The sequence below is a fragment of the Carcharhinus amblyrhynchos genome, unplaced genomic scaffold, assembly GCF_965287045.1.
Source record: "Carcharhinus amblyrhynchos unplaced genomic scaffold, sCarAmb.v2.hapA scaffold_92, whole genome shotgun sequence".
Classification (NCBI taxonomy): domain Eukaryota; kingdom Metazoa; phylum Chordata; class Chondrichthyes; order Carcharhiniformes; family Carcharhinidae; genus Carcharhinus; species Carcharhinus amblyrhynchos.
Window position 1 is genome coordinate 230,309 of NW_027649832.1, and position 72,089 is coordinate 302,397.

The window sequence follows — 72,089 nt, forward strand, 5'->3', positions numbered from 1 at the left end:
ATATTAGTGTGTGATAGAATGCCATTAAATTTATTAGGAAGAGATGCAATCTTAGGTTTAGGACTAAAATTAGAATGTACAGAACAAGGAATTGATTTGATGGGAGTGTATTTACTTGGAGTACCAGGAAAGGAAGGGGTTAATGTGTACTGGTTGGGAGACATAGAGGAGCAAGTTAAAAAACAGGTATGGGAAGTTTGGGGGGAGCTGATAGATACTTGGGTTCCACAGGCCGAATGGCCAAGGACAGAGCTACACAGCACAATGATATTTGATGAAGAACAGAAACCCGAGATACAGGAGAAATGGGAAAAGGAGGCAGGACGAGAACAAGAGATAAGGTCAGAAAGTATTTTAATTGGACCGGAGGGAGCAGCCCTCACGGTTGTGAGGGATGAATGGGTTAATAAATGGTTCTCTGTACCTGGAGCAGAACCACATGTTACACTGAAAGTGAATCCGGGACACAGATCAAAAGACCTAGGACCAATGGTGCTGAGAGCACAAGAATTAGAATTTGTTCAGACAGAAAACGTAGATATTTGGACGTCCAGTAATGGACAAATGTTGAAGATAATCTTGGATGTTAAAATGATCGGGAAGCCAAAACAGGTAAAAATAGGGGCAGAGATTGAGAAGCAGGAGCAGGAGTGGAGAAAGAGCTTAGAAAAGGATTTGAATTCCATCCCACAGGAGCTATGGTCCAGACAGGACACGGATGTGGGAAGGGTTAAAAACGCTAATCCAGTGGAGGTTAGACTAAAGACCGGACGACAAGGACCTTACAGACCACAGTATCCGATTAAGGCAGAAGCAATTGAGGGAATTAGAGGAACAATTAGGGGACTGATAGAAGCAGGGGTATTAAAGGAAACTCGGAGCAAGTGTAACACACCACTGCTACCGGTAAAAAAGGCTGATGGGGAAAAATGGAGATTGGTGCATGACTTGAGGGCAGTAAATGAGGTAGTGGAGGACATGCCAGTAGAGGTTCCCAACCCCTACACCCTGTTGACTAATATACCGCCTGAAAGCAGATGGTTCACTGTAGTAGACCTATGCTCAGCATTTTTTTAGCGTGCCGCTAGCCCAAGAAAGCCAGTATCTCTTTGCATTTACGTTTGAAGGGAAACAATACACGTATAACAGGATGCCCCAAGGATTCAAGCATTCCCCACATGCATTCAACCAGGTGTTGAGGGCAGATTTAGAGGGGATACAGTTGGAGGGAACATTGATACAGTATGTGGATGATTTATTATTATGCGCAGAGACAAGAGAGCAATGCAGGAAGGACAGTTTAAAACTATTGGAAAGGTTAGCAGAAGGGGGTCACAAAGTATCCAGGAAAAAGCTGCAGTTGTGCCAGGAAAAAGTAGAATATTTGGGGAGAGAGATATCAGCAGGGCAAAAGGGGATAGCTTCACAGCAAATAGAAGCAGTACTAAAAGTTCCGAAACCACAGACGGTGGGGCAAATGATGACATTTTTGGGAATGACGGGATTCAGTTCAGAATGGGTTGAAAGTTATGCAGAAAAAACACAGGCACTACGGAAAATAATGAAAGAGGCGGGATGTGAAGAGTTAAAAGCCAAACTAAAATGGGACAAAGATGCTTCAGAAGCATTTGAGAATATAAAGAAAGAAATGGCACAGGCACCAGCATTGGCTTTACCAACCTATGACAAACCTTTTGACTTATTTGTGAGTAACAGAGAAGCAGGGTTTGCTACAGCAGTGTTAATGCAGGAGAATTGCAAGGGCAGACGAAGGCAGGCTGTAGCATATTACAGCACCAAGCTAGACGACGTAGCAATGGGGTATCCTCCTTGCTATCAAGGTCTGGCAGCAGCTTGGTGGGCATACGAAAAGGCAGCCACAGTCACAATGGGGTATGGAATTGGCTGGACAATATGTTAGGGAGATGGGGGGCCTGGTTTGCTAAAGCTGGAGTTGTGACAGCCATGACAATAACCGTCCTGGGATTAATATTTTGCTGTTTTTTACCTGTCTTGAGATCTCTCCTTGCCAGATTGGCAGTGCGACAAATGGTGACACAAGTGACAAGCAACCCACGTTTGGGAGGGACAACTAAGGAATGGGGAAACATTGAACTGCCCCCGCTGGATGAATTCACAATGACCCTGGTCGAAATTGAAACCTGTCAGTTTGCGAAATAGCTGCACTAGTGGAGGATTGTTCTACAACCTCACCGATGCCTACGGAGACCAAGAGACTTAGTCTGTACACAGGAATCAGTCTTTTTCCCTTCCCTAGACAAGGATGGGAAGGTTTTTGGCTGATGACTGTTAGGGGCAGGCAATCTGGGGGAGCAACCTAAAAATCAGGACTTTTGCTAGACAAGCCATGATAAGACTAGAATGGGGACATTGATCCCTGGCCAAAGTACTTGGCTCCCCCACGTTGCCTACAAGTGTGATTAAATATGTGCATGTGAACAGGGTCAAACAAGGGGGACTATCTGAGCTGGCCTTGGTAATTGGGATGAGACTAGGGGATAGTCTCAAAGGGGGGATATGTAAGGAAATTTGTACTCAGTATGTAAGCATGTTTGTACTCAGAGAATTTGTACTGAATAATTGTACCTAAACTGGGTATGAAATATGGAATCACGGATAGTATTAGAGTGTCTTCCTGAAATAGATTTAGGATGGGTGATAGGATGGGACTAGTAGGTTACTTCACATAATCAAGTATAGCTGATGAAATCAGTGCATGCGACCCAATGAAAGTAAACAGCAGTCACTTGGGGAGACAATGGGTACTATACAGCTGTCCAGCTTAATATATGATCGTAACAAGCAGGAAAGAATAAAGTGAGCATGTTTTTCTTCACATTCGGCCTAAGTCAGCTAAACCACTATTGTTGTACAAGCAGAGTCGTAAAGATAAGGGCAAAGGATGTAACTACCATGGTTTCGAGAGGAAAAGAGACATAACAATGGGTGACCAATCTCAAGCAAGGTAAATAAGGGGTCAGTACAGAAACAATGGTGGCTAAACGAGGTCGCATTGTAAAAGCGAGATAAGAATCTTGAGATATGGAGCTGAAATGTGCATAAAAAGACTGTAAGCCGAGGGCTCTGTGGTGTGTTCCGGACCTCCCGGCTTTATTTCTCTTGTACTGGAAATAAAGTCTATTGCTTGGAAGATTACAACTCAGACTCTCTGTTTCAATCGGGTTAAATAAGTTGTCGTCTTGGGGAACCACGACATTTGTAAATAGAACTCCCAATCGCCTGATGAAGGGGCAGCGCTCTGAAAGCTGGTGCTGCCAAATAAACTTGTTGGACTTTAAGCTGGGGTGTTGTGAGACTCCTTACTGTGCTTCTCAGTATACCAACCCAGCAGGTTGGGGGGATCAGTAACCAGACATTGACCCCGCCCTCCCTGCCGCGAGCCCCGCCCCTCATTGACGCAAGCCCCTCCCCTCCATGTCGCAAGCCTCGTCCCCTGTAGACACGCCCCGCCCCTTTTTGGCGCAAGCCCCACCCCTTGATTCAAACCCTGCCCATTCATGACTCATGTCCCGCCGCTCCCTGCCTGCAAGCCCCGCCCCTCTTTGCCACAAGCCTGCGCCGCAGCCTGCTGTGCCCCGCCCCCTTGCCGCAAGCCCCGCTCCTCTCTGTGACGTTCCCGCCCCCATCAATCGCATGTCTCGCCCCTCCCAGCCGCTTGTCGCCACAATCCCGCCCCTCCCTGAACGAGCCCCGCCCCTCCCTGCGCAAGCCCCACCCTCCCTGGCGCAAGCCCCCGCCCCTCCCGGCGCAAGCCCCGCCCCGCGTATGCGTGCGCACAGCGCGAAGCTTCGGTTGAAGTTGGGGCCTTGCTCAGGCTTTGTGTTTGCGCCAAGCGGAGGCCGCAGCAGAGAGTTAAATAAAACCAACCGCATCCATGTCTCAGCACCGAGAGGCTGGAGAATGAGAGTCAGTAGCTATATCTGTAAAGAAATGAGGGGATATATCAGTGTGTGAGTGTCAGTAATTATGTTTGCATTGTGTCTATAAAGATATGAGGGGATAAATCAGTGTGTGTGACTGTCAGCAACTATATCTGTTTATATTTTATTTATTAATATATGAAGAGATAAATCAGTGCGAGAGTCAGTGACTGTTTATATTGTGTCTATAAAGATATGAGGGGATACATCGGTGAGAGAGACTGATTTATTATTGTCACATGTATTAACACAGTGAAAAATATTGTTTCTTGCCTGCCATACAGACAAAGCATACCGTTCATAGAGAAGGAAAGAAGAGAGTGCAGAATGTAGTGTTACAGTCATAGCTAGGGTGTAGAGAAAAATCAACTTAATGCCAGGTAGGTCCATTCAAAAGTCTGACGGCAGCAGGGAAGAAGCTGTTCTTGAGTCGGTTGGTACGTGACCACAAATTTTTGTATCTTTTTCCCAAAGGAAGAAGGTGGAAGAGAGAATGTCCGGGGTGCGTGGGGTCCTTAATTATGCTGGCTGCTTTGCCGAGGCAGCAGGAAGCGTAGACAGGGTCAATGGGTGGGAGGCTGGTTTGCGTGATGGATTGGGCTACATGCATGAAAGTTTGTAATTTCTTGTGGCCTCGGGCAGAGCAGGAGCCATACCAAGCTGTGGTACAACCAGAAAGAATGCTTTCTATGGCGCATCTGTAAAAGTTGGTGAGAGTCATAGCTGACATGCCAAATTTCCTTCGCCTTCTGAGTTACAATCTATCTGCTTATATTGTGTTTCTAGAGATAATGAGGGATATATCACTAGCTATATGAGACCCGAAGATATAGGAGCAGAATTAGGCCATCTGACTGTAAAAGTTTCAATGGATATGTAAAAGAGAAAAAGATTGACAAAAATAAGAGAATTCACAATAAAGAAGTGGCTGGGGAATTAAATTCATGCTTTATTCATGTTTTCCTTTTATAAAGATGAAGCAATGTACCAAAAGTGCTGGGAGAAGTAAGTTTTAGTGAGGAGCTGAAGGAAATCAGCAACAGTAGAGAAATGGTTTTGCGGAAATTGATAGGATTGAAGATGGATAAATCTCCAGGCCCTGATAATTTTTATCCCAGAGTACTTATGGAAGTAGCCCTATAAATAGTAGATCCATTACTGGTTATTTTCCAAAATCTTTTGGATTCTGGACTGGTTCCTACAGATTGGAGGGTAGTTAATGTAGGCCTGCTATTCAAAAAGGAAGATAGAGAGGAAACGGGAAACTATTGACCCGTGAGCCTAATGTCGGTACTGGAGAAGTTGCTGGTGTCTAATGTTAAGGATTTCATAACTCGGCATTTGGAAGGCAGTGATCAGACAAAGTCAGCACAGATTTACAAAAGGTAAATTAAGTTTGACGAATCTATCCTTTGAGGATTCTCAAACTAGTAGAGTTGACTGAGGAGAACCAGTGGATGTATTTTATTTTGACTTCCATATGCTTTCGACAAGGTCTCACTTAACATACTTCTTGGTAAAGTTAAAGCACGTGGGATTGCAGGTAATGTCTTAAGATGGATAGAAAGCTGGTTAGCAGATAAGAAGCAAAGAGTTGGCATAATGGGTCTTTTTCTGATTGGCAGCCAGTGACTAGTCGGGTTCTGCAGGGATCCCAACTAGGATGCCAACTGTTCACATTATATGTTAATGATTTGGAAGAGTCAACTGAATGTATTATCTCCAAATTTGCAGATGATACAAAGTTGGGTGGGAGGGTAAGCTGTGAGAAGGCTGCAGGATCTTCAGTGTGATTTGGACAGGCTGTGTGTGTGGGTCTGTGTATGGCAGATGCAGTATAATATTGATAAATGTAAGATTATCCAATTTGGTAGCAATAATAGGAAGGCAGCTTAATACTTGAATGGGTGTAAATCTCAACGAGACCTTGTAGTCTTTGTCGTTGCTGAAAGTGAATGCGCAGGTGTAGCAGGCAGTAAAGAAGGCACTATGGCATGTTTGCCTTCATAGCAAGAGGACTTGAGTATAGGGATAAGGGGATGTTTTGCTTCAACGGGTGTTGGTGAGGCGACACGTAACATTGTGTGCAGTTTTGGTGTCCTTATGTGAGGAAGGATGTCCTTGTTATAGAGGCAGTGCAGAGAAGGTTTACTAGGCTGATTCCTGGGATGGCAGGTCTGTCGTATGAGGAGAGACTAAATTGGTTAGGATTTTATTCACTGGAGGTTAGAAGAGTGAGAGAGGCTCTCGTAGAAACTTATAAAATTCTAACAGGATTAGACAGGGTAGATTTAGAAAGGATGTTTCTGATGGTGGGGGAGTCCACCATCAGGGGTCATAGATTGAGGATAAGGGATAAACCTTTTAGAACTGAGGTGAAGAGCAAGTTCTTCACCCAGAGAGTGGTGAATGTGCGGAATTCACTACCGCAGAATGTAGTTGAGGTCAAAACATTGTCTGATTTCAAGAAAAAAATTAAATGTGGTTCTAGGTACTAAAGGGATCAAGGGCTATGGCGGGGAGGGGAGGAATCAGGATATTGAATTCGATGATCAGCCTTGACCAAATGAATGGCAGAGCAGGTTCGAAGGGTTGAATGGCCTGTTCCTGCTTCAAGTTTCTATGTTTCTGTTTGCTCATCAAGTCTACTCCACCATTCAATCATGACCAATAGGTTTCAGAACCCTGTTCTCCCGCCGCTTCCCTGTAACCTTTGATCCCCTTACCAATCAAGAACCTAGCTATCTACAAGTGTATATTGTGTTTATAAAGATATGAGGTTATATGTGTGTGAATTAGTAACTATCTGTTTATATTGTGTACGAAAAGAGATGAGGGGATTTATCAGTGTGTGAGGCAGTTGGCAACTCTATTGTATTGTGTTTAAACGGAGATGTGGTTGGGGAGAGATAGAAAGAGGGAGAGGGGTGTTTTGGGGGAGAGAGAGAGAGAAAGATGGGATGTGAAACGGATGGCAAGGGTGACGAGATGGCGGAGGGAGAGAGCAAGACGGTGAGAAGAGGGACAGAGAGGAGGAGATGGGCATTGGGAAAGGAGGGGGGAGGAGACAGGTGGGTGGGGGAGCAAGGGGGTTGGTAAGGAAAAGTCAGTGAGGAATTGAGAGGAGGAGATAAGGGTGGTGGAGAGAGGGACAGAAGGAGGGGGTATTGAGGGAGGGACAGGAGGAGGAGAGGTTGAGGGAGGGAGACACAGGAGGAGGAGGGATGAGGATTGGAGAGAGAAAGAAGAGGAAGGGAAGGAGAATGGGGAGAGGGGGGAGAGATGAGAAGGGGTGAGGTGGTTGGGGGAGAAGATATGGGGTGATTGAGGAGGGAAAGAGAGGGACGGCTTCGATAAGAGGGGGAGAGAGAGTTGGAGGGAGTGACGAGAGAGAGGTGGTGTAGGGAGCAGAGAGATGGGGGAACTGAACAGGAGAGACAAAGCAGGGGGTGAGAGACAGGTGTTGGGGAGGTGATGAGAGAGACTTGGGTTGGTGGAGGGGGTGGTAAGAGAGACATGAATTGGTGGGGGGGGGGGGCAGTGAGAGAGACACGGGTTGTTTGGGGGGTTGACAAGAGAGACAGGTTAGGTCGGGGTGGCGAGAGAGACGGGTTGGGTGGGAGGGATGGTGAGACAGGTGTTGTTGAGGGGGGAAGGGCAATGAGAGAAGGAAAAAGTGAAGTAGATGAAGAGGTTGGCATTTGGTGATGAGGAAGGGTGTTGGAGGGTGGAGGGAGAGATTCGTGTGTGGTACCTGTCACACAGATGAATTATGAGCTATACTAAATCACAGCATGAGTTGCATCTGACTTAACTTTGGGACTGACAACTCATAGAATCCTTATAATGCAGAAGGAGGCCATTCAGCCCATCGAGTCTGCACTGACCACAATCCCACCCAGGCCCAATCCCCATAACCCCAGATACTTACCCTGCTAATCCCCCTAACACTAAGTGGCAATTTAGCTTGACCAATGTTCCTAACCCGCACATCTTTTCACTGTGGGAGGAAACCGGAGCATCTGGAAGAAACCCACGCAGACATGGGTAGAATGTGCAAACTCCACACAGACATTGACCCCCAAGCTGGAATTGAATCCGGGTTCCTAGAGCTATGAGGCAGCAGTGCTTGCCGCTGTGCTGTCCTGAAGAGATCCTGAAGATGAAGAATCATCCAGACTTAACGTTAACTGTGTCCTCTCTGCACCAACCCTGTCAGAACTGCTGAGATTTTCCAGCATTTTCTGTTTTTGTTTCACTTCGGGACTGGCTTGTTTGAAGCTGAGCTATTTGTTCTGCTTTGTGTGTTGTTCAGGTCTGGGAATCCCAACGCTTTGCGACATGATGGAACTAGTAAGGGAAACTCAAGTGTTGATGAGTGAGGAGCCGGGTCCCTCAGAAACCACCAGGGTTGAGCAGCAGGCGAGGAATGTGCAACAAGAGGACTGCTTTCAGTGCTTTGTTTGTGGAAAGGGCTTTCGCTGGGCCTGTCTTTTAAAACGGCACCTACGGGTTCACACTGGGGAGAAGCCCTTTGAGTGTACTGTGTGCAAGAAATGTTTCAGTAAGTCCAGTAACTTGACCAGACACCGGCGATTCCACACTGGAGAGAAACCTTTTGAGTGTGTTGTATGCCAGAAACGGTTCTCCACCTGCAATGACCTCCGCGTTCACCAGCGAATCCACACGGGAGAGAAACCCTTTGAGTGCGTTGTGTGTAAGAAAAGGTTCTACACATCTGGTCATTTAATACGACACCAGCGAACTCACAGTGGCTAGAAACCATTTGAATGATTGTGTGCCAACTCCCACCTTTTGGACAGCCGGTGCAGTATTCCCACCGCAACAGAGCTGCTCAAATGAAAAGACTGGGCCAGAGATTTGTTGCTAAAATAACAGTGAGGCTCAGCTGTGTCAGTGCTACAGCCATTTCAGATCAGGGCAAATGGGCAGTGAGGAGCACAGAAATCAAGGACTTGTTTATGACCGGCACTACAGTGTTAGCTTTATGAAAACAGCATCTCACTAACCTGCTCTTCCTCAGCAAAATGTGTTGGAATGGTGCACTCCTTTTGCTGTATATGTATTGAGCGAATGAGCGAAACTCATCACAAAGTTAAATGTTATCCATTGGAGACTTGTACTGAAGAACAACGTGATTATTTTCTGCCAGTCAGCCTCTGGCACTGCAAATGAGTTATTGCAAACATGAAATCTCATTCAGTCAGCTTTTAATTGTTGTTGGAGATTTTAAAATCACACCTAATTTAAAGTTGCACCATTTTTTCACGTTTTTGTTGTGAACCCATTTGTATCTTTCTCTCGGATTTCGGTTGCCGTGGCAGTCGTATCAGGAATGGGAATGCTGTGAAAATAAAGTTTCTGGATGGTGTGTCAGGCTCCTGAAACCTCCAGGAATTTTCAAAGTGAGAGCGAGTGGAAAGGAGTCAAGTACTTGTGTCAAGTTAAGCCCCCTGAAGAAATTGTTAATAAGCTGGGGAAGGCCAGAAGGCTATTTTCAAATTGTAAATGCCTTCTTTCAATGTCTGGTGCTTATTCATGCAGACCTGGGGGGGTTCAATGTGGGCAGGAATTAATTTTGTTATATGAAAAATAATGAAACTTGATCTTGTGCTAACCTTAGTTAGGCCTCATTTAGAATATTGTGTACAATTCTGGTTGCCACACTATCAGAAGGACGTGGATGCTTTGGAGAGGGTACAGAAGAGGGTGTTGCCTGATCTGGAGGGTATTAGCTATAAGGAGAGGTTGGATAAATTTGGTTCGTTCTCACCGGAATGACATCGGTTGAGGGGTAACCTGATTAAGATTTGTAAGATTATGAATGGCATGGAAAGGGTGGTTAGTCAGCCCTATCCTAGGGCAGAAAAGTCAAGTACTAGGGGACATGGGTTTAAGGTGCGTGGGGAAAAGTATAGAGGAGATGTGCGAGACAAGTTTTTTACACAGAGGATAGTGAATGTCTGGAATGCATTGCCTGAGGAGCTGGTGGGAGCAGATATGATGGTGGCATTTAAGGGGCAACTAAACGAATACATGAATAGGATGGGAATGGAAGGATACGGACCCTGTAAGTGCATACGGTTTTAGTTTAGGCAGGCATCATAATCGGTGCAGGCTTGGAGGGCCCTGTTCCTGTGCTATACTTTTCTTCATTCTTTAATCATGTGCATTACCTCTCAGATAACTCTGTCTGTCTGCTGGCCCTCAGTGCTGCTGCCTTTGCCACTTGACGGTCCACATGCAGCTCCCATCTTCTGGTAATGCCTGGCACTGATTGGGTGTTGAGCTTACTGCTGACCCATTTAGGGTACTTGCGTTTAAAGGTCACATGATATGTGCACCAGTGCTGCAAGGTCAGAACCTGGAAATGATCTTGGGGCTGGCATCTGACCTCAATTTGACAATTAAGCCCTTTATTCTGAACATGGATTATGGTAGAATTTACATTTGAATTTACACTTCCAAGTTGGTTCCTGCACTGTTAATTTCTCCATCCTTCAATCTAGCTAGGGTGAGATTCCGTTGCTTACCCTGTTCACTCTTCCTCTCAAGTTACTGATATCCACTCACACGTCAGCAACTAGCCAATTAAGCAAATCCGAAAAACTAAGCTTACGATGATCAGACTAACTAGTGTAACAGGATTAACTCCAATGGCAAATTGGGGCCAGTTGTCTCCTTATCCTGCAATGTTTTGGCATATGAAGTTCAAAGTTTATTTATTAGTGTCACAAGTAGGCTTACATTAACATGGCAGTGAAGTTACTATGAAAATCCAAAGAGAAGTTACTTGGCTGTTGAGATTAATTGTATCACATATTGCTGAACATCAATGCTTCACCAACCATTGTAATGAAACCTGTATGCACTGACCACCCATGAGTTGAAGTTCACAGAAGTCTTGGCAGCATTGATCACAGGACAGTCCGGGCAGGCATGGATTACTGGATAGTCTGAAAGACGTGCTGGTTAAGTGCATTGGCCATGTTAAATTTTCCCTCAGTGTTGCCAACAGGCACCGGAGTGTGACAGTGAAGGGATTTTCAGAGTAACTTCATTGCAGTGTTAATGTAAGCTTACTTGTGACACTAAAACTTATAATCCAGGCAGGCATTGATCACCAGATAGTCCAGGCATTGATCACAAGATGGTCTGGGGGGTGGTTGATCACCGGATGCTTTGGGCAGGGCCGATCACCGGATGGTCCCTCTTCCCCTGTGTCGCTGCCGGCTCTGCCTCTCTTCCCATTAACGTGACACTCGTTTGAAAACTCCGACTCTCTTTTTCATTGCAGTCAATGACATGTATCACCACTGATGGCCTCAGTCAGTAACCAGAAACATCTGCAAAATATTGGTAATAGTCACTGAACCTCCCAGGAAGGTGTTTCGGTTTGGGTTCGACTGTCCTACTGCACGGGGTCATAAAACCAGGATGGGTCAATATCACCCATTGAAAAGCAATGGACAAAATGAATAAGGTGAGAAGGGAAATCCCAAGACTAGTAATGTCCTCGCTACTTTTTCTTACTGTTATTTGCTGTGAATTCTAAGGGTCACCCAGTTACTGGTATTTACATAACTTTCCATATTCCAGTGAATACAAGTCTTGTTAAGGATGTTTTGATTGAAGTATTTTTGGAAGGAATTGGTAATGGTAGAAAAGTTTTCTGCTGGTGGGTGGGTTTTCTGCTGGTGGGTGGGTAGGGTCATTCAGGAACGTTTCTTTGTTCAGAGGTTGGTCAGAGTTTAGAATCTTTAAATCTGAGATTGTGTTTTTTCCTGCTGGTCAAGTATATAATGAGTATGGAGTCACAGCAGGGAATGAATTCAGATACGAATCAGCCACAATCTTGTCCAAATGCAAAATGGGCTCAAGAGTTGAATGGCCTCCTCCTGTCCCAATGCCACAAGGCGGCGATTTTTGTTTTAAATTCCTTGTTTTCACCCTATTTCAGATTCAAATCTTTGTAGGCAAGATTATCTTTCTTTTGGAGGGTTTTCACGTTCTCTGCTGTGAAGAATTCTCAGAAACCCAGCATAGTGAGGCAGAAGATATTTCAGTTCTCACCTGCTGGTTCCATGGGACCCTTGTATTTGAAAGTTGCAGAGTGACACTCCACGAGACCTTGGCGGACCAGTAAGTCAATCAAACAATAAAGAAACAATACCAATCACTGGCCGCCCTTAGCTATTCATAAAATCAATGGTGTGTAGTTCTGCAAAGGATTAGCCAGATTGGAATTCAGTGGAACTGAAATGTTTTGAAATATTGAAAGCTGTCAGTTGGGTACGTAAATGAATAAATTGCCTGCATATTTGAATTGAGTGGATCGGCTTCTTCCTATATTCCAGCACTGCTCCAGCCCTTAGTTAAAAAAGGGGAAAGACTTCTATTTCTGTATAAGATCATGATGTGGAGATGTCGGTGTTGGACTGAGGTGGGTACAGTAGGAAGTCTCACAACACTAGGTTAAAGTCCCAATAGGTTTATTTGATCTGAGGTTTTGGAGCGTTGTTCCTTCATTGAACAGTGCTCTGAAAGCTTGAAATAAACCTGTTGCGACTTTAGCCTGGTGTTGAGACTTCTTACTGTGTATAAGATCAGGGCGAGCAATGTTGCTGGAGGAGACTGAACAAGAGAGTAAGTAGGCAGCGAGTACAAGCTGGATGGAATTAGCTATCAGTAGATGCAAGATATGGTAGAAGTTGCACACAGACCATCTGACAGTGATATAGTATCAGGAGGTGCAAAATGGAGAAGCTTCTAGCAAAAGCAATCTTGTTGATCGTCATTGGGAGATTTTAATCTTTTCTTTGACCGGGGGTTCAAAGCAGCTCAAATTCTAAATGCAGCAGATGGCTGATGTATATTTTTAGTAGCTTTCTGGAACAATTTGTTCTTGGACCAATGAGGAGACAGGTTATCTCAGTGTCAAGGGATTCAGATCTCGCAGTCTTGCACTATATTTTTTTATTGAATACGTATACATACCCCAGTGGCTAATTTTTAAAAAGCTGGACAATAGCCATTTTAAAAATTGTTGAAGATCTGTCTATGTGTGACCCCCCAAGCTAATGTGATAGTACTGTAAAACTCTCATCTCATTCTATCTGAAGAAACACTAATGAACCTTTGGGCTGCAGAAACTAAATTCAAAGGGAATTGTACAAAGACTATCTGCATTTCATAAGCCCACTCAAGCCTATCCATCTGCTAGGAAAAAGGACCCTGTAACCTTCTTTTCAAGTCGTAATGGGTGGAACATTTAACCATCTTGGAACCCAGATGGAGATTGCACAGACTTTGTTGAAGACACTGAAGCAATGGGAGTCATGTGTCATGGAATTCTGTAGCTTGTATAACCAGTGATGTTGCTCTGCTACACTGAAACAACTTGGTCTGATATCACCCAGTAGCAGAAGAGAAAAGTGGCTCTGTTAGGGCTGAATGTCTGTTTCTACTGGAACTTCTCAATAATTTATTACAAGACGGGTATATCCCTATGTGTCTATCTCATTGTGGAAAGCAACTCGGTTGGAAAAGTAAATTGTCCAGCATCAGTTTTCAACCTGCCAGCCTCTGTGAAGGAATATGCCATTGGACTTTGATTCTGGACTCTGAATGCATGTTAAACAGTAATTATTTTCTCTAGGATCCTTGCCCTGTAAGTCTTTTTCTGCTCTTTTACTGTATGTGGTAACCCCCACTCCTCCCCCACACATTTTGAAATTTTGCTCAATAAATTAACCCTCCAAATTCATCTTATGTTGAGTTTGCTGTGGGGCTATTAATAGAAAATTGGATCATGCCAAAACTGGGACCCATACTGTCCCTTTTTGTGATGGGTGATGAGACGAACAATCGGAGCTCTTTGGATTAATCCCCCACCCCTTTCTGATGTTGGTAACAGATTTAGTAATGGAAACAATGAACATAATTTGTTTTGATAAGTTTACAACCCTGCTCTCCTTCCAAACTTAAGGAAGGCGGATTTTGACGGTGTGTGATACAAGCTGTCCATAATACGCTGCCCCAGTTAAACCAATGAAATAGTGTGCAGTGTTCAACAAAAAGTTGGAGCAACACAGAGCCGTCACACCAACCTTGAGCCGTGGGCTGCCGACAAGGTAAAAAGCAGTACCAAGCTTAAATAAAGTCTCTCTTTGAAATGTAGAAATGCTGAAAATCTAATAGCATTAGACTTATAAAGAACAATGAAGGGATTATTAAGGAATATGAAAAAACCTGAAGATAGCAGCAGAAGTAGTGGCTAAATCTGAGTGGGGCAGTGTGACTGATAGAGCGGGAGAGAGGCAATAGTTGATAATCAGAGCAAGGAGAAAATCACAGACCTTCCACTATGTTTTTCCGAAAAGCAGGGAATGATGGCAGGAGACAGCAAGTAATGTCAACCAATGTTTCCAATAAGCCCTGATAAGTTTGCCTTGATGCGGTTCATACTGTACCCTACACGGTCTGTATTCCATTCTACGAGTTCCTCTGTCTCCTTCACATTTATTCTGATGATGGAATCATCCGGCCACAGCCTTTCAGACTTGATGTCTTCTCAGCCATGGATTATTTCCCCCCATGATGGTTGACGTGGCCCTTGACCGTACGTGCAGCATATCCCACTCTAAAGCTCTCACTCTTTCCTCCGTTCCTAGAATCACAATGTAGTGTTTCCCCCTGTCCCGTTTCCTCCTCTTGTCAGAGATCCTTGGATACCAGCAACCTTAGGCACACTTAGCTGACACTTGAGACAGACTGCGCTGGTTGCCATGCATCCAATGCAAGATTTAATTACTTGTGCACCAGGAGAATTCCACCCTCCACTAAAATGGCTGGAGTGGTTCCGAAATTACAGAAATGCAACTTGACAGTTATAGTCAACTACAGCAAATGGGGACAAGAAATTTTTCACACCTTTCGTTGACATACATATTTGCCAATTAAATCCTGGCTTTTCGCTCTTTCTCATTCGATGAAAAGTTAACTTCTGCTAATTCTTCATTTGCACAGCATATCCCCATATTTCACCTTTGGTATTTGTTATGGAAAAATGCGGTTTTGCTCATCCTCTGGTGAAGGTCAAAAAGCAGAATGTTATGAGCCCTATGTAAAAGCAGGTTATCCTGAAAGCAGAGAGACTGCCTTGAAGGTTTGCAATTGATAACATTCTCACAAGCTGTTACAGAGAAGGCATAATTTTTTTTAATTTGAGTATTTTAACTTCCACACTTACTCTCATCTTCCAATCCACCAGCCTCAATTTAACCAATCATTCAACACCTGCTTCTACCAAGCGGTGCTGATTGCCACCAAACTGGTATTCTCTTGGCCTCACCTTTCAGCATTTCAATGGGTTGGTCCCCTCTGGTGTCCTTTCTAGTTGCCCCTTTCATAGAACCTTCCCATGCAGACACAGATATAACTCTTGCCCTGCCACCACCTCCCTCCTCACCATCTTCAATCTCGAACACTTTTTTCCAGCCGAGTCCGCTGTTTTCACAGTGCAGTGTGGTTCCCTCTATGCTGAGACCATTCAGTCTACATGTTTTTCAAACCACTCCCTCTAAAATATACACCTTGCTACAGACAGCTGAGAGACGAAGATGAGGAAGTGGATCCCATGACCAGCGTTCCCTGTTCATAAGCTGGCAGCTGTGATATGTTGCTTGCAATTCTTGCAACATGTAGAAAGATCAGGGCACATCTGCATCTTTTTTGAGGGGGTGGGGGAGGGTGGTGGTGGTGTGCACATGTACAGGGAGATACCTCCGGTTGTTTGAAATCAGCCTTAAGGATAACAATCTCCAGGTTAGGCCTAGTGCCAAGTGAGTGCAGGTCAAAACATTGGGAAAATCATCAATGCATGGCTGGATATAATACAAGAAGGAGGGCCTCAGACTGTTGGGACAATGGGACTATTCTGGGACACAGCCATCTATTCAAAAGGGACATATTGCACCTCAACAGGACCAGGGTAATGTCCTTGTGCAGGGATTAACTTGCATGGTTGGGAGGATCTAAGTTAAATTGGGAAGTGAATGGGCACTAGCAGCTAGAAATAAAAAAAGGAACGAGGTACATAAAGTGACAGTGCTGAAGAAGGAAATAGTACCATGTTGGATAGGACTTTGTATGAGGAGTACAATGGCAGGATACAAAGCATAGATTGAACTACTAACAATTTTTTTTTAGTTTATTAGTGTCAGAAGTAGGATTACATTAACTGCAATGAAGTTACTGTGAAAATTCCCTAGTTGTCTCTCTGCAGCATCTGTTTGGTTATACTGAGGGAGAATTTAGCATGGTCAATGCATCTAACCAGCAAGTCTTTGGACTGTGGGAGGAAACCAGAGCATCCCATGCAGACATGGGGAGAATGCCTGTGTGGAGTCTGCACAATGACTCCAGCCGGGAATCGAACCTGGGTCCTTGACGCTGTGAGGCAGCATTTCTAATCACTGTGCCGCTCCCTGTGTGGGACTCTGAAGTATAGTGATAATGGCAATGTGCCTTTTAAAATGGTGAGGACTGGAATTTAATTTTCAAAGTTATAATGTGTGCAGAAAAGAGAGGGGAAGGAAAACTAGTATGATGGGGGTGGGAACCAGAGCAGTCGGTCGGCAGGAGAAAAAAACTGAGGGAGATCTCCAGACTAAGCCCAGTAAGATTAAGAAGAGGAGCAGACAGGGAGTAGTTGTTGAACAAAGCGGGACTGGTGACCTGAAGTGCATTTGTTTCAATGTGACAAGTATAACAGGTAAGACAGATGAACTTAGAGCTTGGAATAATACCTGGAAATATGACGTTGCTATTACAGAGACTAGTTGAAAGAGGCTTGTCTGAAACGCTCCCAGTTTCATGTCCACCCAACACTTAGAATCAAAATGGTAAAATAGGGCCCAATATTGTAATATCCTAGCTATATTAGGAGTTACTGCTTTTACACAAAGAAAAGCTGTGGTCTGTACGCACAGATTCAAACAGCAACATAACTGGCTTTATTGAGGAGCTGCTCTCTCTGCATTGCAGAGTACAAAACTGAAAGTAAAAGAGCGGCTGGAACGCACACCGAAAAGACGACACCATCAAATCATGTCATCAGCTCTCAAAGCAACTTGCACTCCTTTATACTATATGTTTGGTTTGTTTTGTTGGAAATACTTTATTTAATGTCTCTGCTGGTTATAAATCTAATTCATGCATCCTCCATTCATTCTTTCTGCTGAAAATCTCTTCATTTCAAAAAATATTTTGTCCCTTTATTTCTCTACTAATTTTTGACTACATCTAAAAACATTTCCACGTAAGACACACAGAATGAAATGAACGGTGACATATTTATTTATAACCAGCAGACTGACACACCCAGAAAACATTTATCAATATCACAATATGGAAACATAGAAACTAGAAGCAGGAGTAGGCCATTTGGCCCGTCGAGCCTGCTCCACTGCCATTCATTATGATCATGGCTGATCATCAGACTCAATACCCTGATCTCCCTTTCTCCTCCCATATCCCTTGATCATTTTAGCCCTGAGAGCTATATCAAATTTCTTCTTGAAATCACAATTTTTTGACCTCAACTACTTTCTGTGGTAGTGAATTCCATACATTCACCACTCTTCGGGTGAAGAAATTTCACTTCAGTTCTAAAAGGTTTATCCCTTATTATCCCCTAGTTCTGGACTCCCCCACCATCAAGAACACTCTTTCTGAATCTATCCTGTCTAACTCTTAGAATTTTTAAAGTTTACATGAGATTCTCCTCTCACTCTTCAAAACTCCAGTGAATATAATCTTAATCGACTTATTCTTATCTCATAAGACATACCTGCCATCCCAGGAATCAGTCTGGTAAACCTTCACTCTACTCCCTCTATAGCAAAGATATCCTTCCTCAGATAAAGACACCAAACTGCACACAATACTCCAGGTGTGGCCTCACCAACACCCTGTACAATTGCAGTAAAACATCCCTATCCCTATATTCAAATCCTCTCGCTATGAAAGCCTACATGCCATTTGTCTTTACTGCTTGCCGTACTTGCATACTTACTTTCAGTGACTGAAGCACAAGGACACCAAAATCTCGCTGGATATCCACCTCTCTCTATTAACCTGCATTCAAGTAATAATCTGCCTTCCTGTTATTCCTACCAAAGTGGATAACCTCAAATTTATCCATATTATACTGCATCTGTCATGCAGATGCCTGTTCACTCAGCCTGTCAAAATCGCACTGAAGCATTTTTGCATCCTCCTCACAGCTCACCCTCCCACTCAACTTTGTATCATGTGCAGATTTGGAGATAATACATTTAAGTTCCCTCTTCTGAATCAATATATAATGTGAACAGTTGGGGTCCTAGCACAAATTCCTGCTGTACCCCACTAGTCACTGCCTGCTAATCAGAAAAGGATCCATTTATGCCAACAATTTGCTTCCTATCTGCTAACCTCCTTTCTATCCATCTCAAGACCTAACCTGCAATCCCATGTGCTTTAATTTTACATAGTGGTCTGTTATGTGAGACCTTCTAGAAAGCCTTCTGGAAGTTTAACTAAACTACATCTACTGATTCTCCTTGGTCAACTTTACTAGTTACATCCTCAAAGAATTAAATAGATTAGCCAAGCATGATTATCAATTATCAACATTAATCATAAATTTTGTGTTTCATAAAAATAATGTACACCTATAAAAATAACGTACATCGAACACACAAAGGCCTGATATCAAAAGCAATATTTTTCCAGCAAAAATAGGAAGTGGTGGTCCAATGGCATTTTCACTCAACTATAATCCAGAGAGACAAGTTAATGCTTATGGAGGTCTGGGTTCAAATCCTCCCATGGCAGATGGTACAATTTGAATTTAATAAAAATCTGGATTTAAAGTTGAATGATGACCGTGGAACCTAATGTTAAAAGGGGCGCAGGAGCAATGGTACCTGGATATATATTTGCAGAGATCATTGCAGATGTCAGGACAGGTGAATAGAGCTGTTTTAAAAAAAAGTGTTATCCTTGAAAACTGGTCATCTGATGCCATGAGCAAAAGCACTCCAAACTCTCAAATTATTGTGCAAGAAGTCCTTCGTTGCACTGTACCAAATTATACGAGGCTTCAACTTTCATTATACGCAGAGTATCTAACCTTGACTTACTTAATTACACATTAAGTAACTAACCTTGACTTACTCCCTTATGCTCACAAGTATTCAAAAGGTATCAAAACTTCACAAAATATCCAGACCCTTGACTTAGACTTAGAGATATTACTCATGATGAGGTGAACTGATCAGATTGCCTGCTGATGGGTTTTGTTCTGATGTCTCTGTGTCCCAGATTTGGGGTCTTGCTGCTCCTTCTACAGTGATTAATTCCAGATTACTTCTGCTGATTTATCCAGGTGTCCTCCTCTTATGTAGATCTTGCTAGCTCTGATCATGCTTCCAGTCACATGCTCAAAGGACAGGCACTAAATAATCAGTGTCGTTCTGGTCACAGATATTGAAGAGTCATGCCCCTGTCAGGAGGTTGTAATTCTCTCAGGAGCATGACACACAAGGTTCTATGTTCAATCACTGTCCATTCAAGGCATAGCAAAGGCCACTGTCTAATCAATTCCTGTGTGTGTTCCATGGCTGTGTATCCTGTTCTTTTCCGCTATCACAGTCCTTAGCTTGACATAGAGTTAGCCCTTTTAACCATCAGACTTTCTGGTGTCTTCACTTTGTTGATGCCTTTGTAAATACCCATCAGGCCACAAAAGCATATATTATTCTGAGCTTTATGAAGGGGACCATAGAGCAGAAGAGCAAGAGGGTTATGTTGAACTTATACAAACACTAATTAGACTTTAGCTGGAATATTATGTGCAGTCTAGGCACCACACTATAGAAAGGATGTGAACGTGCTGAAGAGAGCACAGAAGAAATTTATAGTAATGGTCATAAGGATGAGAAACTTCAGTTATGAGAATAGATTGGAGAGGTTGGGACTGCTCTCCTTGGAGAAAAGATGGCTAAGGGCAGATTTGATGGAAATATTCAAAATCATGAGGGGGCTGGACAGAGTAAACCGGGAGAAACTGTTCCTGCTTATAAATGGATCAAGAGTTAGAGAGCACAGATTTAAAGTGATTTGCAAAAGAAGCAAATGTGATATAAGAAGAAAACATTTTTATTCAGCAAGCGGCAAGGTCCTGGAATGCTCTCTGGATGTGTAGTGGAGGCCGGCTGCATCAAGGCTTTCATCAGGGCATTAGATAAGCACTGTGCTTCACAGCAGCCCTGGCGGAGACCATCCCAGCGCGCTGTACGGCCCTGGCGGAGACCATCCCAGTATGTCTGAGGATGTGGCAAATAAAAACCTTGATGGGACTAACATATGAATTAGCAGGAGGAGTGGACCCCCCAGATTCTTGAGCTTGCTCCAACATTCAATAAATTCATGTCTGACCTGTTTCTGGCTTCAGGTCCATTTTCTGCCTCGGCTGATGGTTGTTGTCACCGTTGTTAGCCAAAAATCTGTCTCCCTGTGTCTTGGCAATAATTAATGATGTGTCCTCTGCCACTCTGGGGAATAGACTTCCAAAGATTCGCAACCCTCCTCTCCGTCTGAAATGGGAGATCCCTAATTTTTAAATGGTATGTTCCCCTCATTCTCATCCTTGGCACCCAGGGATGCATCCTCTCAGCATCCACTGGGTTTGAAAATACACCCTCAATACTGGGGAAATATGGATCTTAATTTACATGAGCTCACTGTAGTGATTACACCAGTCCAATCTTTGGGGAGTTCCAATTCAGTATGGAAACTAAATAATACACAGGGATTTAAATCAGTCTGTTATTTATATTAAAAAAGCATGTTGAAAGATGTTATAACCTCAATCTCCCCACAGGAGTTCACACTGTGAATTTGATAAAGCTTCTGGAGATGGTGCTGATCCAGATCCTGCAACATCAAGAAACATAGCACTTCCAAAGTGAAAGGGATGGAAACATTTTATCTTGTCAGAAAAATTTACTATACCATACTTGTCTTTGTTGGTGTTCATGGTAAGTGAGAATCGATGAAATTGTTGTAGCTGTCTGTGTGAGTTGTTTTCTGTTTTGCTCTGTAATTGATGGAGTCATATGTTGCTTTAGTTGCCACCATTATATAGACAGTTGATCGATGATACTTCATTCAATTCTAATGTTTTTCTATGAGCCTCTGTTTGTAGCTCACTGCAGTGTCATGTTATTTCTGTTAGTGGTGTATTGCATACTGTTGAAATGGACCTCAACGCCGGCAAAGATCTGATAGAAGGTATTAGTGGTGTGATCAGTTCGTGTCAAATCATACTGATTTGTCACTGTAATAACTTTGAAGGTTACTCATTGTGGATTTAAGTTACAAACTGATTATTGTCAACATTTATGTACGTACAAACAGAACTGCAGTACGTGTCTTTTGCTCCCTGACCCCGGATGGATGTCCTTGCACCTGATTAGCTTGACTTCCCACACTGTCTGTCCATAGGGTCTGGCCCGATCATGTTTCATAATTTTCTATGGTTCTATAAGTGCAGGTCAGTGGGACTAGGCAAAAGAACAGTACGGCACAGACAAGAAGGGCCAAAAAGCCTGTTTCTGAGCTGTAATTTTTGATGGTTCTATGGTTCTACGTGGCCAATTAGAGATTGCCCAATGAAAGGGGCCATGCTACTACAGTCACCAAACAGATCAGAGCACAGTTGTCCTATATTACTGTTGATTGTTCTGAACGCGGGTTCACTAACTTGGGGATGGGATATCTGATCCCAGTGGTCACGAATGTTTTTTGTTCATTGTTGGGTGATTGCCTTCAGCAACATGTGCCTCTGTGAGGAGAAACAAACATGATGGAGAACGGTCCGAGGGCAGTAACTAATAACATCAGCAAATTAATAAAATAAGTGCTGGACTGCTTCAGAAAAAAAAACTCTCCTTTTCCTGTGATATTAGGATAGAACAGGTGACCATTAATACTCAGGTTAGAGACATTTGCATAGAAGATGCAGCCCAGTAGCTGCACACTCGACCAAATCATTTTGCTCACTTTATGCCTCCCATGGGCATTCCTTATTCCTACCCACAATGGTACAGTGGTTAACACTGCTGCCTCACAGCACCAGGGACCCGAGTGGCACACTGCAATCGGGGGAGGGAGTATGAGGGGCACACTTCAATCAGGGGGAGGGGGGTGAGAGGGACACTCTGCAATCGGGGGGGAGGGGGTAAGACAGACAGTCTGCAATCAGAGGGAGGGGTGAGAGGGATATTCTGCAATCGAGGGAGAGGGGCTGTGTGTCTATGGAGAGGATCATATGCAATATCCCTGGAGGGGAAGGGGAGCCTGTATCTGTGGTGGAGTGGAGAGAGGTGGGGGCAGGAGAGCTGGCGTTTTGATACTTTCTGAGCACTCCAAGTCCAGCTGCTGGCTTTCAGGCAACTTGGGACCCCACCCCTCCCTTTACTGGTGAGAAACGGATCGAGGGATTTTTTACTGCACACAATGCATAAGATTTGACTGGTGGCCTCGCCAAAAAAGAGATCCGAAAGTCCCCCATTTTCACGCCCATTCTTGTGGAAGGGAATTTTAAATCAGCGATTTGGATTCACAGACAGATGTACTCTTTACAATATAATAGCTAGGGGAGGTTAGATGGTTCTATCTAACGAGTTAATGTTAACAGTTTGCTCATATGTGAATGTAATAATAGTATTAAAATGAAGGGATTTTAATTTTAAAATACATATTGAAGAATTAAATAAATTTTAATCTGTAAAATGTATTGTTCGTCTCAGTAAAAAGTACAGATGCAGCAGAAAGTAATGATAAGGTCAGAAGTTCAGAGCTGGGAATCCATTAGTCAGCAGAGATAAGCATTAAATGTTTCAAGTCTCAGGACATACATTGTGGCATAATTGTCCAGACATGAGAAAATGTCTTTCTAGGGCCCAGGAAGAGACATATCTCTCTGTCTTGGCGATGTTCCTGTGGGAAAGGTTCAGCTATGGAAGCATCCTTAACAATATAGCAACCACAAAGCGGTTTCAACCAAAGTGGGAAGAAGTCCAGAATTAAAGGGACAAATGGAATATCATTATATTGAGTGGCATGTGTAATTAACTGAGATTTACTGGCAATCCGCCCCGATTCCAGGCACTGGCAAGGCTCAGAGAACGGCATTCTCTGTTGGCCTCGGGTGGGATCATACAAATCTTGGGTGGACGTGCTGATAAAATTCCATGTCAAAAACTGGACAGACATGTGAACACTAAATGAAACTGAATCTAAGCTAGTGAGGAGGTACATTTTAGATAACAAAAGGTGTAATTGTTCTGTATTTTGGCTGAGTGTCTCAGATCTTTGGAGTAGTTTGACAGCACTGAACCTGAGCTGTTTGACCCTCTGAAGGCCTCCAACAGCCGTATGTTAATGTCTTGTCTGTCTTGTATGATTTTTGTGTTTTAAAATATATATTGGCTGCACCTTTTGAACAAAGACTTTGTCTTTTGCGGAGCTTTTCAAATAGAATAAGTTTTTTGAGAAATCAGCCACCTTTTTAAAAGACCCCCACTATAGTCCTGGACTTCGACTTATTTTGGTAAGATCGCCGTCATTGTCGCCTTTCAAATCTCTTGCTCCAGTATTAAAACTCACAATCAGAGATATAAATACTGGGGAAAATTCAAAAGCAAAAAACAGCAGCTGAATATTTTTGTTCATTTTTACATGGGAATTGGACTTATTGGCCAGGCATATGTTGCTTGTGAAATAAGTTCATGAGTTCAGGAATAAATTGCCTCTTTGTACTCCAAGATATGAAGGTATGATGTGGAGGTGCCAGCGTTGGAGTGGGGTGGGCACAATAAGAAGTCTCACAACACCAGGTTAAAGTCCAATAGGTTTATTTGATAGAATGAGCTTTCGGAGCACTGTTCCTTCACCTGATGAAAGAGCAGTGATCCGAAAGCTCGTGCTACCAAATAAACCTGTTGGATTTTAACCTGGAATTGTGAGACTTCTGACTAAGATATGTAGATTGCAGGGATTAATGGGGTAAATACGTGGGATAGGGCCTCAGTGTTTTGATGGAGATGCTTTGTTGGAGAATTGATGCAGACCTGATAAGCCAAATGGCCTCCTTCTGCACTGTCGGGGTTCTAGGATTTCAATAAACAAATAAGAGACATCTTTCATGTTGTGGAATCACATATACACCATCCCATGGCAAACCAGGAACAGATGGCAGATTTTCTTATAGAAAGTGCATTACGAACCAAATATCTTTGCAACAATCGATAATGCTTTCATGGTCATGGTTATTGAAACTGGCTTTATTTTCCAGGTTTATTATATGAATTTACATTCCACCAGCTGCCATGGTGGGATTCAAACTGATTTTCACAGCGCATTAACCTGGCTGTCAGGAGTGCTAGACCCATAGATGTTACCTGCGGCTAAATTCTCCCCAGCTTGAAACTTCCATAGTGTAAGTGTTAAAATGGACCTAGCTGGAGAACCAGGGCCGTCATAGAAAATCATAGAAATCCTACAGTACAGAAGGAGGCCATTCGGCCCGTCAAGTCTGCACCGACCACAATCCCACCCATGCCCTACTCCCGCAACCCCACAGATTTACCCAGCCAGTCCCTCTGACACTAGGGTCAATTTAGCATGGCCAATCAACCTAACCCGCACATCTCTGCACTGTGGGATGAAACCGGAGCACCCGGAAGAAACCCACTCAGACATGGGGAGGATGTGCAAACTCCACACAGACAGTGATCCTGGGCCGGAATTGAACCTGGGCCCCTGGCGCTGTGAGGCTGCAGTGCTAACCACTATGCCACCGTGCTGCCCAAAATTGGGGTGGGAATGCTGGGATTTGAACCCGGGTCCTCATGCTGCCAAAGCACACGGTCTGCCATTGAGCTACATCACCAGTGTCGGGTCTAGGTGAAGTCAAATTCAGAAGAGTAAATGATGTGAGAAGCCCAGAGAGGTAGGACTGAGTAAGGCCCAAGAAGAATCTGCAAATGACAATGAAGATTTTGCAATTGGTGTGAAAAGAGGTGGGATGTCAGTGAGTACAGTGAGGTGGGATATTTAATGATGGGTACGCATGCAGGCAGTATTGTTCTGTGGGAATGTTGCAGAGTTATCTGTGTGATTGAGAGAGAAGAAATTCTGGCAATTTCCAGTGATGCTAAATGCCCACAATGTCCTTTGTTTGACCAAGGATTTTGCAGAACTTATAAGAGGCAAAGTTGTGAGGGAGGGACAGAGGAGTAGCAATTTCCTTTTGAGGGTTATAATTAAGGGAGGAGGATAATTAAGTGAAGGGTATAGGAAATGTGCAGTCTTAAGCTTCCCACACCCTCTTTGAACATGCTGCTGCTGTTTTTGCTACAGTGGTTGTCATTTGGGAAGTGGTGCCCAAGAGACCATCACCCTGACCATCCCGATGGGAACAACCCATGCTGCTCTATTATCACAAGGGGGAATGAACTCTATTATCACAAGGGGGAAAATGATTTATATTCTGAAGGACTCTGTACTACTACTGAGTGAATGGATTTAAGAATTGGTATGAAGGGATATTTCAGCACATACTTCAACTGCTCTCTGAATTTTGTCTGGGTCACAGCATAAATGCAAGTATTAGTGCAGCAACTCAGAAGCTGCAGCATGAAACCCGATTCGACCAAAGAATTATGGAGAATTATAGATCAATATCCCAAACTGAACATTCGGTACCATATAAAGTAAAACATTAACAGTGCCCATAAAGTGATGAAATTGCCTGAGATGATAAAGAGTAAAATGATGGATTTCCTGCGACTCTCCATCTCTGGATCTCTAGGACTCTCTCCACTGCTGTGAGTCCGGAGTCTCCTGCGGGCAGTGCTCACTAAAACATGCCTGACAGTAAAGACATTGAGCAGTAGAATCAGGATAAGTGGCACTGTTGGGTTTAGAATGTAATGGAGGAACTCAGTCGCCCCCCCCATACGCGAGATAACTGAACATGGAATGACACTTCACAAAACCAAGGTGGACAGATCGCCAGGTCCAAATGAATTGTATCCAAGGCTATTGTGGGAGGCAAGGGAGGAAATAGGGGCTCTGACTAAAATTTTTAATTCCTCCCTGACCACCAAAGGGGTACAGTAAGTCGTCTCACAATGCCAGGTTAAAGTTCAACAGGTTGATTGTTAGCACAAGCTTTTAGAGTGTCACTTCTTCTTTAGGTGCGTACTGAAGAAGGAGTGACACTCCGAAAGCTGTGCTACCAACTAAACCTGTTGGACTTTAACCTGATGTTGTGAGATTTCTTACTATGCTTACGTCATTCCAATGCTGGCATCTCCACACCCAAGAGGACTGGAGAACAGCTAATGTGGTCCCACTATTGAAGAAAGTTGTAGAGACAAGTCAGGGAACTACAGACGGTGAGTCTCATGTTGGGAAACTCCTGGAGATGACCCTGAAGGAGAGGATCTATCTTCTTTTGAAGAGGCATGGTTTGATCAGGGATGGTCAGCATGGTTTTGTCAGAGGGAGGTCATGCCTAACAAATTTGATTGAACTTTTTGAGCAGGTAACCAAGTATGTGGATGAGGGTAGTGCGGTTGATGTAGTTTACATGGAGTTCAGCAAAGCCTTTGACAAAATCCCATATGGGAGACTTATTAAGAAGGCTAATGCACGTGGGATACAGGGTGACCTGACAAGATGGATTCATAATTGGCTTAGTGGTAGGAAACAAAGGGTGATGACAGACAGCTGTTTTAGTGACTCGAGGCCAGTGGTGTATCTCAGAGATCTGTGCTGGTCCCCCAGGAGGGATGTGGGAGAGGAATACCATTATTTCATTTTGCGCATGTGCAGTTGGAGGCTCCGATCGGAGCTGCAGGGTTTTGGGCGAGTTAATCCCCACCCACGGACTTCTGCAGCATGGATCAGACTCGCTCAAAATTTTGCAGGCAGAGTATGTAAGGGGGGGGGGGGACCTAAAAACACGCCCAAAGATGGATCTGAAACTCTCGCAGTTTCAAGTCCACTCAGCACTCAGACATAAAATGGTACAACACTGCCCTATAGCGCGGTTCTGTAAATGAATGTTTATCTTTTTTAATATTAACAAGCAGCTGGGAAATTTACAAAGAGAATATTAATATGATCAATTAAGAATTATTGAAAGGCTTTTAAACTTTCCTGCTCTTTTACTGTTGAGTTTATGTTTTATACTGACAGTCCATCAAGAACTGCATACTAATACTTATCTGTATATGGCATACACTATGCTAAAACTGCTCATATATCTAAATGTTGGATGTACTCCCATATTCCTGTACGCACTGAGGGAGGAATTCGTTTACACCTAGTAGCTTTATCATGGGCAGATTTAATTGTGTGGGATCAGCTTACTCAGTCTTTTTGGGATCATGAGGAACAGCAGTAGGTTTTCCTTGGGCTTGTGATAGAGTAGACTTTTATAGAAATCAATCCTGTACAGGTGGGCCAGGTGACATGAAGAGGTATTCACCTGTTTTTAATACATCCAGTCCCACATCCAGCCTCACTTTAAATGAAGCAGAATGGAAACTGCAAGATATATTGTGTATTGAGAATAGAAGAGGCGCTGGAAGAGATTTGGGCATGAACAGTGTCAACATTCGGTAGATATAACCAACCAAATTGGTCTGGATCCACCCAATAGTAATCAATCTTGCGTTATTTGATATTGCTTCAGGGGAAGCACACTTACCTAACACTCAATGGCACTTATTGAAGATCAGTAATGAGATGGTTGCCATGCAGACAGTTGTGCGACAAAACATGTGGGCATTAGACTTCATATTGGCAGCTAAGGGTGGAAGGTGTGCTTTAATTAGATCAAAATGTCGCACATACTTACCAGACACTTCAGAGAACGTAATTAATTTGGCCGCACACATTCAGAAGGACTTTGAGAAACTTAAAGAACCAACATCATCTTCTCTGAGGGGCTGCAGAACTGACTGGATGAGGTCACTTGGGACAAGAATCGTGCAAGGGATAGTATTTTACTCCATTTTCATTCCAATGATCATTATAATTGTGCAAGAGTTCAAATATTGCTGTTCTTTGGCAACAAAGTCAATGATGAGGACAGCAGCAGTGGCATCGACCCAAGAGGACAAAGAGATGTCCCTGTGACTAAGTGCTCCGCTGGTTTATAAGAATATGTATTGCCAGACAGCTATTTGATGGCCTATGTGAGACGATATTACGTTTTCTTTATGATTTTTAAGTATTAGTGGGATTATGATTAATACACAATTACATACATTCAATATGTTATTGGTGATGACACCCAGGTTAAGGAGGAAGAAATATCTACTTCAATGCAAGGAGCATCCGGAATAAGGTAGGTGAACTTGGAGCATGGATTTGTGCTTGGGACTACAGTGTTAGGGCCATTACAGAGACATGGTTAGAACAGGGACAGGAATGGTTGTTGGAAGTTCTGGAGTATAGGATTTCTGTAAGAGTAGGGAAGGTGGTAAAAGAGGTGGAAGAGTAGCATTGTTAATCAAGGATAGTTTAACGGCTGCTGAAAGGCAATTCGAAGAGAATCTGCCTACTGAGGTAATATGGGCTGAAGTTAGAAATAGGAAAGGATTGGTCATGTTGTTAGGAGTTTTCTATAGGCCCCCAAATAGTAACAGAGATGCGGTGGAGGAAATTGCAAAGCAGATTATGGATAAGGTGTGGAGGTCATAGGGTAGTTATCATGGGTGACTTTAATTTTCCAAATATTGATTGGAACCTTTATAGGTTGAATAGTTCAGATGGGGCAGTTTTTGTACAGTGTGTGCAGGAGGGTTTCCTGACACAATATGTGGATAGGCTGACAAGAGGTGGGGGCACATTGGACTTGGTACTGGGTAATGAACTTGGCCAAGTGTTAGATTTGTTTGCGGGAGAGTACTTTGGAGATTCTGACCACAATTTGGTGTTTTTCAATATTGGAATGGAGAGGGATAGGGCCGTATGGCAGGTCAAGGTTTATAACTGGGGGAGAGGTCATTCTGATGTGATTAGGCAAGAATTAGGGATCATGATATTGGAACAGAAACTGTCAGGGAAAGGCACAAATGAAAAGTGGAGCTTGTTCAAGGAACAAATACTGCATGCCCTTGCTAGGTATGTCCCAGTCAGGCAGGGAGGAAATGGACGAGTGAGGGAACCATGGTTCACAAAAGAGGTTGAATGTCTTGTCAGGAGGGAAAAAGAAGCGTATATAAGGATGAGAAAACAAGGTTCAGTTGGGTTTCTTGAGGGTTACAAGGTAGCAAGGTATGAGCTAAAAAGAGGCCTAAGGAGAGGGCATGAGATGTCCTTGACGGGTCAGACACTCTTTTGTGAGAAATAAAAGAATGACCAGGGTGAGGTTAGGGCTGGTCAAGGATAGTAGTGGGAACTTGTGCATGGAGTCAGAAGAGATAGGAGAGGCGATGAATGAATACTTCTCTCCAGTGTTTACCAAGAAAGGAGGCCATGTTTTTAAGGATGAGTGTGTGAGAGAGGCTGGAAGAGGTAGATGTTCTGAAAGAAGATGCATTAGCAATTTTAAAAAACCTGAGGGTCGATAAGTCCCCTGGGCCAGATGGGATATATCTTAGGATTCTTTGGGAGGCAAGAGATGAGATTGCAGAGCATTTGGCTCTGATCTTTGGGTCCTCACTGTTCACGGAGATAGTGCCAGAGGACTGGGGAGTGGCGAATGTTGTTCCTGTCTTCAAGAAAGGAAATAGGAATGACCCTGGTAATTATAGGCCAGTTAGTCTTACCTCTGTGGTTGGTAAGTTAGTGGAAAAGGTCCTGAGGGATAGGATTTATGACCATTTGGAAAGATGCAGCTTAATCCGGGATAGTCAGCATGGATTTGTGAATGGTAAGTCTTGCGTGACAAATTTGATTGAATTTTTTGAGGAGGTAACTAAGTGTATAGATGAAGGTAGAGCAATTGATATCGTATACATGGAATTTAGAAAGGCATTTGATAAGGTTCCCCATGGTAGACTCATGAAGAAAGTAAGGAGGTGTGGGATAGAGGGAAATTGGCCGATTGGATAAGTAACTGTCTGTCTCACGGAAACACAGTAAAAAGTCTGACAACACCAGGTTTTAGTCCAACCGATTTATTTGATAATAGACTCACAAGCTTTCGAGGTTTCCCTCTTCGTCAGGTGAATGGAGAGTTCTGGCCTCAGACAGAGCATATAAAGCACAGACAGTTTAGAGATTACTGTGTTTACGCCAGTCCAACGCCGGCATACCCACATCATGTCTCGCGGAAGACAGAGGGTGATGGTGGATGGAAAATTTTCAGACTGGAGACCAGTTACCAGCGATGTATCACAGGGATCAGCGCTGGGTCCTCTGCTATTTGTGATTTTTATCAATGACTTGGAAGAGGGGGCTGAAGGATGGGTCAGTAAATTTGCTGATAACACCAAGATTGGTGGAGTAGTGGATGAGGTGGAGGGCTGTTGTAGACTGCAAAGAGAATTGATAGGATGCAGAGCTGGGCAGAAAAGTGGCAGATGGAGTTATTATTATGGTGTGTTAGCGTTTATTAATGGGGATTTGAGTTTAAGAGCCGTGGGGTTATGCTGCAAATGTACAGGACTTTGGTGAGACCACATTTGGAATATTGTGTGCAGATCTGGTCACCTCACTGTAAGAAGGATGTGGAAGCATTGGAGAGAGTGGAGAGGAGATTTACCAGGATGTTGCCTGGTTTGGAGGATAGGTCTTATGAGGAAAGGTTGAGGGAAATGTGGCTTTTTTCTTTTGGGGCGGAGGAGGATGAGAGGCGACTTAATAGAGGTTCATAAGATGATGATAAATAGAGTGGACGTGCAGAGACTATTTCCTTGGGTGGATATAGCTGTTACCAGGGGCATAACTATAAGGTTCATGGTGGGAAATATAGAAGGGATGTCCGAGGTAAGTTCTTCACTGAAAGAGTGGTTGGGGTGTGGAATGGATTGCCTGCTGTGATAGTGGAGTCAGACACTTTAGGAACTTTCAAGCGGTTATTGGATAGGCACATGGAGCACTCCAGAATGATAGGGAGTGGGATAGCTTGATCTTGGACAAAGCTGGGCACAACATCGAGGGCCTGTACTGTGCTGTACTGTTCTATGATCTATGTTCGATGAAATCAAGAATCCAATCACTGTTTAGAATTTAGTATTTACTGGCTTAGCATTGGGCTAACCAATGGCCAGGAGGGGGATTGAAATGGGAAGTTTCTAATTAGTTAATAAGGGACATAACAATACATTTAGACACTAACAAGACTATTAGCAAAGCGTTAAATGGTCCTTGAAACAAAATTAGCGAGCCAATGAGATGAATAATTTACACGTGTGGATGCAGTAAAAGAATTGAACAAATCTTTATGATTTTCCAACATATTGAGATTTTGAAATACATTTTAAATGTATGAATCATTGCTCACTTCAGCAGAAAGCAGGTTACAGGAAAGGATGATGGTAAAGGTGCAGAGTTCAAAACCCAAGGCCTGGGAATCCCATGATTAGTGAAATTCTTATCAGAATTGCGAGGGAATATTATAAATAGGCTCAATTCATTGTCTAGACTCTGGACAAGGATGTGCCTGGACGCAGGACCACCTGTTCATGCAGGTTGGCAATGAACCGGTGGGGATAATCCAGTTTGATCCCTGCAGCAAGCGTCCAAGGTAAGCAGGCAACCAGGAAGTGACTTTAGCCAAGTTTGGAGTCAGCATCCAGATTAAATGGATGAATGAGATATCATTGTACTGGATGATAGAATGGCTGGGGTGAATGTCAGAGACTATTATTGATGTGTGCATATTAGGTGTAATTGATATTAAAGTAATGTAAGGCAGGAATAATTGATCAGAAGATCTATAATTGATCTGTTTTTGACTGTAAATGTTAGATTCCCCAGAGAGATTCTGCCACTCTATTCCAGAGCTGCTTAACCTTTTTGGTGACCTCTGAGCAATTGCATGTTGTGTTTTTGTTAAATATTAAGTTTTTTATACAGAGGTATCTGTCTCATGAGTTTTTTATTGTCTGTAGTTAAAGACAGTACCGGCCATCTGAATTTACCCCACGACACCATTGAAATCAATGTCCGTCTGGAAACTAACAAATTCCAATTAGAAAGAACAATTTTCAATCTAAACAAAGATGGTTACATCGATACGATTGAACAGCGAAAATTAATTAAATTGACTGAGAGGTATGGCTGTAAAAAAACAGCAGGAAAACTCTGAAAGGAACAAGTCACTACATCCACCAGAAGTACATTCCATGAGAAAACGTGAGAGGGATCCATCCATGACTCACTGTTTAGAGATGGCATTAGATTGAAAGAACATGCTTGCAACATTGCAAAAATATGAGAGTAACGGAGTATTGCGAGCACTTAGAAACCAGCGAAAGGTGACCAAAAAGGTAGCATTGATAAATATAATCATAGAATCATACAGTGCAGAAGAGGCCCTTCAGCCCATCCTGTCTGCACCAACAACAATCCCACCCAGGCCCCATCCCTGTGACCACATTTATTTACCATGCTGGTCCCCCTGATACTAAGGGGCAATTTAACATAGCCAGTCAACCTAAAGCAGACATCTTTGGTATATGGGGAGAAAACAGAGCACCTCGAGGGACACATGCAGACACAGGGAGAATGTGGCAAACTCCACACAAACCGCGACCCAAGGCCAGAATTGAAGGCCGGTCCCAGGCATTGTGAGGTGGTACTGCTAACCACTGTGCCATCGTGCCACCCTTAGCAGTCAAGGTTTAATATAGAATACACCAACCAATGATCTAAAATGGGTCGCAAGAGCAATATTGGTATATAGCCGTATTTACCAAAAGTGAGGAGATGTTGGGGGATGGGGTGGTAAAGGGAAAAATGGGGAATCAATAGATGTAAATTACCTGGATTTATAAAAGGCAGTTACAAAGTGCCACACAAATGGTTAAGAGGCAAGATGATTGTGCGCAGATTTGGAGGTATTATATCAGCATGAACAGAAGATTGGTTGACAGACTAATCGTGTTTCTTTCATGTTGTCATTGGTGGAGGTCCACAAGGGTTAGTGCTGGGCCCTCAGCCATTTACAATGTTTATTAATGTTTTAGGTCAAGGGATAGAGAGAGATGTATCTAAGTGTGCTGGTGATGAAAAGCTCAGTGGGAAGGTAAGCAGCGAGGAGGACACAGAGAGAGAGACATCAAAGAGATATAGACAAGTTAAGCGAATGGGCGACAAGATAGATTATAATCTATGGAAATGTGAAGTTATTATAGAAAATCCAATTCTTTCAAATAGCGAGAAACTTGTAGGTTTTGATTTTCAAAGAGACTCGGGATTGCTTAGAACTGGAAAGCAAACATTTAACAGACGGGGAGCAGGTAATGAGGAATGCAAAGTGAATATTGACTTCTATTGTCAGGGGATTGGTGTACAAGAATAAAGAAGATTTACTTCAATTGTACAAGGTATTGATAATAGCATATCAGGAATATTTTTGAAGCTTTGGTATTGACATTTAAACCAATGGAGGAGGAACAGTGAAGGTTCATTAAACTAGTGCCTCAGATGAGGGGATTGTCTTATGATTGGAGGCTGAACAAATTGTGTTCATTTTCTATTGAGTTCAAAGAATGATCAATGATCTCATTTAATCACTTCAGATTCAGGAGGGACTTCAAAGGATGGATGCTGAGAGATCATTTGCTCTCTTGGGGAATATAAAACATGGGGAGCTGGTCATTTAGGATTGAGATGAGGAGAAATTATTCTTCTTAAAGGATTGCAAATCTTTGGTATTCTCTATCCCAGAAGGCTGTGGATGCTCCATTATTAAATACATTGAAGGCTCAATTGACTGATCTCTTGGAAACAGGGAATATGGAGGAAGGATGTTCTGTGCAGTTAAAGCCCAAAATCTACCATTAATCATACTGAATGGCAACGCAGATTTGGAACGCTCCAGCGGGCTGCTTTTCCCTGAATGGTGTTGAATTGCTTGAGTACTGTTGGACTTGCACTCATCCAGGCAAGCAGAGAATATCATAAGAACATAAGAAATAGGAGGAGGAGTAGGCCATCTAGCCCTTCGAGCCTGCCCCACCATTCAGTAAGATCATGGCTGATCTGTTGTGGCTCAGTTCCACTTTCCCGCCCTCTCCCCATAACTCTTAATCCCCTTGCCTATCAAAAACCTATCTACCCGCGTCTTAAATATATTTAGCAAGGCAGTCCTCATCAGTTCAACGGGCAGAGAATTCCAGAGATTCACCACCCTTTGAGTGAAGAAGTTCCTCCTCAACTCCGTTCTAAACTGCCCCCCCCTTATCTTGAGGCTGTGCCCTCTAGTCCTATTGTCCTTTCTGAGCGGGAAAAGCCTCTCCACCTCTATCCTATCCCTCCCATTCATCATCTTATATGTCTCAATGAGATGTCCCCTCATTCTTCTAAACTCTAACGAGTACAAGCCTAGTTTAATCAGCTTCTCCTCATAGTTCAACCCCCTCAACTCCGGTATCAGCCTAGTGAACCTCCTCTGCACTCCCTCCAAGGCCAAAATATCCTTGCGTAAGTGCGGCAACCAAAACTGCACACAGTACTCCAGCTGCGGTCTCACCAGTGCCCTGTACAGTTGCAGCAAGACCCCCCTACTTTTATATTCAATGCCCCTCGCTATGAAGGCCAGCATCCCATTCGCCTTCCTGACCACCTGCAGGCTGTGTTTTTGCGACTCGTGCACAAGGACCCTGAGGTCCCTCTGCACCGTTGCATGCTGCAGTTTTTCACCATGTAAGTAATAGTCCTTCCTACCATTATTCCTACCAAAGTGGACAACTTCACACTTGCTAACATTAAATTCCATTTGCCAGTTCCTGGCCCATTCGCCCATCACACTCCTAAATTCAGCACTAATGATTGTAGACAATGGGGAGGAAAGCAGTGGATTCTCATCGTCTGATTTGCTCTTGCAGCCAGAGCATTGAATGCTTCCAAGGTGGCTGGATATTCTGGACTCCAGTGAGGTTGGCCCCACGGTTGCCCTCTCTGATGATCTGTTTGTGTCAAGTGTCCAGTAAATTCAATAACTATAAGCATGTCAGGTTTTCATGGGAAATACTATCTGACCAGATTGCTCAACGTGTCCAACTCACCATCCCATTAGGAATGGCCACATGTTCTCCCATCATCACAATGGGGAACGTCCCTCTGCACAATCCCCCTCCCCCTCTCCTCCCACACACCATTCTGGAAATGGGAAATAACATGGTAAAATTTCTGGAATCACTCAGTGATTCAATTCTGTTCCTCAATGAATGGATTTCAGAGTTAGAATAAAGGGATACTTCAGCATACTCTTCAACTCCTCTCTGAACTTAGTCTGGGTCACAGCATAAATGCAAGTGTTGGTGCAGCAACTCAAGAGTTGCAGCATGAAACCCAATTCAAGCATCAAAGGATGGAGAAAAACGGATTTATATCCCAAACCTGACATTCGGTACCATATAAAATAAAACATTAACAGTGCCCATAAGATGATGAAATTGCCTGAGATAACAAAGAGTAGAATTATGGATTTCCTGCGACTCTCCATCTCTGGGTCTCTGGAACTGTCTTCACTGCTGTGAGTCCGTAGTCTCTTGCGAACGCTGCTGCTCACTATAATGTGTCTGACAGTGAATCCATTGAGGAACAGAATCAGGACAAATGGGACTGCTGGATTTAGAATGTGATGGAGGAACTCGATTGGTCCCCAAATTTGAGATACCTGAACATAGAATGACATTTCACAAAACCAAGTACTGATCCTCAACCTATACTGAGGCAGGAACATAAAATACCAGAAAATATTCTTTAAGCAGCTCAGCACAGTCACCGTTCCCAGGACCACAGTTGCCGTTTTCTCACTGCAGTATTTACTTTTCAGCTTCTGGCAGCAAATGGCAACAAATCGATCAAAGGTGAAAGTGACGGTGAAATAGACAGAACAGTCAGTAACTGCATAGAGCAGGACGGCGTGGATATTACAGATGGGGATGGATCGCCAGAAATAATACTGGTCATCAAAAGTAATTGAAATGTGTCTCAATATCAAGTCAACGATAATGACCAGTAGATCAGCTGCTGCCATGGCAACCAGGTAGTGAGTGACAGATTTGGAGAGACCGCACTTTCCCCGGGAGAGGATCATAATCGTCACTAAGTTAACTGTGAGGAGAGGAAAATCAAACATCAGGCTGGAAGTAAAGGTAGCAGTTTCATTGAGGTTTAACTGAGATCCTCAATTGTGTTCCTCTCCCACTGATTTATTCCATGAATGTACTTGAAAGAACAACTGAAAGAACAAATCTGTAATAAGGTGGAATATGGGAGTGCTTAAATGGCACATGTGATGTTATTGAAATTGTTCAACTAAATGTTGATTATCACCCACCCCTGCTTCCTATTCCTCCCGAACTGAAACACAATTACATTTCTTTTGAAATGATTACATTGCGAGGGCGTCAAAGTTGCACAGCGGTGAGAACTGCTGCCTCAGAGGGCCAGGAACACGGGTTCAACTCCTGGCATGGGTCACTGTCTGCATGGGTTTCGTCTGGGTGCCCTGCTTTCCTGCCTCATTCCAAAGATGTGCAGGTTAGGTGGATAGGCCATGCTAAATTGACCCGAGTTTCGGGGGGATCAGCAGGCTAAATACGTGGAGTCATGGGAATAGTGTGGGATTGTTGACAGTGCAGGCTCAATGGGCTGAATGTCCTCCTTCTGTACTGTAGGGATTCTGAGTCTAAACACCCCGAGTGATGATGTTTCAGGTGCCAGAATCTCTGGCCAGAAGCCAATACTATTGACCATCTGATACTGTTTAACCCCATCATTTTCCACAAGCTACAACAACAACTTGCTGTCCCAGATGCAGTGAGAGTCCAAAGTGAAAAAAAATCACAGAATCCCTACAGTACAGAAGGAGGCCATTCAGCCCATTGAGTCTGCACCAACCACAATCCCACCTAGGACCTATTCCTGTAACACTTCACACTTACCCTGATGATCCCCCTGACATTAAGGGGCAATTCAGCATGGCCAATCAACCTAGCCTGCACATCTTTGGACTGTTGGAGGAAATTTTAGCCCCCAGAAGATACTCTCAGTGCCACCCAAGTGATGCAGAAATCTCTGCACCATGTTAATGACGTGGTTGGAAGGTCTGTCTCTTGAGCTGTGTATTTATCTCAATCAGAGGGAGAGATGCTAACACTTTGAAATGAGTTATTTGATGCAATTTTAATTGTAGTCCATACAGCATCTCCTCCACCCCTCACCCAGCTCCACCCCCACACGAAAGATCACCGCAGCTGCTGCACCCCTTGCTCTTCTCTCTCCCTCCTAATTTCACCTGGATCACTCCTGGGCAATAATTTCAGACAATGGAATAAAGCCAGAGCCCGGTGGAACTACATCGCTGGTTGCGACTGCTTGGATCTGCAGTGAAATCACAACACAGCGCCTCTCCAGTGAACTTAGCGTGGCCAAGCTCACCGTTTTGTGACATTGTCTTTTGTTCGCTTCTTCTCTCCAAGGAGAGCAGTCCCAACCTCTCCAGTCTATTTTCATAACTGAACATGCTCAACCCTGGAACCGTTCTTGTAACTCTCTTCTGCACCCTCTCTAATTTGTTCACATCCTTCCTGTAGTATGGTGCTCAGAATGTTACACAACATTCCAGCTGAGGTCTAACTGGTATCTTGTACAATAGCATCAGAAAATACTGGAGGATTGCAGCAGATCTGCAGAGTGAAACAGAGTTAATGTTTCACGTTGGATTGATCCTTTTACAAGATTGGCAGGATCAATAAAAGCACAAAAATGGAAGACTAAATGACATAAACAGTTAAAGAAGTGACAGCTGGTTAGAGAGACTTACGAGGGATGCCAACAATAGCCAGGATAGGATAGTAAAAGTGCTGAATAATCTTCAGTCCATATTGGATCCGATTTTGCAATGTGTTCCATTGCGAATCCACAGACATCATATAAAGCCAATAGGATAGATCCCTGCTCATTGATGTAACATTCCAATCCATTGTTTTCAGACTCTGATCCATTGTTGGAATATTCCAATTGAGTCTCCTCGGATTTTGATCTCTCCCTGTCTCCGGAGCTGCGGATCCCTGTCACTGATGGCAGTGATACTCCTGCTGACACTCTGGATAATACATTGAGAGAATTCCCATATTAGTAGAAGCAGGCAATCCTCCAGTTAAGATCCACGGAGACATTAATTATAGTCACTGAACAAACAGAGCTCAGTTAACTCCTTCCATTGCAATATTTTCAACATCACAAAGTAAAGCATTAACCTGGCCTGGCTGGGACATAATAGGACTTCAAGAAGAAAAGATGGATGAAAGAAGTGGACTGGCTGACATTGTTTACGACTCCATGGCTGTAGAGGGCTGTAGGCCTGTAAGTGTCCCATCCAGAAGACAGGCCTGAAAATACATCGATCTAAGTCAGTCTAGCTACTTTATGGTTTAATTTTAAATATATTTAAATTTAAGAATGGTTGGACTAATAAAACAGCTGGAGTTAACCACATGATTGAGGTTTTTGAGCAGCTTGAAAATGAATGCAGGACAGTACTGGGGTGGCACGGTGGTTCGCACTGCTGCCTCACAGCACCAGGGACCTGGGCCTGATTACCAGCTTGGGTCACTGTCTGTGTGGAGTTTGCTCATTCTCCCTGTTTCTGCTTGGGTTTCCTCCAGGTGCTCCGGTTTCCTCCCACAGCCCAAAGACGTGCGGATTAGGTGGATTGGCCATGCTAAATCGCCCCTTCGTGTCAGGGGGACGAGCAGGGTAAATGCATGGAGTTACAGGGGTAGGGCGTGGGAGGGATTGTGGTCGGTGCAGACTCGATGGGCTGAATGGCCTCCTTCAGCACTGCAGGATTCTATGAATTTCTATGAGTACATCACAGCCCAGGACGATAACACTGTTTGCGTCTTACAAACATTTCAGCCAATCCAACATTATTGATTTGCAGATGGCACATCTGTACCAGCCAGCCATGGCAAAGACAGAGCTAGTTGTGACTCCATGGCAGGGATTCTCCCAAAAAATTCAAAGTTCCTAATATGTGGGAAAAGAGGAATAATTCCCGTTAGTTGTATTTAGCATGATTTCCAGAGTGATTTTCTAACGCACCATGTATCACAGAATGCCCTTACATGGTTCACACTGGAAAGAAGGGGGTGGGGCCCATCCCGCCCAAGAGGCCAGCAGTATAGCGCTGTGTGGGCCACAGCGCATGTGCCAATCTGTCAGCACAGAGATCGGTGCATTCACACTAGCTCTGCGTTGTTGGCCTCCAGATTGCTGGTCTATCGCGCAAACCCCCATTGCTGGCCTTCTGACCTCCCCACCTCTGAACGCTGGCCTCCCACACATCCCCAGGCCAGCCCCAATCTCCTCGACCCCTTACCTGGACAGCCCCAATCTCCTGAACACCCCTCCCCCAACACACTGCCCCACAAAGTACAGACCTCCATGACTGCCTCAACACCCCTCCCGCAACAAGCCCTGATCCCCCCCCACCACATTGGCCAACCCTGACCACTTCCTTCTTCCCTCCCTCTCTCAGTCATCCCAAGTGCAGAATGGCAGCGGGTCCCCCACACCCCCACCTATCACCCACCCTACGAAGAGGGCCACTTTCCAAGGGGGTACTCTCTTTCCCCTGACCTTCTGGAGGGGAAGCCTCAATGGCCTCTATTCCCTCCAGTGGGGTGGAGCTACCTGTTCCCCATTAGTGGGGAGCAGGCGTAAATCTCACTGGAGTGAAGCACTCCTGACATGGGGAAAGACACAAGCGGGCAGAGACTTCAGTCCCGGACCCCCTAATCAAATGCAGATGGGGTCACGGGCTAAAGGTGAGAGGGGCGAGGTATAACTCAGATATCAGAAGGACGTTTTTTACACAGAGGGTGGTGGGGGCCTGGAATGCACTGCCAAGTAGGATGGTGGAGGCAGACACGATGGCATCGTTTAAGTCTTATCTGGATAGTCACATGAGCAAAGTGGGAATGGAGGCATACAAACGAATGGTCTAGTTGGACCAATGAGCAGCACAGGCTTGCAGGGCCGAAGGGCCTGTTTCCTGTGCTGTACTGTTCTTTGTTCTTTTGTTGTTTGTTTGTGATTTCCATATTGTAGTTGGTTCTGTGCCAGTTTCCGATGTGGAGCTGATTACACTGGAATCTTAGTCTCGAGACTCACTGAGGCCGTGATGCCCAGCAAGAAGCCCGCAAAATAGCGGCTGCTGGTGTCTCCCAGCAGCGCGCCCAAACTTTGTCATAATGGTTCTGCCGATACCTGCTCAAAATACAACGAGTTTTAACAAGTGCTCTCATTAGCTGACTATCTTGACCTGAAACTGCCCGACAGCATCACCAAGACTTGAACTGTTTGAGTTTCATTTATGGAACAGCTTTAGAATTTTATCTTCAGTTGCTGTTTAGCCTTCAAACAGGACTCCAGTCCAGCAGACTCCCTTCAACATCCATCTCTCCCTAGGACACAAGAAGCATTTTCTGCACCTCCAGTGAACTCAACCTGCAACCAAGTCCCAGGGACCAGGACCGGGGATTCTGTCAGAAAACCACCTGAAAGAATCTTCTGTACTCTGGACTCGGGTGAAACTATAACTCCTTTAGCAAAAATGAGGAGATAGTTATGGAACTCAGGGAGAGGGACTCTGAGGCCCTCGAGAAAATTATCACAGGGAGTGGCAAGGCATTGAAGGTATTGGTGTGCTTAAAGGTGGACAGATTGCCAGGTCCAGATGAATTGTATCCAAGGCTATTGTGGGAGGCAAGGGAGGAAATAGCAGATGCTCTGACTAAAATTTTTAATTCCTCCCTGATCACCAAGGGGGCACAGTAAGTAGTCTCACAATACCAGGTTAAAGTCCAACAGGTTTTATTGTTAGCACAAGCTTTTAGAGTGTCACTTCTTCTTCAGGTGAGTACTGAAGGAGGAGTGACACTCCAAAAGCTTGTGCTACAAACTAAACCTGTTGGACTTTAACCTGATGTTGTGAGAGTTCTTACTATGCTTACGTCATTCCAACGCTGGCATCTCCACATCCAAGAGGACTGGAGAACAGCTACTGTAGTCCCACTATTTAAGAAAGTTGTAGAGACAAGACAGGGAACTACAGACGGTGAGTCTCATGTTGGGAAACTCCTGGAGATGATTCTGAAGGAGAGAATCTATCTTCTTTTGAAGAGGCATGGTTTGATCAGGGATGGTCAGCATGGTTTTGTCAGAGGGAGGTCATGCCTAACAAATTTGATTGAACTTCTTGAGCAGGTAACCAAGTATGTGGATGAGGGTAGTGCGGTTGATGTAGTTTACATGGAGTTCAGCAAAGCCTTTGACAAAATCCCACATGGGAGACTTATTATGAAGGCCAATGCACGTGGGATACAGGGTGACCTGACAAGATGGATTCATAATTGGCTTAGTGGTAGGAAACAAAGGGTGATGACAGACAGTTGTTTTAGTGACTTGAGGCCAGTGGCGTATCACAGAGATCTGTGCTGGCCCCCCTATTGTTCATCATTAATATAAACGACTTTGTGGAGGATAGGGTCAGTATGCCGATGATGCAAAGATTGGCCGAGTGGCTAACAGTGATATTGAGGTTGAGGCCCACGTTGCCACCCGCTCGATAGTGGGGAGGTGCATGGGGCTCCTGAAAATGCAGTTCAGGTGTTTGGACCAACCTGTCGGGGCCCTACAATACAGCCCCCTGATTTCCTCCCACATTGTGGTGGTGCACTGTGCCCTTCACAACCTGGCGTAGCAGTGAAGAGACCTTTTGGAGGAGGAGGAGGAAGACGTGGAGGCTGACCAGCCAGGCATAGCTGGGGAGAAGGCCACCCAACAAGAGGGGGAGGAGGAGGAGGAGGACAATGCCAAGCAACACTACCGAGGTGCTGGAGGGCTGGCAGCAAGAATCAGGCATGTGAGGAAAGAGAGGGCGGCACGGTAGCACAGTGGTTAGCGCTGCTGCTTCACAGCACCAAGGACCCGGGTTCGATTCCCAGCTTGGGTCACTGTCTGTGTGGAGTTTGCACGTTCTCCTCATGTCTGCGTGGGTTTCCTCCCACAGTCCAAAGATGTGCGGGTTAGGTTGATTAGCCATGCTAAAAATTGCCCCTTAGTGTCCTGAGATGCATAGGTTAGAGGGATTAGTGGGTAAATGTATAGGGATAAGGAGGTAGGGCCTGGGTGGGATTGCGGTTGGTGCAGACTCAATGGGCCAAATGGCCTCCTTCTGCACTGTAGGGTTTCTATGATTCTATGAGGCCATACTCACCAGGCACTTTGCTCACTAGGGGCCTGTGTTTCTGCATGTGGGTTCCATTCCTTCTACTATCTCCTGCAACATTGCAAAACAAGGGTAGTGGGCTTCGGTACGCTGTGTCAGTGAGTTTCTTTGGCAGGCAGGAAGGTGAAGACGACTCACTAAGCACCATTGTGATGATGTCCTGGCGCAAATGAGTCTGAATCTAGCTGAGTTCCGCATGTACGCTGGCACCTGGGCCCATGTCTGTGTAGTGGGTAAGGGATCTGAAAACCCCCTACAGAGCCCTGGGGTGGATGGGGTGGGGGAGAGGAGGGAATGGTTCGTGGGTTCTGGGGAACCAATGCCTTTATTTTCTCAGTGACACAGCGTTGAGGAGCCTCCCCCAACTGACATCAACATGAAGCACCCCTCCGGAAACCATCGTGGTAACCCCATTCCTGTTCGAGGCAACTCTGAGACAAATTAGCTAGAGGTTGGTGGTGAAAAAAAATTTCTTGTTTACAATAGATGTGTCTAAATAAGTTTCAACATAAAAATTTGTGAACAGAAGAAGTTAGGGTGCTTAAAAATCTATCGAACGAGTGCAGCCCTCCACCTGTGTCTTCTTAATGGAACAACATCTTCCTAAACTTACATGACCTACCACTGCATCTTCGTGTATCCCCAGAATGGACTTTGGAGGTGGAGGGGGCCAGCTGCCTACTCACCCCGTGGCCTGTGATGCGCTTGGCCAGTGTCCTCAGGAGGGCTTGGATCTTAAGAGTCCTGGCTGGATTCCAAGTGTCTGAGACATATCCATGACACCTTCTTTATCCTGCTGCCCCTGAGATGCCCCAGTGTCAGGAAGTGAGGAGTCAGAAGGTGTGACCACAGCTACAGTCTCCTGGCCGGAAGGCCCGGGCATGAACTCGAGCCCTTCCTCTTCCTTGGGGTTCTTGTGGGTCCCCTGGCTCACTCCATGTGACGATAGTGCTTCTGCAGTGAGCTCCAGAAGCTCTGGCATTACCCGATCCTGCCAATCCTGGATGACCACCTGTGTCCTCTCCATGGTGGCCGAGCCCTCGGCGATGGTCACCTGAGTCGGGGGCCACCTATCAACGGCATGGGCAAGTGCCGCCTGAGTCTGGGCCAAGCTCTGCTGTCCCTCAGCCATGACCCTCTGTGACTGCGTTCTCAAGGGCTGCTGCCATAGCCCGCTGTGTCTCAGCGCTGTCGCGCTAGGTCTACTGCAAGCTCTCGAGACTCTCAGCCATGGGCCGCAGATTCTCAATAAGCTTGTTGAAGTCCTCAGATGTGGGCCCTCTGTGACTCAGCCATTGCTTGTAACTTGCCATCATGGTGAGGATCCCCTGCCCCAGGCTTTCCACCATGGGCACTACCCTTACAGTTTTTGGTCTGGGAACCATGCAAGACAGGCTGGTCCACCTGAAAGCTTTGAGATTCCTCCCAGCAGCCTTGCAGTGGGTCCAATGTGGCCGTCAGCCCTTCCTGCATTCCCTGAATCTGTTGCTGCATCTCCAACAGCTGAGGAAGAAGTGATGCCAGAGGCCTAGCACATAGCCTGGGGCCATCTGAGTCCTCGCCTCCGGCAGGCCCCCGCGTGCCAGAGGCCCCAGACATTCCCTCCTCCACCTAATGTATATTAGCAGATATGTCGTGCTCGCCAGAGATTGACCCAGGTCCCTCACCACTAACTGGAGCCACCGATGTGAGAATACCTGGGATGGTGAGTTGGGAGGTGGAAGCTGATGCCAAAAAGGTGCCACCCTCGGAGGTCCCTTCACCCACTTCCTCTGAAGAGTCTTTAGAGCTGTCAGTCTCAGGATGGGCGGGAACTGCAGCGGGGGCCTCGATTCCAGATGGTCCTGCTGCTTCCAGATCTGCTCTTGCAACACAGGACACAAGGTTAAGCGCAAAGGACACAAAGGAATCTGGGGTGCCAGAAAGTTACTTGACATTTCTCCATCGAACATAGAACAAAGTACAAAGAAAATTCCGGCACAGGAACAGGCCCTTCGGCCCTCTGAGTTTGCAGCGACCATGCTGCTCATCTGAATTGGAACCCCCTACCCTTCCTGGGACCATATCCTTCTATTCCCATCCATTCATGCACTTGCCTCTTAAAAGTTCACTATTGTTCCTGCTTCCACGACCTCCCCCGGCAGAGAGTTCCAGATACCCCACCACACTCTGTGTAAGTAAACATGCTTTGTACATCTTGTTTAAATTTTGCCCCTCGTACCTTAAACCTATGACTCCTAGTAATTGACTCAAATTGAGTGGAGGATTGACAGATGCTCACTTCTTGATCCAGCCCGACCACGCTGTGGCTGATAGCTCAGATGTCATCCTCTCTGGCCGGCTCCAGGCCCACTGCTCAAAGAGGGTGAGGACCCTGAGGTCAGGGTCACCAGGCCCTGTCTGTTCCCTCTCCCGACAGCTATGGAGTTCTGTCTCCTGTGGGGACAGAAGGAGCCGTGAAAAAAATGTTGGCACGATTCCTGAAAGTGTCAGGGTGTGGCCCTCAGAAGGCAAGCCCAGTGATACTCTTGGGGAGGAGGAAGATGGTGCTTGGTGTCAGGGGCTGGAAGCATGCAAGGTGGGAGGATCTGGCTGCTTTGGGGGCGAAGATGGTAGATGGGGGTTAAGCGCTTCCCCTTCTGCCTGGATGAGGTCATTGATCTTGCAACGCTGCTTTGCTGTTCTGGGGGCCAGTGCCACGGCACTGACCGAGGTGGCTATTGCCTCCCAGGCAGCCACCTCCCCTGGGTCTGCGTCCTGCCGAGGGGAAAAGGGTTTCCCTCTGCAACATCCAGTAACCTGCTGAGGTCGTGCTTACTGAATCTGGGCACTGGCTACTTTTCTACTTCTTCCTGCACTTCTTGTCCATCCTTGGGGTTTTAATGGAGCTGCCTCTCATTAGGGCAGGTCAAGCGCAGACAGTTGAGAGAGGATTCCAGCAAGTTAAATGCAGTTTGCTTGTTAGCATTGAGGGGAAGGCAAGTGCACACTTGCAGGGGTGCTGATGGAGGTGGGGGAGCGGTGTGGTGGTTGTGGGGGATGGATCTGTGCTTCTGTGATGATTGGGCGCAGGAGAGAGAAAGGGAGGTGTCAGATAGCCATCGGAGTCAGGGGGAGATGGGGGCCACGTGTAGGTGGGTGCTGGGTGGGGGAAAGAGTGGCGGGAGGGAGGGGGTGGGGAGTGCTGCCATTGTGCCTGCAATCGGTGGTGGGGGGGAATGCGTGATCTGTCTGGGCAGCGGGGTGGTGGGGGGTTAAGGGGGTCAGTAATGTGGGGGGCAATCTCTGTGGGGCCCAGGGGGAGGCATTATCCGGCCCGGGAGGGATGTGGGAGAGGAACAGCATTATTTCATTTTGCGCGTGTGCAGTTGGAGGCTCCGATCGGAGCTACAGGGTTTTGGGTGAGTTAAGCCCCACCCACAGACTTCTGCAGCGAGAATCAGACTCGCTCAAAATTTTGCAGGCAGAGTATGTAGGGGCGGCCTAAAAACACGCCGAAAGATGGATCTGAAACTCTCGCAGTTTCAAGTCCACACAGCACTCAAGACATAAAATGGTACAATACTGCCCTATAGCACGGTTCTGTAAATGAATGTTTATCTTTTTTAATATTAACAAGCAGCTGGGAAATTTACAAAGAGAATATTAATATGATCAATTAAGAATTGTTGAAAGGCTTTTTAAACTTTCCTGCTCTTTTACTGTTGAGTTTGTTATGTTTTATACAGACAGTCCATCAAGAACTGCATACTAATACTTATTTGTATATGGCATACACTATGCTGAAACTGCTCATATATCTAAATGTTGGATGTGCTCCCAGATTCCTTTACACCCAGTAGCTTTATCATGGGCAGATTTAATTGTGTGGGATCAGCTTACTCAGTCTTTTTGGGATCATGAGGAATAGCAGTAGGTTTTCCTGGGGCTTGTGATAGAGTAGACTTTTATACAAATTGATCCTGTGCAGGTGGGCCAGGTGACATGAACAGGTATTCACCTATTTTTAATACATCCAGTCCCACATCCAGCCTCACTTTAAATGAAGCAGAACGGAAACTGCAAGATATATTGTGTATTCAGAATAGAAGAGGCGCTGGAAGAGATTGGGGCATGAACAAGTGTCAACATTCGGTCGATATAACCAACCAAATTGGTCTGGATCCACCCAATCGTAATCAATCTTGCATTATTTGATATTGCTTCAGGGGAAGCACACTTACCTAACACTCAATGGCACTTATTGAAGATCAGTAATGAGATGGTTGCCATGCAGGCAGTTGTGCGACAAAACATGTGGGCATTTGAGTTCATATTGGCAGCTAAGGGTGGAAGATGTGCTTTAATTGGAACAAAATGTTGCACATACTTACCAGACACTTCAGAGAACATAATTAATTTGGCTGCGCACATTCAGAAGGACTTCGAGAAACTTAAAGAACCAACATCTTCTTTTCTGAGGAGCTGCAGAACTGACTGGATGAGATCACTTGGGACAAGTATAGTGCAAGGGATAGTATTTTACTCCATTTTCATTCCAATGATCATTATAATTGTGCAAGGGTTCAAATATTGCTGTTCTTTGGCAACAAAGTCAATGATGAGGACAGCAGCAGTGGCATCGATCCAAGAGGACAAGGAGATGTCCCTATGACTAAGTGCTCCGCTGGTTTATAAGAATATGTATTGCCAGACAGCTATTTGATGGCCTATGTGAGACGATATTACGTTTTCTTTATGATTTTTAAGTATTAGTGGGATTATGATTTCTACACAATTACATACATTCAATATGTTATTGGTGATGACACCCAGGTTAAGAAGGAAGAAATATCTACTTCAATGCAAGGAGCATCCGGAATAAGGTAGGTGAACTTGGAGCATGGATTGGTACTTGGGACTACAGTGTTAGGGCCATTACAGAGACATGGTTAGAACAGGGACAGGAATGGTTGTTGGAAGTTCTGGGGTATAGGATTTCTGTAAGAGTAGGGAAGGTGGTAAAAGAGGTGGAAGAGTAGCATTGTTAATCCAGGATAGTTTAACGGCTGCTGAAAGGCAGTTTGAAGAGGATCTGCCTACTGAGGTAATATGGGCTGAAGTTAGAAAAGGATTGGTCATGTTGTTAGGAGTTTTCTATAGGCTCCCAAATAGTAACAGAGATGCGGAGGAGGAACTTGCAAAGCAGATTATGGATAAGGTGTGGAGGTCACAAGGTAGTTATCATGGGTGACTTTAACTTTCCAAATATTGATTGGAACCTTTATAGGTTGAATAGTTCAGATGGGGCAGTTTTTGTACAGTGTGTGCAGGAGGGTTTCCTGACACAATATGTGAATAGGCTGACAAGAGGTGGGGCCACATTGGATTTGGTACTGGGTAATGAACTGGGCCAAGTGTTAGATTTGTTTGCGGGAGAGTACATTGGAGATAGTGACCACAATTTGGTGTTTTTCAATATTGCAATGGAGAGGGATAGGGCCATACGGCAGGTCAAGGTTTATAATTGAGGGAGGGGTCATTCTGATGCGATTAGGCAAGAATTAGGGATCATGATATGGGAACAGAAACTGTCAGGGAAAGGCACAAATGAAAAGTGGAGCTTGTTCAAGGAACAAATACTGCATGCCCTTGATAGGTATGTCCCAGTCAGGCAGGGAGGAAATGGCCGAGTGAGGGAACCATGGTTCACAAAAGAGGTTGAATTTCTCGTCAGGAGGGAAAAAGAAGCGTATATAAGGATGAAAAACAAGGTTCAGTTGGGTTGCTTGAGGGTTACAAGGTAGCAAGGTATGAGCTAAAAAGAGGCCTTAGGAGAGCAAGGAGAGGGCATGAGATGTCCTTGATGGGTCAGATACTCTTATGTGAGAAATAAAAGAATGACCAGGGTGAGGTTAGGGCTGGTCAAGGATAGTAGTGGGAACTTGTGCATGGAGTCAGAAGAGATAGGAGAGGTGATGAATGAATACTTTTCTGCAGTGTTTACCAAGGAGGGAGGCCATGTTTTTAAGGATGAGAGTGTGATACAGGCTGATAGGCTAGAAGAGGTAGATGTTCTGAAAGAAGATGTATTAGCAATTTTGAAAAACCTGAGGGTCGATAAGTCCCCTGGGCCAGATGGGATATACCTTAGGATTCTTTGGGAGGCAAAAGATGAGATTGCAGAGCATTTGGCTTTGATCTTTGGGTCCTCACCGTTCACGTAGATAGTGCCAGAGGACTGGAGAGTGGCGAATGTTGTTCCTGTCTTCAAGAAAGGAAATAGGAATGACCCTGGTAATTATAGGCCGGTTAGTCTTACCTTGGTGGTTGGTAAGTTAGTGGAAAAGGTCCTGAGGGATAGGATTTATGACCATTTGGAAAGATGCAGCTTAATCCGGGATTGTCAGCATGGATTTGTGAATGGTAAGTCTTGCGTGACAAATTTGATTGAATTTTTTGAGGAGGTAACGAAGTGTACAGATGAAGGTAGAGCAATTGATATCGTATACATGGAATTTAGAAAGGCATTTGATAAGGTTGCCCATGGTAGACTCATGAAGAAAGTAAGGAGGTGTGGGATAAAGGGAAATTTGGCTGATTGGATAACTAACTGTCTGTTTCACAGAAGACAGAGGGTGATGGACGGAAAATTTTCAGACTGGAGACCAGTTACCAGCGGTGTATCACAGGGATCAGTGCTGGGTCCTCTGCTATTTGTGATTTTTATCAATGACTTGGAAGAGGGGGCTGAAGGATGGGTCAGTAAATTTGCTGATAACACCAAGATTGGTGGAGTAGTGGATAAGGTGGAGGGCTGTTGTAGACTGCAAAGAGAATTGATAGGATGCAGAGCTGGGCAGAAAAGTGGCAGATGGAGTTATTATTATAGTGTGTTAGCGTTCATTAACGGGGATTTGAGTTTAAGAGCCGTGGGGTTATGCTGCAAATATACAGGACTTTGGTGAGACCACATTTGGAATATTGTGTGCAGATCTGGTCACCTCAGTATAAGAAGGATGTGGAAGCTTTGGAGAGAGTGGAGAGGAGATTTACCAGGATGTTGCCTGGTTTGGAGGATAGGTCTCATGAGGAAAGGTTGAGGGAAATGTGGCTTTTTTCTTTTGGGGCGGAGGAGGATGAGAAGCGACTTAATAGAGGTTCATAAGATGATGATAAATGGAGTGGACGTGCAGAGACTATTTCCTCGGGTGGATATAGCTGTTACCAGGGGCATAACTATAAGGTTCGTGGTGGGAAATATAGAAGGGATGTCCGAGGTAAGTTCTTTACTGAAAGAGTGGTTGGGGTGTGGAATGGACTGCCTGCTGTGATAGTGGAGTCGGACACTTCAGGAACTTTCAAGTGGTTATTGGATAGGCACATGGAACACTCCAGAATGATAGGAAGTGGGATAGCTTGATCTTGGACAAAGCTGGGCACAACATCAAGGGCCTGTACTGTGCTGTACTGTTCTATGATCTATGTTTGATGAAATCAAGCATCCAATCACTCTTTAGAATTTAAGTGTTTACTGGCTTAGCATTGGGCTAACCAATGGCCAGGAGGGGGATTGAAATGGGAAGTTCCTAATTATTAATAAGGTGCATAACAATACATTGAGACACTAGCAAGACTATTAGCAAAGAGTTAAATGGTCCTTGAACCAAAATTAGCGAGCCAATGAGATGAATAATTTACACGTCGCTGGATTCCGGGGAAGTGCCGGAAGATTGGAAAGCGGCTAATGTTACGCCGTTGTTTAAGAAGGGTGCCAGGCAAAAGGCAGGGAATTATAGGCCGGTTAGTTTAACGTCTGTTGTAGGTGAAATGTTAGAATCCGTCATCAAGGAGGAAATAGCGAGGCATCTTGAGGGGAATTGCTTGATAGAGCAGACGCAGCACGGTTTCATTAAGGGGAAGTCGTGTCTGACAAATTTATTGGAGTTCTATGAGGATGTGTCTAGGGCGGTGGATAGAGGAGAGCAGGTGGATGTGGTCTTTCTTGATTTTCAGAAGGCGTTTGACAAGGTACCTCACGAGGTTATTGCAGAAGGTAAGGGGGCATGGAGTTGGGGGTAGGGTGTTAGCGTGGATAGAGGATTGGTTGTCAAATAGGAGGCAGAGAGTGGGGGTTAATGGGTGCTATTCGGATTGGCGGTTGGTGACTAGTGGAGTGCCCCAGGGGTCGGTGCTGGGGCTTAGCTATTTACCATTTATAGAGATGATCTGGAGGAGGGAACCGAGTGTATGGTGTCGAAATTTGCTGATGACACCAAGATTGGGGGAACGGCAAATTGCACGGAGGGTGTGGAGAGTCTGCAGAAGGATCTAGAGAGGCTGGGTGAATAGGCCAGGAAATGGCAAATGGAATTTAATGTTGGCAAGTGCGAGGTGGTCCACTTTGGTAGGAAGGACTATTTCTTACGTGGCGAAAAACTGCAGCAGGCGACGGTGCAGAGGGACCTTGGGGTCCTTGTGCATGAGTCGCAAAAGCCCAGCCTGCAGGTGCAGCAGGTGGTCAGGAAGGCTAATGGGATGCTGGCCTTCATAGCGAGGGGGATTGAATATAAAAGTAGGGAGGTCTTGCTGCAGCTGTATAGGGCATTGGTGAGGCTGCAGCTGGAGTACTGTGTGCAGTTTTGGTCACCGCACTTACGCAAGGATATTTTGGCCTTGGAGGGAGTGCAGAGGAGGTTTACTAGGCTGATACCGGAGTTGAGGGGGTTGAGCTATGAGGAGAGGCTGAATAAACTAGGCTTGTACTCGTTAGAGTTTAGAAGAATGAGGGGAGATCTCATTGAGACATATAAGATGATGAATGGGATGGATAGGATAGAGGTGGAGAGACTCTTCCTGCGCAGAAAGGATAGTAGGACTAGGGGGCACAGGCTCAAGATAAAGGGGGGGCGGTTTAGAACGGAGTTGAGGAGGAACTTCTTCACTCAAAGGGTGGTGAATCTCTGGAATTCTCTGCCCGTTGAGGTGGTGGAGGCTGCCTCGCTAAATATTTTTAAGACCCGGGTTGATGGGTTTTTGATCAGCGAGGGGATTAAGGGTTACGGGGAGAAGGCGGGAATGTGGAACTGAGCCACGACAGATCAGCCATGATCTTATTGAATGGCGGGGCAGGCTCGAAGGGCTCGATGGCCTACTCCTGCTCCTATTTCTTATGTTCTTATGTTCTTACATGTGTGGATGCAGTAAGAAAATTGAACAAATCTTTATGATTTTCCAACATATTTATTGAGATTTTGAAATACATTTTAAATGTATGAATCATTGCTCACTTCAGCAGAAAGCAGGTTACAGTAAAGGATGATGGTAAAGTTGAAGAGTTCAGAGCCAAAGGCCTGGGAACCCCGCGGTTAGTGAAATTCTTATCAGAATTGTGAGGGAACATTATAAACAGGCTCAATTCATTGCCTAGACTCAGGACAAGGATGTGCCTGGACGCAGGACCACCTGTTGATGCAGGTTGGCAATGAACCGGTGGGGATAATCCAGTTTGATCCCTGCAGCAAGCGTCCAAGGTAAGCAGGCAACCAGGAAGTGACTTTAGCCAAGTTTGGAGTCAGCATCCAGATTAAATGGATGAATGAGATATCATTATACTGGATGATAGAATGGCTGGGGTGAATGTCAGAGACTATTATTGATGTGTGCATATTAGGTGTAATTGATATTAAAGTAATGTAAGGCAGGAATAATTGATCAGAAGATCTATCATTGATCTGTTTTTGAATGTAAACATTAGATTCACCAGAGCGATTCTGCCACTCTATCCCAGAGCTGCTTAACCGTTTTGGTGACCTCTGAGCAGTTGCATGTTGTGTTTTTGTTAAATATTATGTTTTTTATACAGAGGATCTGTCTCATGAGTTTTTTATTGTCTGTAGTTAAAGACAGTACCGGCCATCTGAACTTACCCCACAACACCATTGAAATCAATGTCCAACTGGAAACTAATAAACTCCAATTAGAAAGAACAATTTTCAATCTAAACAAAGATGGTTACATCGATACGAGTGAACAGTGTAAATTAATTAAATTGACTGAGAGGTATGGCTGTAAAAAAAACAGCAGGAAAACTCTGAAAGGAACAAGTCACTACATCCACCAGAAGTACATTCCATGAGAAAACGTGAGAGGGATCCATCCATGACTCACTGTTTAGAGATAGCATTAGATTGAAAGAACATGCTTACAACATTGCAAAAATATGAGAGTAATGGAGTATTGGGAGCACTTAGAAACCAGCGAAAGGTGACCAAAAAGGTAGCATTGATAAATATAATCATAGAATCATACAGTGCAGAAGAGGCCCTTCAGCCCATCCTGTCTGCACCAACAACAATCCCACCCAGGCTCCATCCCTGTGACCACATTTATTTACCATGCTGGTCCCCCTGATACTAAGGGGCAATTTAACATGGCCAGTCAACCTAAAGCAGACATCTTTGGTATATGGGGAGAAAACAGAGCACCTGGAGGGACACATGCAGACACAGGGAGAATGTGGCAAACTCCACACAAACCGCGACCCAAGGCCAGAATTGAAGGCCGGTCCCAGGCATTGTGAGGTGGTACTGCTAACCACTGTGCCATCGTGCCACCCTTAGCAGTCAAGGTTTAATATAGAATACACCAACCAATGATCTAAAATGGGTCGCAAGAGCAATATTGGTATATAGCCATATTTACCAAAAGTAAGGAGATGTTGGGGGATGGGGTGGTAAAGGGAAAAATGGGGAATCAATAGATGTAAATTATCTGGATTTATAAAAGGCAGTTACAAAGTGCCACACAAATGGTTAAGAGGCAAGATGATTGTGCGTAGATTTGGAGGTATTATATCAGCATGAATAGAAGATTGGTTGACAGACTAATCGTGTTTCTTTCATGTTGTCATTGGTGGAGGTCCACAAGGGTTAGTGCTGGGCCCTCAGCCATTTACAATGTTTATTAATGTCTTAGGTCAAGGGATAGAGAGAGATGTATCTAAGTGTGCTGGTGATGAAAAGCTCAGTGGGAAGGTAAGTAAGCGAGGAGGACACAGAGAGAGAGAGACATCAAAGAGATATAGACAAATTAAGCGAATGGGCAACAAGGTAGATTATAATCTCTGGAAATGTGAAGTTATTATAGAAAATCCAATTCTTTCAAATAGCGAGAAACTTGTAGGTTTTGATTTTCAAAGAGACTCGGGATTGCTTAGAGCTGGAATGCAAACATTTAACAGAGAGGGGGCGCAGGTAATGAGGAATGCAAAGTGAATGTTGACTTCTATTGTCAGGGGATTGGTGTACAAGAATAAAGAAGATTTACTTCAATTGTACAAGGTTTTGATAATAGCATATCAGGAATATTTTTGAAGCTTTGGTATTGACATTTAAACCAATGGAGGAGGAACAGTGAAGGTTCATTAAACTAGTGCCTCAGATGAGGGGATTGTCTTATGATTGGAGGCTGAACAAATTGTGTCCATTTTCTATTGAGTTCAAAGAATGATCAATGATCTCATTTAATCACATCAGATTCAGGAGGGACTTCAAAGGGTGGATGCTGAGAGATCATTTGCTCTCTTGGGGAATATAAAACATGGGGAGCTGGTCATTTAGGATTGAGTTGAGGAGAAATTATTCTTCTTAAAGGATTGCAAATCTTTGGTATTCTCTATCCCAGAAGGCTGTGGATGCTCCATTATTAAATACATTGAAGGCTCAATTGACTGATCTCTTGGAAACAGGGAATATGGAGGAAGGATGTTCTGTGCAGTTAAAGCCCAAAATCCACCATTAATGATACTGAATGGCGACGCAGATTTGGAACGCTCCAGTGGGCTGCTTTTCCCTGAATGGTGTTGAATTGCTTGAGTACTGTTAGACTTGCACTCATCCAGGCAAGCAGAGAATATCATAAGAACATAAGAAATAGGAGCAGGAGTAGGCCATCTAGCCCTTCGAGCCTGCCCCGCCATTCAATAAGATCATGGCTGATCTGTTGTGGATCAGTTCCACTTTCCCGCCCTCTCCACATAACCCTAATCCCCTTGCCTATCGAAAACCTATCTACCCGCGTCTTAAATATATTTAGCGAGGCAGTCCACACCACTTCAACGGGCAGAGAATTCCAGAGATTCACCACCCTTTGAGTGAAGAAGTTCCTCCTCAACTCCGTTCTAAACTGTCCCCCCCTTATCATGAGGCTGTGCCCTCTCGTCCTATTGTCCTTTCTGAGCGGGAAGAGCCTCTCCACCTCTATCCTATCCATCCCATGCATCATCTTATATGTCTCAATGAGATGTCCCCTCATTCTTCTAAACTCTAACGAGTACAAGCCTAGTTTATTCAGCCACTCCTCATAGTTCAACCCCCTCAACTCCGGTATCAGCCTAGTGAACCTCCTCTGCACTCCCTCCAAGGCCAAAATATCCTTGCGTAAGTGCGGTGACCAAAACTGCACACAGTACTCCACCTGCGGCCGCACCAGTGCCCTGTACAGTTGCAGCAAGATCTCCCTACTTTTATATTCAATCCCCCTCACTATGAAGGCCAGCATCCCATTCGCCTTCTTGACCACCTGCAGGCTGGGTTTTTGCGACTCATGCACAAGGACCCTGAGGTCCCTCTGCACCGTTGCATACTGCAGTTTTTCACCATGTAAGTAATAGTCCTTCCTACCATTATTCCTACCAAAGTGGACAACTTCACACTTGCTAACATTAAATTCCATTTGCCAGTTCCTGGCCCATTCGCCCATCACACTCCTAAATTCAGCACTAATAATTGTGGACAATGGGGAGGAAAGCAGTGGATTCTCATCGTCTGATTTGCTCTTGCAGCCACAGCATTGAATGCTTCCAAGGTGGCTGGATATTCTGGGCTCCAGTGAGGTTGGTCCCACGGTTGCCCTCTCTGATGATCTGTTTGTGTCAAGTGTCCAGTAAATTCAATAACTATAAGCATGTCAGGTTTTCATGGGAAATACTATCTGACCAGATTGCTCAACGTGTCCAACTCACCATCCCATTAGGAATGGCCGCATGTTCTTCCATCATCAGAATGGGGAACGTCCCTCTGCACAATCCCCCTCCCCCTCTCCTCCCACACACCGTGCTGGAAATGGGAAATAACATGGTAAAATTTCTGGAATCACTCAGTGACTCAATTCTGTTCCTCAATGAATGGATTTCAGAGTTAGAATAAAGGGATACTTCAGCATACTCTTCAACTCCTCTCTGAACTTAGTCTGGGTCACAGCATAAATGCAAGTGTTGGTGCAGCAACTCAAGAGTTGCAGCATGAAACCCAATTCAAGCACCAAAGAATGGAGAAAAACAGATTGATATCCCAAACCTGACATTCGGTACCATGTAAAATAAAACATTAACAGTGCCCATAAGATGATGAAATTGCCCGAGATAACAAAGAGTAGAATTATGGATTTCCTGCGACTCTCAATCTCTGGGTCTCTGGAACTGTCTTCACTGCTGTGAGTCCGTAGTCTCTTGCGAACGCTGCTGCTCACTATAATGTGTCTGACAGTGAATCCATTGAGGAACAGAATCAGGACAAATGGGACTGCTGGATTTAGAATGTGATGGAGGAACTCGATTGGTCCCCAGATTTGAGATACCTGAACATAGAATGACATTTCACAAAACCAAGTACTGATCCTCAACCTATACTGAGGCAGGAACATAAAATACCAGAAAATATTCTTTAAGCAGCTCAGCACAGTCACTGTTCCCAGGACCACAGTTGCCGTTTTCTCACTGCAGTATTTACTTTTCAGCTTCTGGCAGCAAATGGCAACAAATCGATCAAAGGTGAAAGTGACGGTGAAATAGACAGAACAGTCAGTAACTGCATAGAGCAGGACGGCGTGGATGTTACAGATGGGGATGGATCGCCGGAAATAAAACTGGTCATCAAAAGTAATTGAAATGTGTCTCAATATCAAGTCAACGATAATGACCAGTAGATCAGCTGCTGCCATGGCAACCAGGTAGTGAGTGACAGATTTGGAGAGACCGCACTTTCCCCGGGAGAGGATCATAATCGTCACTAAGTTAACTGTGAGGAGAGGAAAATCAAACATCAGGCTGGAAGTAAAGGTAGCAGTTTCATTGAGGTTTTACTGAGATCCTCAATTGTGTTGGTCTCCCATTGATTTATTCCATGAATGTACTTGAAAGAACAACTGAAAGAATAAATCTGTAATAAGGTGGAATATGGGAGTGCTTAAATGGCACATGTGATGTTGTTGAAATTGTTCAACTAAATGTTGATTATAACCCACCCCTACTTCGTATTCTTTCTGGACTGGAATACAATTACATTTCTTTTGAAATGATTACATTGCGAGGGCGTCAAGGTTGCACAGCGGTGAGAACTGCTGCCTCAGAGGGCCAGGAACACGGGTTCAACTCCTGGCTTGGGTCACTGTCTGCATGGGTTTCGTCTGGGTGCCCTGCTTTCCTGCCTCATTCCAAAGATGTGCAGGTTAGGTGGATAGGCCATGCTAAATTGACCCGAGTTTCGGGGGGATCAGCAGGCTAAATACGTGGAGTCATGGGAATAGTGTGGGATTGTTGATGGTGCAGGCTCAATGGGCTGAATGTCCTCCTTCTGTACTGTAGGGATTCTGCGTCTAAACACCCCGAGTGATGATGTTTCAGGTGCCAGAATCTCTGGCCAGAAGCCAATACTATTGACCATCTGATACTGTTTAACCCCATCATTTTCCACAAGCTACAACAACAACTTGCTGTCCCAGATGCAGTGAGAGTCCAAAGTGAAAAAAAATCACAGAATCCCTACAGTACAGAAGGAGGCCATTCAGCCCATTGAGTCTGCACCAACCACAATCCCACCTAGGACCTATTCCTGTAACACTTCACACTTACCCTGATGATCCCCCTGACATTAAGGGGCAATTCAGCATGGCCAATCAACCTAGCCCGCACATCTTTGGACTGTTGGAGGAAATTTTAGCCCCCAGAAGATACTCTCAGTGCCACCCAAGTGATGCAGAAATCTCTGCACCATGTTAATGACGTGATTGGAAGGTCTGTCTCTTGAGCTGTGTATTTATCTCAATCAGAGGGAGAGATGCTAACACTTTGAAATGAGTTATTTGATGCAGTTTTAATTGTAGTCCATACAGCATCTCCTCCACCCCTCACCCAGCTCCACCCCCACACGAAAGATCACCGCAGCTGCTGCACCCCTTGCTCTTCTCTCTCCCTCCTAATTTCACCTGGATCACCCCTGGGCAATAATTTCAGACAATGGAATAAAGCCAGAGCCCGGTGGAACTACATCGCTGGTTGCGACTGCTTGGATCTGCAGTGAAATCACAACACAGCGCCTCTCCAGTGAACTTAGCGTGGCCAAGCTCACCGTTTTGTGACATTGTCTTTTGTTCGCTTCTTCTCTCCAAGGAGAGCAGTCCCAACCTCTCCAGTCTATTTTCATAACTGAACATGCTCAACCCTGGAACCGTTCTTGTAACTCTCTTCTGCACCCTCTCTAATTTGTTCACATCCTTCCTGTAGTATGGTGCTCAGAATGTTACACAACATTCCAGCTGAGGTCTAACTGGTATCTTGTACAATAGCATCAGAAAATACTGGAGGATTGCAGCAGATCTGCAGAGTGAAACAGAGTTAATGTTTCACGTTGGATTGATCCTTTTACAAGATTGGCAGGATCAATAAAAGCACAAAAATGGAAGACTAAATGACATAAACAGTTAAAGAAGTGACAGCTGGTTAGAGAGACTTACGAGGGATGCCAACAATAGCCAGGATAGGATAGTAAAAGTGCTGAATAATCTTCAGTGCACATTGGATCCGATTTTGCAATGTGTTCCATTGCGAATCCACAGACATCATATAAAGCCAATAGGATAGATCCCTTCTCATTGATGTAACATTCCAATCCATTGTTTTCAGACTCTGATCCATTGTTGGAATATTCCAATTGAGTCTCCTCGGATTTTGATCTCTCCCTGTCTCCGGAGCTGCGGATCCCTGTCACTGATGGCAGTGATACTCCTGCTGACACTCTGGATAATACATTGAGAGAATTCCCATATTAGTAGAAGCAGGCAATCCTCCAGTTAAGATCCACGGAGACATTAATTATAGTCACTGAACAAACAGAGCTCAGTTAACTCCTTCCATTGCAATATTTTCAACATCACAAAGTAAAGCATTAACCTGGCCTGGCTGGGACATAATAGGACTTCAAGAAGAAAAGATGGATGAAAGAAGTGGACTGGCTGACATTGTTTACGACTCCATGGCTGTAGAGGGCTGTAGGCCTGGAAGTGTCCCATCCAGAAGACAGGCCTGAAAATACATCGATCTAAGTCAGTCTAGCTACTTTATGGTTTAATTTTAAATATATTTAAATTTAAGAATGGTTGGACTAATAAAATAGCTGAAGTTAACCACATGATTGAAGTTTTTGAGCAGCTTGAAAATGAATGCAGGACAGTACTGGGGTGGCACGGTGGTTCGCACTGCTGCCTCACAGCACCAGGGACCTGGGCCTGATTACCAGCTTGGGTCACTGTCTGTGTGGAGTTTGCTCATTCTCCCTGTTTCTGCTTGGGTTTCCTCCAGGTGCTCCGGTTTCCTCCCACAGCCCAAAGACGTGCGGATTAGGTGGATTGGCCATGCTAAATCGCCCCTTAGTGTCAGGGGGACGAGCAGGGTAAATGCATGGAGTTACAGGGGTAGGGCGTGGGAGGGATTGTGGTCGGTGCAGACTCGATGGGCTGAATGGCCTCCTTCAGCACTGCAGGATTCTATGAATTTCTATGAGTACATCCCAGCCCAGGACGATAACACTGTTTGCGTCTTACAAACATTTCAGCCAATCCAACATTATTGATTTGCAGATGGCACATCTGTACCAGCCAGCCATGGCAAAGACAGAGCTAGTTGTGACTCCATGGCAGGGATTCTCCCAAAAAATTCAAAGTTCCTAATATGTGGGAAAAGAGGAATAATTCCCGTTAGTTGTATTTAGCATGATTTCCAGAGTGATTTTCTAACACACCATGTATCACAGAATGCCCTTACATGGTTCACACTGGAAAGAAGGGGGTGGGGCCCATCCCGCCCAAGAGGCCAGCAGTATAGCGCTGTGTGGGCCACAGCGCATGTGCCAATCTGTCAGCACAGAGATCGGTGCATTCACACTAGCTCTGCGTTGTTGGCCTCCAGATTGCTGGTCTATCGCGCAAACCCCCATTGCTGGCCTTCTGGCCTCCCCACCCCTGAACGCTGGCCTCCCACACATCCCCAGGCCAGCCCCAATCTCCTCGACCCCTTACCTGGACAGCCCCAATCTCCTGAACACCCCTCCCCCAACACACTGCCCCACAAAGTACAGACCTCCATGACTGCCTCAACACCCCTCCCGCAACAAGCCCTGATCCCCCCCCCCACCACATTGGCCAACCCTGACCACCTCCTTCTTCCCTCCCTCTCTCAGTCATCCCAAGTGCAGAATGGCAGCGGGTCCCCCACACCCCCACCTATCACCCACCCTACGAAGAGGGCCACTTTCCAAGGGGGTACTCCCTTTCCCCTGACCTTCTGGAGGGGAAGCCTCAATGGCCTCTATTCCCTCCAGTGGGGTGGAGCTACCTGTTCCCCATTAGTGGGGAGCAGGCGTAAATCTCACTGGAGTGAAGCACTCCTGACATGGGGAAAGACACAAGCGGGCAGAGACTTCAGTCCCGGACCCCCTAATCAAATGCAGATGGGGTCACGGGCTAAAGGTGAGAGGGGCGAGGTATAACTCAGATATCAGAAGGACGTTTTTTACACAGAGGGTGGTGGGGGCCTGGAATGCACTGCCAAGTAGGATGGTGGAGGCAGACACGATGGCATTGTTTAAGTCTTATCTGGATAGTCACATGAGCAAACTGGGAATGGAGGGATACAAACGAATGGTCTAGTTGGACCAATGAGCAGCACAGGCTTGCAGGGCCGAAGGGCCTGTTTCCTGTGCTGTACTGTTCTTTGTTCTTTTGTTGTTTGTTTGTGATTTCCATATTGTAGTTGGTTCTGTGCCAGTTTCCGATGTGGAGCTGATTACACTGGAATCTTAGTCTCGAGACTCACTGAGGCCGTGATGCCCAGCAAGAAGCCCGCAAAATAGCGGCTGCTGGTGTCTCCCAGCAGCGCGCCCAAACTTTGTCATAATGGTTCTGCCGATACCTGCTCAAAATACAATGAGTTTTAACAAGTGCTCTCATTAGCTGACTATGTTGACCTGAAACTGCCCGACAGCATCATCAAGACTTGAACTGTTTGAGTTTCATTTATGGAACAGCTTTAGAATTTTATCTTCAGTTGCTGTTTAGCCTTCAAACAGGACTCCAGTCCAGCAGACTCCCTTCAACATCCATCTCTCCCTAGGACACAAGAAGCATTTTCTGCACCTCCAGTGAACTCAACCTGCAACCAAGTCCCAGGGACCAGGACCGGGGATTCTGTCAGAAAACCACCTGAAAGAATCTTCTGTACTCTGGACTCGGGTGAAACTATAACTCCTTTAGCAAAAATGAGGAGATAGTTATGGAACTCAGGGAGAGGGACTCTGAGGCCCTCGAGAAAATTATCACAGGGAGTGGCAAGGCATTGAAGGTATTGGTGTGCTTAAAGGTGGACAGATTGCCAGGTCCAGATGAATTGTATCCAAGGCTATTGTGGGAGGCAAGGGAGGAAATAGCAGATGCTCTGACTAAAATTTTTAATTCCTCCCTGACCACCAAGGGGGCACAGTAAGTAGTCTCACAATACCAGGTTAAAGTCCAACAGGTTTTATTGTTAGCACAAGCTTTTAGAGTGTCACTTCTTCTTCAGGTGAGTACTGAAGGAGGAGTGACACTCCGAAAGCTTGTGCTACAAACTAAACCTGTTGGACTTTAACCTGATGTTGTGAGAGTTCTTACTATGCTTACGTTATTCCAACGCTGGCATCTCCACACCGAAGAGGACTGGAGAACAGCTACTGTAGTCCCACTATTTAAGAAAGTTGTAGAGACAAGACAGGGAACTACAGACGGTGAGTCTCATGTTGGGAAACTCCTGGAGATGATTCTGAAGGAGAGAATCTATCTTCTTTTGAAGAGGCATGGTTTGATCAGGGATGGTCAGCATGGTTTTGTCAGAGGGAGGTCATGCCTAACAAATTTGATTGAACTTCTTGAGCAGGTAACCAACTATGTGGATGAGGGTAGTGCGGTTGATGTAGTTTACATGGAGTTCAGCAAAGCCTTTGACAAAATCCCACATGGGAGACTTATTATGAAGGCCAATGCACGTGGGATACAGGGTGACCTGACAAGATGGATTCATAATTGGCTTAGTGGTAGGAAACAAAGGGTGATGACAGACAGTTGTTTTAGTGACTTGAGGCCAGTGGCGTATCACAGAGATCTGTGCTGGCCCCCCTATTGTTCATCATTAATATAAACAACTTTGTGGAGGATAGGGTCAGTATGCCGATGATGCAAAGATTGGCCGAGTGGCTAACAGTGATATTGAGGTTGGGGCCCACGTTGCCACCCGCTCGATAGAGGGGAGGTGCATGGGGCTCCTGAAAATGCAGTTCAGGTGTTTGGACCAACCTGTCGGGGCCCTACAATACAGCCCCCTGATTTCCTCCCACATTGTGGTGGTGCACTGTGCCCTTCACAACCTGGCGTAGCAGTGAAGAGACCTTTTGGAGGAGGAGGAGGAGGAAGACGTGGAGGCTGACCAGCCAGGCATAGCTGGGGAGAAGGCCACCCAACAAGAGGAGGAGGAAGAGGAGGAGGAGGAGGAGGACAATGCCAAGCAACACTACCGAGGTGCTGGAGGGCTGGCAGCAAGAATCAGGCATGTGAGGAAAGAGAGGGCGGCACGGTAGCACAGTGGTTAGCGCTGCTGCTTCACAGCACCAAGGACCCGGGTTCGATTCCCAGCTTGGGTCACTGTCTGTGTGGAGTTTGCACGTTCTCCTCATGTCTGCGTGGGTTTCCTCCCACAGTCCAAAGATGTGCGGGTTAGGTTGATTAGCCATGCTAAAAATTGCCCCTTAGTGTCCTGAGATGCATAGGTTAGAGGGATTAGTGGGTGAATGTATAGGGATAAGGGGGTAGGGCCTGGGTGGGATTGTGGTCGGTGCAGACTCAATGGGCCAAATGGCCTCCTTCTGCACTGTAGGGTTTCTATGATTCTATGAGGCCATACTCACCAGGCACTTTGCTCACTAGGGGCCTGTGTTTCTGCATGTGGGTTCCATTCCTTCTACTATCTCCTGCAACATTGCAAAACAAGGGTAGTGGGCTTCGGTACGCTGTGTCAGTGAGTTTCTTTGGCAGGCAGGAAGGTGAAGACGACTCTAAGCACCATTGTGATGATGTCCTGGCGCAAATGAGTCTGAATCTAGCTGAGTTCCGCATGTACGCTGGCACCTGGGCCCATGTCTGTGTAGTGGGTAAGGGATCTGAAAACCCCCTACAGAGCCCTGGGGTGGATGGGGTGGGGGAGAGGAGGGAATGGTTCGTGGGTTCTGGGGAACCAATGCCTTTATTTTCTCAGTGACACAGCGTTGAGGAGCCTCCCCCAACTGACATCAACATGAAGCACCCCTCCGGAAACCATCGTGGTAACCCCATTCCTGTTCGAGGCAACTCTGAGACAAATTAGCTAGAGGTTGGTGGTGAAAAAAAACTTCTTGTTTACAATAGATGTGTCGAAATAAGTTTCAACATAAAAATTTGTGAACAGAAGAAGTTAGGGTGCTTAAAAATCTATCGAACGAGTGCAGCCCTCCACCTGTGCCTTCTTAATGGAACAACATCTTCCTAAACTTACATGACCTACCACTGCATCTTCGTGTATCCCCAGAATGGACTTTGGAGGTGGAGGGGGCCAGCTGCCTACTCACCCCGTGGCCTGTGATGCGCTTGGCCAGTGTCCTCAGGAGGGCTTGGATCTTAAGAGTCCTGGCTGGATTCCAAGTGTCTGAGACATATCCATGACACCTTCTTTATCCTGCTGCCCCTGAGATGCCCCAGTGTCAGGAAGTGAGGAGTCAGAAGGTGTGACCACAGCTACAGTCTCCTGGCCGGAAGGCCCGGGCATGAACTCGAGCCCTTCCTCTTCCTTGGGGTTCTTGTGGGTCCCCTGGCTCACTCCATGTGACGATAGTGCTTCTGCAGTGAGCTCCAGAAGCTCTGGCATTACCCGATCCTGCCAATCCTGGATGACCACCTGTGTCTTCTCCATGGTGGCCAAGCCCTCGGCGATGGCCACCTGAGTCGGGGGCCACTTATCAACGGCATGGGCAAGTGCCGCCTGAGTCTGGGCCAAGCTCTGCTGTCCCTCAGCCATGACCCTCTGTGACTGCGTTCTCAAGGGCTGCTACCATAGCCCACTGTGTCTCAGCGCTGTCGCGCTAGGTCTACTGCAAGCTCTCGAGACTCTCAGCCATGGGCCGCAGATTCTCAATAAGCTTGTTGAAGTCCTCAGATGTGGGCCCTCTGTGACTCAGCCATTGCTTGTAACTTGCCATCATGGTGAGGATCCCCTGCCCCAGGCTTTCCACCATGGGCGCTACCCTTACAGTTTTTGGTCTGGGAACCATGCAAGACAGGCTGGTCCACCTGAAAGCTTTGAGATTCCTTCCAACAGCCTTGCAGTGGGTCCAATGTGGCCGTCAGCCCTTCCTGCATTCCCTGGATCTGTTGCTGCATCTCCAACAGCTGAGGAAGAAGTGATGCCAGAGGCCTAGCATGTAACCTGGGGCTATCTGAGTCCTCGCCTCCGGCAGGCCCCCGCGTGCCAGAGGCCCCAGACATTCCCTCCTCCACCCAATGTATATTAGCAGATATGTCGTGCTCGCCAGAGATTGACCCAGGTCCCTCACCACTAACTGGAGCCACCGATGTGAGAATACCTGGGATGGTGAGTTGGGAGGTGGAAGCTGATGCCAAAAAGGTGCCACCCTCGGAGGTCCCTTCACCCACTTCCTCTGAAGAGTCTTTAGAGCTGTCAGTCTCAGGATGGGCGGGAACTGCAGCGGGGGCCTCGATTCCAGATGGTCCTGCTGCTTCCAGATCTGCTGTTGCAACACAGGACACAAGGTTAAGCGCAAAGGACACAAAGGAATCTGGGGTGCCAGAAAGTTACTTGACATTTCTCCATCGAACATAGAACAAAGTACAAAGAAAATTCCAGCACAGGAACAGGCCCTTCGGCCCTCTGAGTTTGCAGCGACCATGCTGCTCATCTGAATTGGAACCCCCTACCCTTCCTGGGACCATATCCTTCTATTCCCATCCATTCATGCACTTGCCTCTTAAAAGTTCACTATTGTTCCTGCTTCCACGACCTCCCCCGGCAGAGAGTTCCAGATACCCCACCACACTCTGTGTAAATAAACATGCTTTGTACATCTTGTTTAAATTTTGCCCCTCGTACCTTAAACCTATGACTCCTAGTAATTGACTCAAATTGTGTGGAGGATTGACAGGTGCTCACTTCTCGATCCAGCCCGACCACGCTGTGGCTGACAGCTCAGATGTCATCCTTTCTGGCCGGCTCCAGGCCCACTGCTCAAAGAAGGTGAGGACCCTGAGGTCAGGGTCACCAGGCCCTGTCTGTTCCCTCTCCCGACAGCTATGGAGTTCTGTCTCCTGTGGGGACAGAAGGAGCCATGAAAAAAATGTTGGCACGATTCCTGAAAGTGTCAGGGTGTGGCCCTCAGAAGGCAAGCCCAGTGATACTCTTGGGGAGGAGGAAGATGGTGCTTGGTGTCAGGGGCTGGAAGCATGCAAGGTGGGAGGATCTGGCTGCTTTGGGGGCGAAGATGGTAGATGGGGGTTAAGCGCTTCCCCTTCTGCCTGGATGAGGTCATTGATCTTGCAACGCTGCTTTGCTGTTCTGGGGGCCAGTGCCACGGCACTGACCGAGGCGGCTATTGCCTCCCAGGCAGCCACCTCCCCTGGGTCTGCGTCCTGCCGAGGGGAAAAGGGTTTCCCTCTGCAACATCCAGTAACCTGCTGAGGTCGTGCTTACTGAATCTGGGCACTGGCTACTTTTCTACTTCTTCCTGCACTTCTTGTCCATCCTTGGGGTTTTAATGGAGCTGCCTCTCATTAGGGCAGGTCAAGCGCAGACAGTTGAGAGAGGATTCCAGCAAGTTAAATGCAGTTTGCTTGTTAGCATTGAGGGGAAGGCAAGTGCACACTTGCAGGGGTGCTGATGGAGGTGGGGGAGCGGTGTGGTGGTTGTGGGGGATGGATCTGTGCTTCTGTGATGATTGGGCACAGGAGAGAGAAAGGGAGGTGTCAGATAGCCATCGGAGTCAGGGGTAGATGGGGGCCACGTGTAGGTGGGTGCTGGGTGGGGGAAAGAGTGGCGGGAGGGAGGGGGTGGGGAGTGCTGCCATTGTGCCTGCAATCGGTGGTGGGGGGGAATGCGTGATCTGTCTGGGCAGTGGGGTGGTGGGGGGTTAAGTGGGTCAGTAATGTGGGGGGCAATCTCTGTGGGGCCCAGGGGGAGGCATTATCCGGCCCGGGAGGGATGTGGGAGAGGAACAGCATTATTTCCTTTTGCGCGTGTGCAGTTGGAGGCTCCGATCGGAGCTGCAGGGTTTTGGGCGAGTTAAGCCCCACCCACAGACTTCTGCAGCGAGAATCAGACTCGCTCAAAATTTTGCAGGCAGAGTATATAGGGGGGGCCTAAAAACACGCCCAAAGATGGATCTGAAACTCTCGCAGTTTCAAGTCCACACAGCACTCAAGACATAAAATGGTACAATACTGCCCTATAGCACGGTTCTGTAAATGAATGTTTATCTTTTTTAATATTAACAAGCAGCTGGGAAATTTACAAATTGAATATTAATATGATCAATTAAGAATTGTTGAAAGGCTTTTTAAACTTTCCTGCTCTTTTACTGTTGAGTTTGTTATGTTTTATACAGACAGTCCATCAAGAACTGCATACTAATACTTATCTGTATATGGCATACACTATGCTGAAACTGCTCATATATCTAAATGTTGGATGTGCTCCCAGATTCCTTTACACCCAGTAGCTTTATCATGGGCAGATTTAATTGTGTGGGATCAGCTTACTCAGTCTTTTTGGGATCATGAGGAATAGCAGTAGGTTTTCCTGGGGCTTGTGATAGAGTAGACTTTTATACAAATTGATCCTGTGCAGGTGGGCCAGGTGACATGAACAGGTATTCACCTATTTTTAATACATCCAGTCCCACATCCAGCCTCACTTTAAATGAAGCAGAACGGAAACTGCAAGATATATTGTGTATTCAGAATAGAAGAGGCGCTGGAAGAGATTGGGGCATGAACAAGTGTCAACATTCGGTCGATATAACCAACCAAATTGGTCTGGATCCACCCAATCGTAATCAATCTTGCATTATTTGATATTGCTTCAGGGGAAGCACACTTACCTAACACTCAATGGCACTTATTGAAGATCAGTAATGAGATGGTTGCCATGCAGGCAGTTGTGCGACAAAACATGTGGGCATTTGAGTTCATATTGGCAGCTAAGGGTGGAAGATGTGCTTTAATTGGAACAAAATGTTGCACATACTTACCAGACACTTCAGAGAACATAATTAATTTGGCTGCGCACATTCAGAAGGACTTCGAGAAACTTAAAGAACCAACATCTTCTTTTCTGAGGAGCTGCAGAACTGACTGGATGAGATCACTTGGGACAAGTATAGTGCAAGGGATAGTATTTTACTCCATTTTCATTCCAATGATCATTATAATTGTGCAAGGGTTCAAATATTGCTGTTCTTTGGCAACAAAGTCAATGATGAGGACAGCAGCAGTGGCATCGATCCAAGAGGACAAGGAGATGTCCCTATGACTAAGTGCTCCGCTGGTTTATAAGAATATGTATTGCCAGACAGCTATTTGATGGCCTATGTGAGACGATATTACGTTTTCTTTATGATTTTTAAGTATTAGTGGGATTATGATTTCTACACAATTACATACATTCAATATGTTATTGGTGATGACACCCAGGTTAAGAAGGAAGAAATATCTACTTCAATGCAAGGAGCATCCGGAATAAGGTAGGTGAACTTGGAGCATGGATTGGTACTTGGGACTACAGTGTTAGGGCCACTACAGAGACATGGTTAGAACAGGGACAGGAATGGTTGTTGGAAGTTCTGGGGTATAGGATTTCTGTAAGAGTAGGGAAGGTGGTAAAAGAGGTGGAAGAGTAGCATTGTTAATCCAGGATAGTTTAACGGCTGCTGAAAGGCAGTTTGAAGAGGATCTGCCTACTGAGGTAATATGGGCTGAAGTTAGAAAAGGATTGGTCATGTTGTTAGGAGTTTTCTATAGGCTCCCAAATAGTAACAGAGATGCGGAGGAGGAACTTGCAAAGCAGATTATGGATAAGGTGTGGAGGTCACAAGGTAGTTATCATGGGTGACTTTAACTTTCCAAATATTGATTGGAACCTTTATAGGTTGAATAGTTCAGATGGGGCAGTTTTTGTACAGTGTGTGCAGGAGGGTTTCCTGACACAATATGTGAATAGGCTGACAAGAGGTGGGGCCATATTGGATTTGGTACTGGGTAATGAACTGGGCCAAGTGTTAGATTTGTTTGCGGGAGAGTACATTGGAGATAGTGACCACAATTTGGTGTTTTTCAATATTGCAATGGAGAGGGATAGGGCCATACGGCAGGTCAAGGTTTATAATTGAGGGAGGGGTCATTCTGATGCGATTAGGCAAGAATTAGGGATCATGATATGGGAACAGAAACTGTCAGGGAAAGGCACAAATGAAAAGTGGAGCTTGTTCAAGGAACAAATACTGCATGCCCTTGATAGGTATGTCCCAGTCAGGCAGGGAGGAAATGGCCGAGTGAGGGAACCATGGTTCACAAAAGAGGTTGAATTTCTCGTCAGGAGGGAAAAAGAAGCGTATATAAGGATGAAAAACAAGGTTCAGTTGGGTTGCTTGAGGGTTACAAGGTAGCAAGGTATGAGCTAAAAAGAGGCCTTAGGAGAGCAAGGAGAGGGCATGAGATGTCCTTGATGGGTCAGATACTCTTATGTGAGAAATAAAAGAATGACCAGGGTGAGGTTAGGGCTGGTCAAGGATAGTAGTGGGAACTTGTGCATGGAGTCAGAAGAGATAGGAGAGGTGATGAATGATTACTTTTCTGCAGTGTTTACCAAGGAGGGAGGCCATGTTTTTAAGGATGAGAGTGTGATACAGGCTGATAGGCTAGAAGAGGTAGATGTTCTGAAAGAAGATATATTAGCAATTTTGAAAAACCTGAGGGTCGATAAGTTCCCTGGGCCAGATGGGATATATCTTAGGATTCTTTGGGAGGCAAGAGATGAGATTGCAGAGCATTTGGCTTTGATCTTTGGGTCCTCACTGTTCATGGAGATAGTGCCAGAGGACTGGAGAGTGGCAAATGTTGTTCCTGTCTTTAAGAAAGGAAATAGGAATGACCCTGGTAATTATAGGCCGGTTAGTCTTACCTTGGTGGTTGGTAAGTTAGTGGAAAAGGTCCTGAGGGATAGGATTTATGACCATTTGGAAAGATGCAGCTTAATCCGGGATAGTCAGCATGGATTTGTGAATGGTAAGTCTTGCGTGACAAATTTGATTGAATTTTTTGAGGAGGTAACGAAGTGTACAGATGAAGGTAGAGCAATTGATATCGTATACATGGAATTTAGAAAGGCATTTGATAAGGTTGCCCATGGTAGACTCATGAAGAAAGTAAGGAGGTGTGGGATAAAGGGAAATTTGGCCGATTGGATAACTAACTGTCTGTCTCACAGAAGACAGAGGGTGATGGACGGAAAATTTTCAGACTGGAGACCAGTTACCAGCGGTGTATCACAGGGATCAGTGCTGGGTCCTCTGCTATTTGTGATTTTTATCAATGACTTGGAAGAGGGGGCTGAAGGATGGGTCAGTAAATTTGCTGATAACACCAAGATTGGTGGAGTAGTGGATAAGGTGGAGGGCTGTTGTAGACTGCAAAGAGAATTGATAGGATGCAGAGCTGGGCAGAAAAGTGGCAGATGGAGTTATTATTATAGTGTGTTAGCGTTCATTAACGGGGATTTGAGTTTAAGAGCCGTGGGGTTATGCTGCAAATATACAGGACTTTGGTGAGACCACATTTGGAATATTGTGTGCAGATCTGGTCACCTCACTATAAGAAGGATGTGGAAGCTTTGGAGAGAGTGGAGAGGAGATTTACCAGGATGTTGCCTGGTTTGGAGGATAGGTCTCATGAGGAAAGGTTGAGGGAAATGTGGCTTTTTTCTTTTGGGGCGGAGGAGGATGAGAAGCGACTTAATAGAGGTTCATAAGATGATGATAAATAGAGTGGACGTGCAGAGACTATTTCCTCGGGTGGATATAGCTGTTACCAGGGGCATAACTATAAGGTTCGTGGTGGGAAATATAGAAGGGATGTCCGAGGTAAGTTCTTTACTGAAAGAGTGGTTGGGGTGTGGAATGGACTGCCTGCTGTGATAGTGGAGTCGGACACTTCAGGAACTTTCAAGTGGTTATTGGATAGGCACATGGAACACTCCAGAATGATAGGAAGTGGGATAGCTTGATCTTGGACAAAGCTGGGCACAACATCAAGGGCCTGTACTGTGCTGTACTGTTCTATGATCTATGTTTGATGAAATCAAGAATCCAATCACTCTTTAGAATTTAAGTGTTTACTGGCTTAGCATTGGGCTAACCAATGGCCAGGAGGGGGATTGAAATGGGAAGTTCCTAATTATTAATAAGGTGCATAACAATACATTGAGACACTAGCAAGACTATTAGCAAAGAGTTAAATGGTCCTTGAACCAAAATTAGCGAGCCAATGAGATGAATAATTTACACGTCGCTGGATTCCGGGGAAGTGCTGGAAGATTGGAAAGCGGCTAATGTTACGCCGTTGTTTAAGAAGGGTGCCAGGCAAAAGGCAGGGAATTATAGGCCGGTTAGTTTAACGTCTGTTGTAGGTGAAATGTTAGAATCCGTCATCAAGGAGGAAATAGCGAGGCATCTTGAGGGGAATTGCTTGATAGAGCAGACGCAGCACGGTTTCGTTAAGGGGAAGTCGTGTCTGACAAATTTATTGGAGTTCTATGAGGATGTGTCTAGGGCGGTGGATAGAGGAGAGCAGGTGGATGTGGTCTTTCTTGATTTTCAGAAGGCGTTTGACAAGGTACCTCACAAGAGGTTATTGCAGAAGGTAAGGGGGCATGGAGTTGGGGGTAGGGTGTTAGCGTGGATAGAGCATTGGTTGTCAAATAGGAGGCAGAGAGTGGGGGTTAATGGGTGCTATTCGGATTGGCGGTTGGTGACTAGTGGAGTGCCCCAGGGGTCGGTGCTGGGGCCTCAGCTATTTACCATTTATATAGATGATCTGGAGGAGGGAACCGAGTATATGGTGTCGAAATTTGCTGATGACACCAAGATTGGGGGAACGGCAAATTGCGCGGAGGGTGTGGAGAGTCTGCAGAAGGATCTAGATAGGCTGGGCGAATAGGCCAGGAAATGGCAAATGGAATTTAATGTTGGCAAGTGCGAGGTGGTCCACTTTGGCAGGAAGGACTATTTCTTACGTGGCGAAAAACTGCAGCAGGCGACGGTGCAGAGGGACCTTGGGGTCCTTGTGCATGAGTCGCAAAAACCCAGCCTGCAGGTGCAGCAGGTGGTCAGGAAGGCTAATGGGATGCTGGCCTTCATAGCGAGGGGGATTGAATATAAGAGTAGGGAGGTCTTGCTGCGGCTGTATAGGGCATTGGTGAGGCCGCAGCTGGAGTACTGTGTGCAGTTTTGGTCACCGCACTTACGCAAGGATATTTTGGCCTTGGAGGGAGTGCAGAGGAGGTTTACTAGGCTGATACCGGAGTTGAGGGGGTTGAGCTATGAGGAGAGGCTGAATAAACTAGGCTTGTACTCGTTAGAGTTTAGAAGAATGAGGGGAGATCTCATTGAGACGTATAAGATGATGAATGGGATGGATAGGATAGAGGTGGAGAGACTCTTCCCGCGCAGAAAGGATAGTAGGACTAGGGGGCACAGGCTCAAGATAAAGGGGGGCGCGGTTTAGAACGGAGTTGAGGAGGAACTTCTTCACTCAAAGGGTGGTGAATCTCTGGAATTCTCTGCCCGTTGAGGTGGTGGAGGCTGCCTCGCTAAATATTTTTAAGACCCGGGTTGATGGGTTTTTGATAAGCGAGGGGATTAAGGGTTATGGGGAGAGGGCGGGATTGTGGAACTGAGCTACGACAGATCAGCCATGATCTTATTGAATGGCGGGGCAGGCTCGAAGGGCTAGATGGCCTACTCCTGCTCCTATTTCTTATGTTCTTACATGTGTGGATGCAGTAAGAAAATTGAACAAATCTTTATGATTTTCCAACATATTTATTGAGATTTTGAAATACATTTTAAATGTATGAATCATTGCTCACTTCAGCAGAAAGCAGGTTACAGTAAAGGATGATG

At 45.4% G+C, this 72,089-nt stretch overlaps 2 protein-coding genes across 5 annotated transcripts; one reads left to right on the plus strand and one right to left on the minus strand.

The window, feature by feature from the left end:
- The first annotated feature begins 3,807 nt into the window (after positions 1-3,807).
- LOC145338055 (uncharacterized) lies at positions 3,808-21,036 on the plus strand. 4 transcript variants are annotated; one of them, XM_080182839.1, is made up of 3 exons: positions 3,808-3,948; positions 4,247-4,342; positions 8,278-13,754. In XM_080182839.1, the coding sequence occupies exons 2-3, from the start codon at positions 4,336-4,338 to the stop codon at positions 8,739-8,741; spliced, it is 471 nt and encodes a 156-aa protein (XP_080038965.1). In that variant the 5' UTR covers positions 3,808-3,948; positions 4,247-4,335; the 3' UTR covers positions 8,742-13,754. The 4 variants fall into 4 exon arrangements, 1 of the variants encoding a protein (XP_080038965.1); XR_013885446.1 differs by lacking the exons at positions 4,247-4,342; positions 8,278-13,754 and adding an exon at positions 20,914-21,036 and having other exon boundaries at positions 3,808-3,992; XR_013885444.1 differs by lacking the exon at positions 4,247-4,342 and having other exon boundaries at positions 3,808-3,992.
- Positions 21,037-35,448: 14,412 nt separating this feature from the next.
- On the minus strand, positions 35,449-38,167 carry LOC145338061 (putative G-protein coupled receptor 139). Its single transcript, XM_080182845.1, has 2 exons — positions 38,062-38,167; positions 35,449-36,347 (listed from the first exon to the last, which is right to left on the minus strand). Exons 1-2 carry the CDS (start codon positions 38,165-38,167, stop codon positions 35,449-35,451), a joined length of 1,005 nt encoding a protein of 334 aa, XP_080038971.1.
- Between the last annotated feature and the right edge of the window lie 33,922 nt (positions 38,168-72,089).

What these genes read in the sequence shown, in the direction of transcription:
- LOC145338061 (XM_080182845.1), bottom strand. Translation starts at nt 38,167, where the DNA reads ATGTCTGTGGATTCGCAATGGAACACATTGCAAAATCGGATCCAATAT. An exon ending in GGCTATTGTTGGCATCCCTC is followed by an intron (nt 36,348 to 38,061) that starts GTAAGTCTCTCT and finishes CTCTCCTCACAG; the next exon opens with TTAACTTAGTGACGATTATG.